Source organism: Diorhabda sublineata, chromosome 1 (assembly GCF_026230105.1).
Source record: "Diorhabda sublineata isolate icDioSubl1.1 chromosome 1, icDioSubl1.1, whole genome shotgun sequence".
NCBI classification, from domain to species: domain Eukaryota; kingdom Metazoa; phylum Arthropoda; class Insecta; order Coleoptera; family Chrysomelidae; genus Diorhabda; species Diorhabda sublineata.
In genome coordinates, this window is record NC_079474.1 from 33,770,769 (window position 1) to 33,842,857 (window position 72,089).

Genomic DNA, 72,089 nt, shown 5'->3' on the forward strand with positions numbered 1-72,089 from the left:
GTAATTACAAATAGAAATATCCATCCGACAAGAATACAGGACACTAGATCTTCAAGTTCTGCAAATGCAGGAACAAACCACCAGCTTGTAATGGCAAAAATGCGAACAACCATTCAACGTTCTTGTAACAAACCTATCGAAGAAGTAAGCAAATTGCTGCTAATAATATCCAAGAGACAGATGACATCGAAACAGTATGGACAAAACTAAGAACTAATATACTACAACCAGCAGAAGAAGGACTATAAAAAAAGGGGGAAGAACAAATACAAAACCGTGGTTTAGACAAGAAGTCAAGATCCTAGCCGAAGAGAAAAGAAAATCGTACCTGCAATACAGATCCAATGCAACAACGTATAATGACTATAAAGCTGTAAGAAATAGAGTCAACGAAAATATTCGAAAAATTAAAAGAGATCAAAACACAAAAATCGCGGCAAACGAATGGGAAATACATTTTGAAAAACTTTATAGTTCAACACAAGCTAACGTAATGGAATACAAAATAGGATTTCCTCCCTGCATAAAATACAACAAATGATAACCAGGATAAAGAACAGAAAAGCCCCAGGCATCGACGAAATAACAAACGAAATAATCAAATATGGAGGCGACAAACTGTATGATGAACTACAATCCCTCTTCAATAAACTTAAATAAACTAGTTCTGAAACTATTCACTAAAATCTTAGCAGAAGAAGTAATGTCTATCGGGATATGTGAAGAACAGCAAGGTTTCAGAAACAACAGATCTAAAAAAGCCATAGAGTTTAATAAGGCAGCCTTATTGCAGCTTCATTGATCTCACCCAAGCGTTTGATAGGATACGCTTAACTGATGTTATAACTCTACTAAAAAAAAAAGGAACGTTCACCCCAATATAATAAGAGTTATCGAAAAACTCAACACCGATAATTATACCTTTGTGAAAACGGCAAACAAATTAGGCAATAAAATACCTGCGGCAACTGGTATCAGACAAGGAGGATAGCCTAAGCCCAATCCTATTCAATATGCTATGCTGATGTCGCAGTAATAATCTCGGAAGACGAAAATAACCTACAGAAGCTTCTATATAAATTCCAACAAATAGCGAACACGTACAACATGCAAATATCCACAAAAAAAACAAAATCTCTACGATCAGAGTGTAGAACAAGTGATGTCCTTCAAATATCTAGGGACAAACATAACAAGCGATAGAAATCTAAAGAAAGAAGTAAAAGCACAAACAACGACGGTAGAAAGGAGCCGCAGAAGAGAATGGAGAGATCATGTTGACAGAATGCCAAATGAACGCAAAAATAGCAAAGGAAAAGAAACCAGACCTCCTGGACGACCACCTATAAGGTGGTATGAAAGTTGGTCCTCAGCATCCCAAACTACTCTTGGCAAACCCTTGATGAAAATACAGGACCTAGTCCTAACGTAAGAAGAAGAAGGAGAAGAAGATTTGTATGAACAATTCTGGTAAACAAATTTCGGTATACCATTCAAAATTGATTGTTCTACGATGCTCCGATGATTTTTGTTTGGATTTGATTCGTCTCGAAAGACCCATACAGTCGATTGTTGTTTAGTTTGAAGTTCATTTGCATAGATCCTTTTGACAACCAAATGTTCATGAAATAATGAATGTATGCGAATGGAGCTAATGCCCAAATATCTCACAGTATGTCACATGCCGATCAGTTTAGGTACAACAGTCGATTTTGGACGACCGAAACGAGTTGATTGGCACAATCCTGTTGGTTTAATCCAAGCTTTACCAAATATTTATTCAGTAAAAATGAAAGAATTCCACCAGAATATCCGCCTCTTTGCAGTTATGAGTGGCAGATACTCCAATTTTAGTGGGACTTCGATAAGAAGTATCCCAAATATGACAAATTTCAACCGGGATTTTGAAATATTAACGTAGTTAATATGTAGACCCAAAGAATATTCCCTAGTTGAATAAGGGTAGTTTTATTTAGACATTTGCTTACCAAGAAAGAGCTTGGACTTCATTCGTATTGTCTTGAGGGGATGTTTGAGCAACAATATGAATACAAATTAAGAACAGCTAGATGATTAAATTAAAAATTATTTACTTTATATATATGAGGAATGACCAGGGTCCAGAAATTATACTGAAGAAAACCTCCAAAAGGTAGCAGCAGGTCGTTAGGACCAGCAGGTCCTGAAAATGATATACGAAAACTTTTATGATCCCAAATTCTACAACGGAAGCTTCTCGGAAGAAATTTGAACCCAGTTGATCACCAAGAGTTGTGTTGGACGAGGAAGAGGACACCATTACGGATACCAACAGTCCCAGTGGCTGGTTTGACTGGAACTTGAGGTATTTCAAAATCCTGCTCCCACATCTCAACAGACTAAAATAATGTGAAAATTTTTGTTCTTTTCTAGTTTATTTCGTAAAGTATCTTCTCTGTTTTGCACGTCAACAACCCAGTCTATTTGCTATTTCTCAAATTGACTAGATAATTACCATTTTACAAGAAAATGGCGAACGGAAACTCAACATATCTTTTATTCTATTAGGTTCCACGAATTTTAATTATCATCCATTGTATTTGTATAAATTTACATTAACATAAACGACCATAACTTAGTCGTTAAATTCCGAACAAACAAAAAAATTTCCAACTCGGCAGTAATAAACAGCGCACTAACTAATTTAACCAACAGCCGGTCTGAGTGCTCGACAGAGATATAGATTTTCCAAACATGCCTGTGTAAATCCGGCTTCCCTGCTTCTTCTCCGCCCCCCTAACTTCTCTTTCCTATCGTAATAACAGCACTGGGAACTAGAGGTGGGCGCGACATATTAAAAGCTATCGATATTTATTTGGCAAATAATATTACAAATAAGTGTAAAAGCTGATACTAACAGTTTCGTTGATAAATACGTAGCGCGTTTCATGAGTTCTTAACCTAACATAAAATGAAATTGTTCTTCTATTTCCACACTAAAGCGGAACACAGAATGAACGCTCTAAGACGATCGTAAATGTCAAGGATAGCTCAATTTATACAGAATTTGTGATAATGTACACAATGATCAAGCTTTTAATCGAAATTAATCGACTTTTCACGCGCTGAACCTCAAAAACATAACCTCACTTTTCTAATATAGTTTGTAGTTACAAATATCCTGAAAAATGACTTATTTTAGTAAAAAACTTATAGAATCTGTGAATTTGTATGTGCTATATGTATTTATACAACAAACAGTCAGCTGGGTTATGAGAAAACTAAAATTTTGCAGAATATAGGGAATCATTTTCCAATTTGAAAATTCCGTGACTACTGATCATTAACTTTCTGATCTAATCGATAATCGTTTTCTTATTGAATGTTTTGTTGATGCTCTGTTAAATAAGTTAATCATATGAGCCCTGATTCATTCATCTGTGTCTAGAAAATTCGTCTGGATCTATTTCGTTTATTTCAACATATATTGTAGTAAAGTAACTGTTCAAATTGAGGGATTTATTTCTTAACACATTTCGTACAGTAAATTAAGTATATAAATAATTCAAAATCGTTCAAATTTGCTTATATAAGTTCATGCATTTTTAAGGTTATGTCTATTGGGGGTCATGTTCGCGTTCATTTTATGCACCGTTTAAGGTTCTTTAAATATAAGGGTGTTCCGATAAATCCGCATAAATTTTAATTTTTTTATTCTAAACGAGCAAAATATAGTTCAAAAATCAAGAAAATGGAAGGTTTGGCGAATAATAAAATTTATTATTATGAGAAAAACGAAGAATTGAATTCAGAAATGTATTTCGAAAAAATCTTAAAGTTCAACTCGAAAATATTGATGTTGTTGGCGATATCTTCAGCATACGTTTATCCCTCTGGAAATTTTGTGCTTTGGTCAGATATGGCAACAGCTCATAATTACAGGGTTTTGTTCCTACTTATTTCAAGTATTTGGATGATGATATTATCTATTATTGGTTGAAAATACGTTATTTAACCATAGTTTTAGCTAATTCAACAGCTAAATATCAAAAATCAATCAGAAGAAACCTGAAAACTCGAAACATAGGTCCATATTTTTAAAATTATCAGTCCTTTTGGTACGATTTAACATTCCAAACTTTAGCTATCATACAAAAGATTCCTAAATAGAAAGAGACCATCCTGATAATATAATAAAGTTATTTGGATCATATTCCAACTTAAAGAATAGCTAGTATCCTAATACATCATGATTTTTTCGAGAAATTTCACGAAAAGTATAAGTAAGTAAATACCTTATAGCATTTTCTTATGATTTGTGCTGTCAAATGTCAAATACTTGCACCTCGTAAAGCGTAGAACACAAAACTTTTTCTGTTGTGTAGACGCCATTTTGATAATTACCGAGCTTAGTTTGATAGAATCACGTTACGACTTTTTTCAATGTTTTATTTTTGTTTAAATATTGAATTTTCAATAATTTATTTTTAATATACAGTTCCAAAATAACTGTGTCGACTTATATCTCTAGACCTAATAGCAGCACAAAGAGAACCTGTTTCAAGTCACGCAACGTTATCATTTACCACGTTGCCAAGTCGTACCCTGTAAAACGCCGTGTATTTTTGTTTTATTTCCGGAGGTAGTGAGAAATAAGTAGCATGGCTTATCACGGCGTGCTGTTTTCGGTTTTTTGTTTGCTTAATCGGATACAAAACTCGAAAACAATCGCTGTGACGTCACAAGATGAATATAAAGGTGACATACTTTGTTATTGTTTAAATTAACTCAGTAATTTTATTTGTTTGATCCGAGACGAAAAAATACGTTGTTGTCATGTTATTTTTAGAAATAAATGAAAAAAAAGAATCGACGTTTCGATAGATATGAAAGTGATGTAAAAATTTATTGAAACATGTTAGTTTAGCGTTTTAAAGACAGTAGAATCCATTTATCGACTTCTCCGAGGTCGGAAATTAGTACTTAAAGTTCTGCTTGTTAAATTTGATTCACCATGTAGTCAAATTTGACTCGAAATCACAAAAAAAAATTATATTTCCACGTATTTTAATACATATCTTTATTATAGTGGTCAAGAGGAGGCAATACAAACATGTCAAGTGTATTTTTTATTTTCCAAAATAGGGAAAGTCACAAGTAGCAAAATCTGGAGAAAACTATGGCTGAGCAATAACTCTTGTTTCGTGTTTGTCACTATCATACTGTAATGTGTAATTTCCTTGACGATTTCTGATAAATTTTCCGGAAAACTGTCTGTATGAGATTGGAAATAGTATAAAGGAGAAGAAGAGGATGGCACGGGAAAGCCCTTAGAGAAATGAGAAGACATAAACACAAGATATAGTACTTTACAAAATTTCTGAAGGGACACGGCATGTTCAGCACGTTTACTAACAAAATAAAGAAGAAAAATGACGATTCATGCACCATTTATGCATTTTTTTGCACCAATCGATTCGAACCCAAGTCTTCTTGACAGAATGTATGCCTCAATTTCACTGTATGTCACATGACGATCTTGTAATATCAGTTTTCGATGTTTTCTGGCACAACAGCAAATAGCAATCGTCTGACGATACGTTCACCATTAAAAATGTCAATTTTTATGACAGCAATGTCATATTTGACATATTTACTTCATTGTTGCCATATCTCAGTATGGTTCAATTTGAATTTTTTCCCATAAATTTACATTTTTTTTATCGTCTTTGACGAGTTTTTTGTACAGGATTTTTTTGAAAGGACTAATAAAACCAAAAATAATTTCGATAATATCAATATATTCAGATACATATACATTATTCTACACGAAAGTGAAATTTATTTCATATATTTTTATTTTCAAAAATTTTGTTTGTAAAAATTGTACTTTTCCACTAACGGTAGCCATATTCTAAAAATTGGTTTTTACCAAATTATAAATGAGGTGAGGATAACTAATAATATCTATTTTTTTTATACAAATTTTGGTTACGTACATCGTGGCTCTAGATAACTCAAAAGAAAATATTCAACCATTAAAAATTGAGAAAATAACAGACAAAAAAATATTTTTTCATTACAAATATATTGTTCCATAAAACACATTTTATTACAGTACACCCTGTATATCATTATTTATAACATTTTAATATTTAGTGTATTTTCTTTTGGTTATATTTAATACAGGGTGGTCTAACAGAAGCACGGCTACGTAAATATTTTGACACAATGATATTTTTGGATTTTGTTTGGCCACACTATGAATCTACATAAAATTTGAATCTACTTTTTAATAAAATTATATTAAAAACACATTAAAATATGTACAATATTGTTATGTACACGTTTGAAAATAAACAACATAACAACAACAATGAAACTGAATCCATAATAAAATTTGAAAAACTCAAATAGTACAAAGTCTTGAGGCAAAGTGTATCGCTTACTAAAATAGTAAAAAAACACTTTAAAAATAAGGAACTTACTATACAGACTGATAAACTTAATAAGAATAATCAAAATACAAAACAATAGGAAATTTTGAAATATTTTTTGGTTTAATTCAAAACATCGATTGATAGTTATGGACCAAATTGCATATATAACACATTTATTGTAATTTAAGAAATGTATCGACAATTATGGACCAAATTACACTGGTGAAACATATTAAATTATTATTTGTTTCAATCTACAGGGTGTTTTTTTGACAGTTATGAACAAACTTGTATTTGTAATTAGTTTTAAATATTTTCTTTTTCTCTTACGAGATATATTGATAGTTATGGACCAAATTACACCGAAAGAACATTTTAAATAATTAGTTGTTTGAATCTACAGGGTATTTCAAAAGTTATATTCCAAACTGTTCTCTTAGAATGTATTACATTCTTATTGAACTCATAGAACATTTGAAATCATCATTTACGGGGTATTTAAAAAGTTATGGACCAAATTATATAATCTAATTGTTATTTATTTCAATTTACAAGTTGTTTCGACAATTATGGACCAAATTGCACTCGTAGAACATTTTAAATAGTCATTTGTCTCAATATACAGGGTTTTCTTTAAAGTCATGGATGAAATTATTCTCGTACAACATTTTTTCTTATTATTTGTTTTAATCTACAGGGTGTTCTGAAAGTTATGAACGAACTTGTATTCGTAGAATAGTTTTTTTTTTCAATTTACGAGATATATCAACAGTTATGTACCAAATTGTGCTCGTAGAACATTTGAAATCATCGTAAGTTTCAATCTACAGGGTATTTAAAAAGTTATGAGTTCAGATTATAAAATAATAGCTTTTGCACTACAATAGGTATATATATGATCTTTTTTTATATACAAGGTGTGTAATTTGAAAAATTAGAAACGTATTTCTTGTTAAACTTGAATCATTTTCAAGGAAATTAAATCAGGGATGTTATTTATAATGAGAAACGTGAATATATTATAATCAGAAATCGTTAATTTGAACATTCTAATAAATTTTAATTATCTGGAAAACAAATACTGACATTTTAAGTAAGAGAAACGTTATTCTACGAAAAATTGTAAATTAAATAAGAAAACATGATGAAGACAATCTAAAGAAGTCTTATACCAAATTAATTTAGTTAGGTAAGAAAAAAAATGATTTTCATTAAGAATTTTTCAATTGGATCAATTAAAGAAGAAATAAATTCATATGTCAGCCACTCATTGACATTGTTTGCATAAATTAAATTTGGTTCATAACAATTATAAGATCGTTGTTTACGACTCACCTCGTAAATAAATGGAACAACGACTTTTTTTCTGATAAATATATGATTAAAACAAAAAATATTTCTTTTCATAAGACATCACAACAGATTAAAAATTGTAGAATTGACATTAAATTAGCCGTCAACAAACTGAATTAGTACACAGTTTAAACACTAAAATCGCTTGATCATAAGATAAAATTTCACACAAACATACATAGTTAAAAGGGGTACCTAGTTCTGAAGTGGAACATCGATAATAAAACCGGTTACATATTTACAGATTTCTTAAACTTGGTAAATAACCGTTTAGCGCACGCGCGTCAGGTAGCTACAGACGTCATTATGGAACCACACGATCTAGTCTACATTTATAAATTCCGCCACCTTTCGACAAAACCGCCGACTACGAAGTTCGTGCAGTAAAATTTGACATTTATAGTCAAATCATTGTTGTTTAAGGTGAAGACACTTTGAGTGCTGGTATTATTTGAGAAAAGAAGATGACTAGATCCAGATAATCAATATTTCGCGAGCAAAAAAACAATAATTGTGTATAGGAATGAGTCCTGAGTGCTAACCATAAAGAATCCCGAAAAAATTGAAGTATGGGAAAAGGAAATACTTAGGGGGATCATGAAGAAGATTCGGAAGAAATATCATAATGCCCTACAAGCAACAAAAGTCCAGTTGCAGTTTCTAGAATCCAGCAGACACGTTTAAACGACTTCCAAACGTGACTGAGCAAATGGATTTCGATACAAACGAAAAGAAATCCTTTCAAGTGATCTTCAATCTAAGAAAAGACCAGTGCCCTTCTGTTTATATGAACAAAGTACTACTAACACCAAATACTTAGGTTTGCATCTAGACACACGACTCACATGGAGAGACCATAAAGGATCAAATTAGAAGATCAAAAAGAAATTGGCCAGTTGATCTACAAAACGGATAAAGGGGTCTTGTCGCCGAAGAAGACCTCGCCATAGGAGAGCTTATATACTCTAAAGCCGTCCAATTAGGTTAAAGAAATCGATTGAATATAAAGAGAATCTTCAAGGGAGCACAAATAATAGGAGAGGGAGTCATAAGGAAAGGAGGGGGTCGAAAGAAGGGCTGAAAGGGATACATGACGAGCGTAATATCCCACAAGTAGTCAGAGTGCAAAGAATTAGGAGATTGGGGCATAAAATCGATCTAATACAAAGAGAATCGTCAAGGGAGTACAAATGGAAGATGGGGGAATCAGAAGAGAAGAGGCTGGTCGAAAGACGGGTTGAAAGGGATACATAACGTGCCTAATATCCAACAGAGTGCAAAGAATTAGGAGATTTGGGCATAAATATCGATCGAAAACAAAGAGAACCTTGAAGGGAGCACAAATGATAAGACAGGAAAGTCGAAGTAGTCAGAGTGCAAAGGATCAGGTGATTGGGGCATAAGGATCGATCGAATACAAAAAGAATCTTCAAAAGAGCACAAATGATAGGAGAAGGAGTAACAAGGAAAAACAGGAAAGTCGAAAGAAGGGCTGAAAGGGATACATGATGAGCCTAATATCCCACATGTAGTCAGAGTGCAAAGGATCAGGTGATTGAAGCATAAGAATCGATCTAATACAAAGAGAATCGTCAAGGGAGTACAAATGAAAGATGAGAGAATCAGAAAGAGAAGAGGCTGGTCGAAAGAAATATGTAACGAACCTAATATAACAGTAAATAGAGAACGAAGTGTCAAGAGAGCACAAATCGAGGGAGATGGAATTAAGAGGAGATTCAGGTTAAATAGAGAAATGGAAAACGTCAGATTTAAAACTATAGAGAATGAATACTGTACTGGTTGAATAGAGGACATAAATTGAAGGAGAAGTGTACTAAAGATAGAAGATAAAAAGGAAGGAAGTAGAAATTGCAAAGTTTGATATATGTGTTTGGTGAATTTCCAATTTGGTAACGGGATTGTAAGACCTGTGGTTATTCTGAAATGGAAACGCATGTCGGATAGAGTAATGGCTTGTTATAGTTTTTTTACGAGCACGAAACGGTATTTGAAATGCGAGAAATGTCGCCGTTAATACTGATCGAAGATTCAAATTCAAATTGGCGTCTATCACAATTTTCCTATTCTCCAAATTTATCACAAATCGCCGATTATTCACACGGATATTTCTTTTTTTTCTTGCATTTTACTGTCTAACGTTTTAACAGAATTGTTGGTGTTGGAACTAGTCGAAGTAGTCGTCGTTTTCGGCGTATCAGTCGCGTTGTTGATTCCGATTCTATTCTGGTTCTGTTGTCGATTTATCAGAAGACTCGGATTCGGTATGTTTCTGATATTCTGATTCTGATTCGGTCTGACGTTTCTGATCTGTCCCGTCGGTCGAAATTTTTGTATTTCGTTCAATTTCGGTAATTTTTGTAAATTGGGCGTTTTCATTTGAACTGAATTTTGTAAATTGGGTATTTTTAACGTTTGTAAATTGGGCATTTGGGGTCTGGGTTTGTTTGGGGTGGTTTGCGGTTTGTTGTTAAGGTTCGTTTGCTCGGTAGCTACTTTAGATAACATTTGGAGGTTGGATAAAGCCGCGACGTTGTTTTTATCTCCGGGTCGATTTAGAGCGTTCAATTGTCGATTGGTTGTGATCGTGAGACCGTTAGGGGTTTCTATTTTCGGGGAATTTCTGGGGGATGCTTCGGGGGATTTATTCGATAAGTCTAACGGGGCGTTATTGTCGGGCATTTTAGGTATTATGCTTATACCGGATTTTAGATTAACGGATTTTTTTATTTTTTCTAAAGGAATTGTTGCAGGCGGTGGTCTTTTTATTGGTAGTTTTTCTATTGGTTTCGGTGTAGTTATTTGGATGTTGGTGGGGTTGATTAGTGTTATTTCTAGACTCGGTCTTTTATCGTTTACGTTATCGTTTTCTTCGGGTTTTCTTTTCACCCCTTGTTCTATTTTACTAACTGTAAATCCGGGTGGATAATGAGTTAGTATATTTTTTTCCGGTTGTTTCGGTTCGATTGTGCATCTCTGTTGTAAATTAGCTAATTTTAGATTCAACGATTTATTGTTTGTTGTTATTTTATTGATTTCAGTCTTTGGTTGTTGTGTTTGTTTTTCCATATTTAACTTTTTGGCTGTTTTCAATTTATTTTGTTGGTTTTTTTCGTTGTGGTATTTTTCGGCGTAAGCGTGGAAGGCTTTGAGAAACGCTTGATTTTCGGTTTGTTCGTTTTTATCTAAATTAACGGTCGGTAGTTTCTTTCCCCATTCTTTTTCGGCTGGATTTTTGACGGTGAATCCGGTTTTAGGACTACTGGATTCTAGGAAAGTACCTACTTTAGGACTGGTACTAGTAGGTTCGCTTGTTTGTTTCGGAAGTATTGCCGATTCTGTTACTTTCGTTGAAGGTTCCGTTACTTTTATTTTCAATTTTTTAATATCTTCCGACGCTTTTATTTTTACTTCTTCTACTTTCTCTTCTACTTTATCCGCATTATTCTGTATTAAACTTGTTTGAACGTTTTTGTCTTCACTGGCAATATGTTTATGTCTCACTTGTCGCATTTGGAGTAATTTTTCTTTCGAACTCATTTCGGTGTTTGATTTTTCTTTTTCGGAAAGTTGTGAACTTTTGTGATGTTTATGTTTATGGCCGTTATTTGTTATTTTCACTTTTAATTTTAAATCTTCTTGATTAGAAGCTATTTCGGCGTGTAATTTACGTTTCTTATGACTATTAAATTCGTTCTTCGAATGCTTATTCTTTTTTCTCTTTTTACTGAAATGGTGCGGCGAGTATTCTTCATTTTCTTGTTTGCGTCTTTCTTCGTCTAATTTCTTCGCCCATTCTCTATCTCTTATTTCGGCGAATCTCTTTATTTCCTCTTGGTCGGGTTCTTCGTATTCGAAAACACAGTCTTTTGGTTGAGGTTTTTCAGGTACTTTTTTACTTTCTTTTTCAGCTTGAGTTTTACTTTGTAATTGTAAGTGAGCGAAGAGTCTTTCTTTGTGATTTTTCTGATCTTCGGTTTCTTCTAATAAAGTTGCTTTCACTTCGAGTTTTTCAACTTTTTCTTCTTTAGGAACAGGTGAACGTTGCGTTTCCGAAGTTGATTTAACAGGTACTATTTGTAATTGTTTACCGCCTCCTAGTAAAGTCGTATTAACTATCTTTATGGGTCTTATCTTCAGAGGAGTAAAGATCCTATAGAAGAATCTCATCGGTTTTTCCTGTAACAAAAAAATTAATATATAAATACCATATAGAAACAAGCAAAATTTCTAATAACCTTCATGGATCGATTTACATGGGTCTTAACTATCCCTTTTGTTCCTTCAATAACATTTTCTTTACAAGCAGTTCGCACTGAAACGTCTAAATCTCATTCAAAGAGTAAATGGAAAAGAGACCCTTGAAATATTTCAATGAAACACAGCAGCGTACTTCTAATATTTGTTTGAGGTGAATTTTCGAAACGATTTCGTTGATATTTTAGTTAATATTATCAACATTAACAACCAATAAGTTTCTAAAAACCTAACCTAACCAAAATCTCTTGACAGGCCATAGAAATATACTAAAATGAATATAGAAAACCTGACTTATAAAAAAATAGAGAATCGCCTAACGTTTCAATATAATTTAACACTCAATATCAATAATTCTATGGCTGTAACTACTCAAAGAAACTAAGGAATTCTTCTATAAATACAGATGTCAAATATGTCAACTTCAATCGCGTATTTTGACACTACTTCCAATCAATGTCATATGATGATAATGAATCTGATTTTTCTGATTAGAAAACTTTCATTTGTCAAAGAAAATCTGATAACATTTGTCAAGAATGACATCTTTGGATTATCGTTGATTATTTTCGAAGGAAATTTTAATTACATGAATCAACTTTGGGTGATAAACATCATAATTTTTTCAAAATTTTTTTTCTGTATCCTTATCCTTCTCAAGGATACGTTCTTAAATTCAAACGTTTCATGTGTATGTCTATCTCTTTTTTGCCTTTGCTTATTATACCTGTTTGTGCTGTGATGCGTGAATGAAGGACAATGAAAAATCTTTTTGTTCCGATTTTGCATGAAACAAGGGCCGGCTTCAGTAATAATCCTCTGGTTAATACTTTATAATTAGTTTGAATTATTATTATTATTATAAAAGATAATTGGGTCTTGTACAAAGGATAAATTCTGAGATGGAAACTTCTACTGTTATGATCTACATCTAAATTTTCGGAAAAATTATAAAATAAAACACTTCGATGCGTTGGAAAATGAGTTTAATATAGAATCATAACAAATATTTTTGCCAAGGCCATTTTGGCATAATTTGTGGCATTTTTTGATGATTTTTCACGGGAAAACTTGATAACTCTTTTTGTGGGTTATTTGCAGTATTAAGTTAAGATGAAATCACCTTTCCCTTGGCTGTTGTACCTTAATATCGTAATTAAACTAAGCGATTATTTGTGTTTTCCGAATTTCTTGGGCTAGCTATAGATTCCTACAAAGTCACGGCAAAGTAAGAGTGGATTTGACAAAATGGTGGTTTTTAGAATCTCCCGATAAAACTATTCCATACCAACTGTATAATAATATAATATTATCGATGATCTCGTTTTAGCAACTAATTTTAGTGTCGAGATAAAGCAAATGGAAGCCGCGGCTAAATGAAGCAGTTTTAAAGGTAGTTTTGATTGACAGGGAAAGTTCCGGAATGTTAAACTATCTTGAAGCAACAAATTAGCAAGCAAAATATACTGTCAAGAATATCTAGTTGCTGTAGTAGTTACTGCTGTAGCTTGATACTGTAGAAATTTGGAGGTAGTTCTAGTTAATATCGCGGATCCGGAAAATGCTCTTCAAAATGGCTTGATATGCGTATTGATCCCCCGTTTAGCACATAATTATGGTTAACTGATGATAATAAATAAGATTAAACGTGTTGTGCAGCAAAAATATTAGAGGAAGAGCGATGAGACTGTACAGCAAACAGTTTAAATCGAAAATCTATGATGCAGACTAAAAAGGTTCCAATAAACTCCAAAACAATAATAAAGATGTCGCAGACCAATAAATATCCAGTCCAGTTTTAATTTACTGGATGATAGAGCTCTTGGTTCAGCTATTAAGGGAATATTGACTTGTCTTCGTTGTTAGATAATTAGATTGGATCAAATATTTCTCTTTTGTGTCCATTTATTGTTTGTTGGATAATTAGGAAACCGTGGAAAGGTTTTGGTACGATGGAAGAACGTTTAATAACTCAGAAATCTTACGAAAAGTCATTTTAAAATATAATTACAGCCTAAACAATGTGAAGTTTGACAAACCTATCCCATTTATATCGTTAAATTACTTTTTTTTTGATAATTTCGAACTAAAAACATGATAAAAACGGATTTTAAATGTTTTAAGACTTTCGGAATAATAACAATTGTTTCTAGACTTTTTATACACCTGGTATAACTAACCTACTATCATGATAGTAACTGTATATTTTTATATCTACATTTGCAATTTTCTTCGAACGTTTTTAAGGTTATTGAACCTAAAACATTGGTTGTTATGCTTCCGTAGCATTGTCACATAAAGCAAGTTTAGTAAAATAAAAAATAGAAGAAGAATTTTACGTGGATATGCAATTTTTTTGTACGGATCAATCTAATATTGAAATGTATAATTTAATTATACGAGTACAAGTCCCATTTTCGTAATTTTGGAACTACAAATAACCTTATTTCACACAAAAATCACTGCGAGCCAAGTCTTGGCTTTAACGGGGCTGTGGAACAGTATTGCATCCAAATATGTACAACCATTTGTGATCTCATTCCTAATACGCTCCAAACTGTTTAGAATAATTCATATTTTTTTCAAAATTTGCGGATTTGTGAGCGCTTTCTTTTGATAAAGCGATCACAAATTGCTTCATCAATCCGAGGTTTATGTGCAGCGATGGTAGCAAAAATCTTAGGGTCAATCAACGGTTCTTGCAGTATGTTTTTCATATCAGGTACAAAATTTTTGTTTCCAATGTTTGTCACGGGTTTTACTGTCCCATTTACTTAAGAAGCATTTGATTTTTGTATAACCCAGCCGTTGGCCTAGCAGAAGGCATCATTTTTGAATCGCCACACACATAATTCGTGCTCCGCATATTTGATGTTGCCCAATAGGGCAGGGCAACCGGAATAGAGACGTTATGTTGAAGAAATTCTTTTGAACTTCTTTGAGAATTATCAATGAAAAGTCTCCACTCCAAAATATTTCATTAGATCATAAAAAGTGGTAAATGTCGTTCTCTATAGCGATACCATGAGAAGAATGATTAGATTTTTGAGCCTAGAACTTCAAATTCCTCTCTCTAAACTAATTATTTAATTCTGCTAGTGTGAACAGCTGTGGTTCATTGTGCCTTCCTCGAGTAAATTCATCCTCTGATGAATTTGCCTCACACCCAGATTTATCTGGTTCATCAGTTCAAATGTCAGGTGGAGATGGAATTGGTAGTGAACCTCGACCTTGATTCTGCGGTTCTCGCAAGTTAAAGAAGATCTATTTTCCTTTCGTCATAGATTTTGATGTAGGGTGGGTTAGAAGATAATTTGGATTGAAATTTGTTTCTAATGTAAGATGAAGGTAGATTTTTGAAAGAGAGATTCAATCCGAATTAAGTGTGTCATTATTTTGAGAAGGATGTTTTTGAGGCACACCACCAGAGGTTGTTTTGAATTGTTTTTCGTAAATTTCAATCGCATTATTAAGATTTTTAAATCAAGTACAATATTCAAAACTCTTCATGGTTTGTTTTTACAAATTTTGATGTTTTTTATCGACAAAAACGACTTGTATTAATGATAAAAGTCGCTTATAACGATTTGAATTAACCAGACATTAATTCTCGTTTAAAAATTAACTACAGTTGAAATAAAAGAAGTCGTACCATTTAGGTACGCTCCGAGTACGTGAACCAGTCAGTCAACAGATTTATTGAGCAATATTCACTATAAGAGTTATGGCAATCATTATTTAGCCAGTTACTGCCGCTGTTGTATGTTTCAGTCAGTAGCCAAGCCTTTTACAGTGTTTGTTATGGTAGTAATTAGGAATTGAACTAGTTTTGTTGGCTGTTTTTTTTGAAATAAACTGGGTAATATATGTCGCCGTAACGTTTAACCTAGATTTTTAAATATTACAAAACGAGGGATGAAAGAATTCATCCAGTTGAAATTTGTTGTTTAGTTAAAAACTTATGAATCACCCTATATACTATAAAAATGTTCAAAGCAATTAGAAGTATTAGAATAATTCATTCAGAATTAAATTAGATTTAGATATATTTTTGACACTCTGTGTATTAGCTGCTTCTCGGGGACAACTTATTATTATACAAGGTGTATCAATTAGATAATTACAAGAATTTCGGTTTATTAGACTGAAATTGATGTTTGATTCATAAATAAATCAAATTTAGATAAATAAATCGATATATTTTTGACACCCAGTGTATTAACTGTTTCTCGGGGACAACTTATTATTATATAAAGTGAATCAATTAGATAATTACAAAAATTTCAGTTTATTAGACTGAAATTGATGTTTGATTCATAAATAAATCAAATTTAGATAAATAAATCGATATATTTTTGACACCCAGTGTATTAACTGTTTCTCGGGGACAACTTATTATTATATAAAGTGAATCAATTAGATAATTACAAAAATTTCAGTTTATTAGACTGAAATTGATGTTTGATTCATAAATAAATTAAATTTAGATAAATAAATCGATATATTTTTGACACCCAGTGTATTAACTGTTTCTCGGGGACAATCTATTATTATACAAGGTAAATCAATTAGATAATTACAAAAATTTCGGTTTATTAGACTGAAATTGATGTTTAATTCATAAATAAATTAAATTTATAGAAATAAATCGATATATTTTTGACACCCTGTGTATTAGCTGCTTTTCGGGGACAATCTATTATTATACAAGGTAAATCAATTAGATAATTACAAGAATTTCGGTTCATTAGACTGAAATTGATATTTAATTCATGAATAAATTAAATTTAGATAAATAAATCAATATATTTTTGACACCCTGTGTATTAGCTGCTTCTTCGGGACAACTTGTTATTATACAAGGTGAATCAATTAGATAATTACAAGAATTTCAGTTTATTAGACTGCAATTGATGTTTAATTCATAAATAAATTAAATTTAGATAAATGAATCGATATATTTTTGACACCCTGTGTATTAGCTGCTTCTCGGGGACAATCTATTATTATACAAGGTAAATCAATTAGATAATTACAAAAATTTCGGTTTATTAGACTGAAATTGATGTTTGATTCATAAATAAATTAAATTTAGATAAATGAATCGATATATTTTTGACACCCTGTGTATTAGCTGCTTCTCGGGGACAATCTATTATTATACAAGGTAAATCAATTAGATAATTACAAGAATTTCGGTTCATTAGACTGAAATTGATATTTAATTCATGAATAAATTAAATTTAGATAAATAAATCAATATATTTTTGACACCCTGTGTATTAGCTGCTTCTCGGGGACAATCTATTATTATACAAGGTAAATCAATTAGATAATTACAAGAATTTCGGTTCATTAGACTGAAATTGATATTTAATTCATGAATAAATTAAATTTAGATAAATAAATCAATATATTTTTGACACCCTGTGTATTAGCTGCTTCTTCGGGACAACTTGTTATTATACAAGGTGAATCAATTAGATAATTACAAGAATTTCAGTTTATTAGACTGCAATTGATGTTTAATTCATAAATAAATTAAATTTAGATAAATGAATCGATATATTTTTGACACCCTGTGTATTAGCTGCTTCTCGGGGACAATCTATTATTATACAAGGTAAATCAATTAGATAATTACAAAAATTTCGGTTTATTAGACTGAAATTGATGTTTGATTCATAAATAAATTAAATTTAGATAAATAAATCGATATATTTTTGACACCCTGTGTATTAGCTGCTTCTCGGGGACAATCTATTATTATACAAGGTAAATCAATTAGATAATTACAAGAATTTCGGTTCATTAGACTGAAATTGATATTTAATTCATGAATAAATTAAATTTAGATAAATAAATCAATATATTTTTGACACCCTGTGTATTAGCTGCTTCTCGGGGACAATCTATTATTATACAAGGTAAATCAATTAGATGATTACAAGAATTTCGGTTCATTAGACTGAAATTGATATTTAATTCATGAATAAATTAAATTTAGATAAATAAATCAATATATTTTTGACACCCTGTGTATTAGCTGCTTCTCGGGGACAATCTATTATTATACAAGGTAAATCAATTAGATAATTACAAGAATTTCGGTTCATTAGACTGAAATTGATATTTAATTCATGAATAAATTAAATTTAGATAAATAAATCAATATATTTTTGACACCCTGTGTATTAGCTGCTTCTCGGGGACAATCTATTATTATACAAGGTAAATCAATTAGATAATTACAAGAATTTCGGTTCATTAGACTGAAATTGATATTTAATTCATGAATAAATTAAATTTAGATAAATAAATCAATATATTTTTGACACCCTGTGTATTAGCTGCTTCTTCGGGACAACTTGTTATTATACAAGGTGAATCAATTAGATAATTACAAAAATTTCGGTTTATTAGACTGAAATTGATGTTTAATTCATAAATAAATTAAATTTATAGAAATAAATCGATATATTTTTGACACCCTGTTGATTAGGTGATTTCCTGAACTGAAGAAAGGAATTATTATAAAGGATTAACGACAATTACGTGGGTTACTTAAACATCAATCGGAGAAACATGTAACTTAAAGGCAAACATTTTTACGTAAGAATAAATTAATAATTTCATAAACGAAACTGCTGTTGAGAAATATAAGGCGACAAACGTTACAGATCTCATAATATTTTAATCAATTCAATAAAATTGAATTGTGCAACCTCAGAATCTTATTAAATTACGTGTATACAATGCATACAGGGTGCGTAAGTTATTAATTTCACTTAATCTACTGTAGAAATTGCAAATACAGAGATGAGGCCGTGATTCCAAATTGTATCCATTCCAATTTTGACTGGAATAATGTTCCGAAGTCCCAGAGGGCCGTGGTCAGCCCTGCAAAACAGTATTTATCTATCTAGTATATTATCAGGTTAGGTTGGGTTAATTTTGATTAGATTCGTGCCTTTAAAAGAATCTTGTTGGTAGCTTATAACTTCTTCCGCAAAGAAAACCACAGTTTTTGCTTCGAATTTTTCCGAAATCGTGGCAAATTATCCTTTCCTTTTAGAAAAAAGACGTCGATCCAATTTCTTCCTTATTCCATATACTTTATGTGAAATAGAGAAAGAAATAGCCACATTTTCAAAACTACCAGAATAATTTTGTAATAAACTATGTAAATTATATTGATAATAAACAAGAAATATATTAGTTTGAAGTAACAGTATTAAATTGTTTGATGTGGGTTGAAATTGTACAGTAACCAATATCGATTTCGAGTATATTAAAATAGGGGCTAAAAGCTCTAATAAACCTGATGATAAATCCATGTTTAAATTATCTCTGTTCTCGTTTCGAATATTTAAAACTTGAATTTTTAAATATCACCTACATGTTAAAAAAATATCATTATTCTTTAAAGTATACGTAGAAATAGTTAATAGGTTTCGATAACTAGTTATCATCTTCAGAGGCTGAAGGTAACCAAGAGTGTCAAATAATAGTTCGTGAGTTTGCAAGAAAAAATTGGTTGGATATTGCAGCCAAGTCAACATTGTCAAACAGACTTTTGACTTGTTGAATGAGGGGTTTGGCGATCTTGGAGATAATATTGAGACTTTCATTCAGTATCTACCTCACGACGCTCGGAATTTCGACCGGAAGACGTGCAGAAGACAGATCTCGAAAAATTGAGAATAGAAAGCCTTAAAAAAATATTTGAATACTGTCAGGAAAACAGATAAAGGTCTATAGAAGAGGGTAGATAACTTAATCCTTCAGAATATCACCAACGGTTCCAAAAAAACCTAGAGCCTTCTAAGAACGACTAGGAATAATCCTGAAACTGCGGGATCCATATACTTTCTATAATAAAAAGTTGTATCAACTTTAGTAAGAAAATGAGCCTCTGGTCTAAGGTAGAGCTATCTTTGTGCGTTGATTGGTTAAATAAGATAAGGCTGTAGAGGAATTGAAAGATGAAAGAAGTTATTTCGACGAGGATTGGAAGACAATAAGAATGGAAGGTCCAATTGAGTCACTAACCAAACAGATCCACGTATTATATAATAAAATCTGCAAAATTTCTTTTAGAATTTAGTGATTTTGTTAACGTGTTTGGAAAAAAAAACGATGTCGCATTATGTTGTATTAATTTTTGATGTAGATACCTCCATAGGCGTACAACACATCATCACTTACGAAATATTTGGGGAGGGAATTGATAAGCTTCACCCAATTAAAATTGACGACAGACCAAAACATGGAGTAAAGGGATTCGAATACCTGGAAGTGAAAGTGAAAAACGAAGGGGATGAAACCAGGAAAAAGATGGTGTTATTTGGCAGTACGTTGGATCATATACAAAAAAAATATAAACATATGGAAGAGAAAGGTGCTAAAAAGGATTTTCGAAAGAGTAATAGAGAAGAAAGTACTTTATGGTCAAGCTGATATATAGGATATATGGTTAGAGCAAAAACTCCGTTCCAAGGGGCATTAATCCAGAATGGACGAAGATAATTGGGTAGAAAGATCCTTATTCAGAAGAGAATGACGTCTACGGAAAAAATGGATAGAAGCATGTAGAGAAGATCTACAAAGAACAGGAATAGAGAACTGGCTTAAAGGAACCATAAATGGAGGAAACCCATAGAACGATTCCAAGATCTGTTGAATGTATATATTTTTGGGATTGAGTTCATTTACTTTGCTTAAACTAAAATTCCTTCAACCTCCGATGATTCTGAACGAAAAACTGAAAGAACAACGAACAATATCAGGACTATGAGGTCAATTCCCTAAAAAATTCTTCCATTGCGACAATACGAACTTCGTTATTGTTAATGAGTGTTTTAACATAGTACAGTAAATAAAGGTCGAAAATATACCAACCCTGCAAGGATTGTTCGAGGGATTGATTTTTTTAATTGACAAGTATTAGTGGGTTCTTACAATCCTCAAATTATTTACCAGAACAAACATGTGGAAGGCAACGGGAAAATGGCCCAAATTTCCAAAAACCCGTTTTTCGCCAATAACTGGCTAAATATGGCACTTAGGGAGTTCTTTTTCGGGCTTAAAATGAAGATTAGTTCATTATCTACAAAAATAGTCCTGATGACTTTTTTCGCAATATTAATATTTTTCGCGAAAACGTGATTCGAGAATCCCCAATTTTATCAATGAGAAAATATCTCAAATTCTATTCGAATTCGAGGCTCAGGAGTTTAAAAATACACTGATCTCGATGTTTTGAAATGTAAAGACCAATTGTAGATGGCGCCACCACGTTCCTCCTATTCGCGAAATTATAACGGTCTTCAACGAGGACCCTAGGAAGGTGCAAATGTGATTATTTCCTTCGGGAATAATCACTTGGGATATCTTGGGTTAGATCACCGAATCCTAGTAGTGATAAGATGAGAATGGGGCCGGAAAATTGGCCAAAAAAAATTGCAAAATCTGTTTTTTCCATGTGACAAGATTTCGAAGTCTGGGGGCTCTTAAAACTCATAAACTTTAAAAACTCCTGCGTAAAGATCATCGGAAACTCGTTGCGAATTTGCGGCAATTTCTTTTCGTGAATTCAATTATTCAAATGCGGGATTTTTAAAAAATTACAATCAAGTTTTTGAAAAATTTCATATCAATGGAAAGATCTGAACGTGGCCTTTTAGAAAGTAACATTCTTGAATTGAAAAAAATGGAGAAAATAATGCTCGAAAAAAATACAGTTTTTTTTCGAGTCCGCAGTTTTTCGATTTTCTAAAAAACTACGGAACTTGAGAAAAAAAAAGGAAAGAGGTACTAAAAAGGAGACATTCTCAAGTTTTCAATGATGTGCATTTGAAAGCGATCTGATTATTAATTATTTGTTAATTCCTTAAAGACTCTATGATTTTAAAAACTCTAAAAATCCAAAAAAACGACCTTAAAAAAATACCTTGTTTGTTAATATACCCGGATGTTATGAAATGAATTTTTCTGAACGTGTTTAACCCCTTTCAAAGCCCCAGAATTCAAAAAGATTCAACTGAATAACTGTTATTAACAAATACATTGGTGAATTGGATAACAGTCGAAAAATATCGAGGAAAGAGAACTTCCGGAAAGGTTTTCAATATTAAAAACAAATTTTTCGAAAAAATAGTCAGTATGTCGTGATAGCTATGAATTTCCCCTTTCAAATGAATTTCAAATCATGAAAAAATATTAATTTTTACACGATTTATTGAATAATTTGTCCATCTGCTTCTACGAGAACGCGTGGAGCGAGATCCAAATACGGGGTGCGTTTAGGGTTTGTTATCTCGAAAATGATCAAATTTTCGAGAAAAGTTGTAAGGACAATTTTTGTAGATAATGGATTGACCTTGATTTTAAGCCCAATAAGAACTCGCTAACTGCCATATTTCGGTAGTTATTGGCGAAAAACGGGTTTTTCCCGGTGCCTTCCACATGTTTTTGCTGGTAAATAATTTGAGGGTTAGGGATAGTACCCATCAATATCTGCCAATTAAAAATAAAAATCAATTCCCGGCAAAATCGAGAGTATGTTGCGACCTTTATTTACTGTACTAACAATAATTTTAGCATTTTATTATGGAAAGTGATTAAATTTAATTGTGGATAGTTGAAAAGTTGGAAAACAAACGGTTGGCGTGTATTTTGTTGTATATTTCAATCACCAGTTGTTTTTTCTATAGTTTATTATTGTATAGTGTATATTATTGAAATATTATATTTTCTATGCCTTTTTACGTTACGTCAATGATTATTTATTAACACCAACATCAACACAGCATTGCCTACCGATCAGTTTATCTTTCGTTTGTTTGAAAAAAAAAAATACCTTTGCTCAACAGCTCATTGAAATTCAAATGAGAGTGTTTATGACAATTATCGCCTTACAAATAGGCTGACATGACCTTATCCCATGCGCGTTTCAGCTACTTTAATACTATTTTTAGAATACGGTGCAATTCTTGGTACTTGAAGACGATCGGTCGATGGATGAGAATTTGTAACCGAACCGAACTTAAAAGCTTTTAATAGATCGTCAATGTGCCGCCGAAACGATGAAATCGGTTGAGCGTTTTCATCGATATTTTCCGCATATATTAATTTACTTATATATAAGTTATAAGTTTTGTTATTGGGCATCAATAATATCAAGATATTCTTTAAATCAGTATGTAGATCCGTGAAAAAAAGAAAATCCTCTGGAACAGGCTGAACTAATCAAAAGAATGCCACGAAACTGAGCAGATACCAATGTTAAACTAAATTGGAATTTCTGGCGCGTTTCGATAACCGAATTATCGTCTTCAGAGCCTGAAGATAAACTAGTTTACCTTCAATCTCTAAAAGCAGTCCAACGAACGGAGATTTATCTGATGGTGTTGTCTCTCACCAACGCTATTGAAGCAGGCACTCAAGGTGTACTCGTATAGAAGAGTACAGGTTTTGGAAGTAACAGAACAAGACCTGGTGGATGAATGGATAAATAAAATACTGCAAAGAATACCAAAGAATACTTAGGAACGAAAATTACAGAAGATAGAAAACTCGACACATCAATCTAAAAGAAAAACATACAGAGTAGAAAGTCTATAGGATGAATGTTCACTTCCATGTATCTTACTCTTTCGAGGCTACTCCCCAATTCAAATTTTAGAGTTTATAAATATGAAGAAGCTAAAATAAACGATCATCGCGTGTGGATGTTCCCATACAGGAGCTTCCAGGAATGGACAACGTTACCAAGCTTGGGCCAGTACTGGGAAGCCGAGATTAGCGCACTAGCTTGGACCCAAGTCTGGGAATTCAGACCTGGGCAAGATCTGGAAAGTCGAGGTTAAGCCTTGGTCCAAGAATTCCGAGTCTAAGTTCGGACTTTCAATGAGATCCCAGACCCGGGCAAGGTCTAGAAAGTCAAGGTTAGGCCCAAGCCTGGTCAGCATTTTTCGTGTCTGTGGTTTCCCAGATTTGGATATGATTTGACTTACTGTATAGTAGTATTGGAATGTTTTGAACATGAGTACAAATCTAATGAAGAAATCAATTTAGAAATTTTATATTTGTAATTTAAGAAAATGGTATATTCGACCTCCCTTTTCCATTTAAACAATATTTATCTATTGATATTTTTAATTAAGAAAACGTTCGTAACAAAATGCGTTTTATCAAAAATTATGTTTAGATATTTATATCAAAATATGCAAAAATATAACCTTGTTAGAAATTAATTTGGCTACAAACATCTAGGCAGATAAATCTCAAGGTCGACTATGATGATTTACATTTAGTCGCGTAAGGTCCACGTGTTAATAAAATATGTTAAAAAAAAAATAAATTTGGTAGAAAATGGTACCGGGAAAATTAAAAAATACGTATTTTTAAACAGTTACTGGTATAGAAGAAGGCTTAAGGGATATGCTAAATACATTAATGGAAAAAATATTAATTCAAAATTCCAACTCGAAGATTGTACGATAAAACTGGAAGGCACCATAACGCAGATCAGTTTATTAGAAGACTCTTTAAATAAAACCACTTTACTTGATATAATACCCAGAGTCTTCCACGGTTTCAGCCTGTACTCATCTTGTAAAGAAATTCCCATCCCATCCTATAGTATCATTGCCCTTAATTGTTTGAAATTTAGGCCTACTATGTAAGAATTTGTCTATCTGATTCAATTCGTTATTCAGGATATTCGAAAAATGTGAAGTGGAAGTAGGACACTGTTTTCTGGTTGTCATGGTAGAAGATAAATTTTCTGACGATCAGAACGTACTACACATTTTTAAATCCTTCTTTCTTTAATATCCCTTCAATTTTTACCAAATATCCAGTCGCCCTTCTTCCAAAACATCCCCAAACCATCACCGAGCCCCCACCATGTTTTACGATCTGCAATATGTCTAATAGGGCATCTTGGGATTGACAATCTGAGACATTATTTGATATTTAATGAATGGTTTATGGGATTGATTCAAAGTTTTGATCGGTAGTCGTCCAAAATCGCCAGATCGATTAAGAATTAACCTACGTTTTCCCAATGGAATGGTGGTAAATCCACAAAGTTCCAAAATTATGCAGACACCAGTTTTTGTATGTGGTAACATGTTTTTTCGGCTTGTCTTCATCGTTGACGGATAAATTTTAGGTGTAAGAAGAGATGAAAGTCGTTAGGAGGTCTAACCCAAATTTCTTTGGGAGTTTTTTAGTCACGTTCGCAGTTTGAGGTCGAGCATTATCTGGGTAGTAATCCTCCTTGGCGCTTGTTCTGTTCAATTTCATAATGGCCTCGCAGTAAGAAATCAATTTGCTAACTGCTGGTGTATGTGAGTTTTCGAGTGCCAAAATTTGGGAACGAAGTGTTGATTCCTAATTTTTATTCCATGTAACTATTTGAGAAAAAATCATGAACGTCTTCATTGTAGCGTGTCAAAAATTATTCATCCGTTGTTTTTCGTGTGGGTATTTAAGTATTTTGGGTACCCAATATAAGCACAACATCAGCTTATTTTCGATTGCGTAAATCAGTTCATCAGCAACCAAAAACGTGCAGTTGATTAAGTTCTTCATTGAAATCACTCATAGTATTTTGTCGATATGTAAATTGCGTACATTTTTCTTCTTAAGTCATTGTCATCAGCGCTACTGATGATAAAACATTTGAATCTACAAATTATTTCACGACAATTCGGTTTGATCTTAAAAAGACGAAATGATTTAGAGTTTTTAGAATTTAATTGTTTCGTCATCATCAACAACAACTTTTATTAGCAAATAATATATATATATATATATATATATATATATATATATATATATATATATATATATATATATATATATATATATATATATATATGTACAAGGGTTGATCATTTTGTTCCGCTTCTGATATGTTCGTTGAAAATATTTTTTCCTCGCAATAAAAAAAGGCAGATTCTTAGGTCGATGTTTGTTGTCGTGACTTACTACGAGAATAAAACGAAAAAATTATAAATCATATAAATATAGATCTGATATGCGCGTACTCTTCAATCAGACAATTTATTTTAACCGACTGCGGTAGACTAATCAGAGTGGAAATCATACCTTGCTAAAAAACTGACATTTCGCACGCATCTTTAAGAAATTCGTACCATAGGCGTAGATAATCATGATATAAGGTTCAAATATTTAGTTTTTTGTATGATATTTTCGATTAGGTTAGGTTGGGATTGTGTAAAATGTCGATCGACCTGTCACTTTTATTGTCACTATATTTTACGTATTGTGGATCAGTAGTCACTTCCGATTTATTATCACCCCATTCGAAAAATTCAATAAAATCTCAGTGTTGATTATAGAACATCCTGTATTGCAACTGTTAAATTCAAAGTGAATTTTAGTCGTAACACTATTCATATTAAACGCTTATAAGTTTACTAATATATTTTTCAACTTTGTTTTTTATATGTAGCGTTTAGAAAATTTTTCTATCTTTTATAATTTACGTAAAAACTATTTCAAACAAATTTTATAAACTCAATTCCGTCTAAATTTGTATTTATTTGGGAAATATAACGAACAGAACAAATTTTTGTATAAGTCACTTTTTGTCCAGATCTATTCTACCTACTCATTGGCTCTTTGGTAATTTCTAACCTCTTCTTTTCTTTTTTTTTTTCGCAGTTCTACAACTTCCAGTTTCTCGTCGATAAGTCCCAGTTCTTATTTTGAATATATACGAGGGGTGCTACTCAAGTTTTGGGATATGACAATAACGAAGTGAATATGTCAAATATGACAATGCCGTCATGAAATTTGTCATTTTTAATGGTAAACGTACTCAGAGCGTGTTTTTCAGGTCAAATAATGGAAAATCGTCGATTATGGACGACGTTCACGAAATTCATCTTGTAGAGAAGTGCGGCCACGATTTAAATCGAAAAACCAGAAAAACACGGTGACTCGAGATGTTTCTTTATTGCCAAAAGTCGAAACGAGTTGGTTGGTACAATGCTATCGATCCAATATACGTCAAAAGTCGTAGAAATGTCAGATTTGACATAACGTGTTGCCATATCTTAAAACTTAAGTAGCAACCTTCGTATAATTGAAAAGCATGGTTGACAACTGTTTAGTATGTGGTTAACAAAGACATTTTTTTCCCGAAAATTGAGTGAGATATGGAAAATATTGTTATACAATAAGTTTATCTAGATGAGGGTTGATAATTTTTGGGAACAAAAAATAGTTGTGGAGTGAAACTAAATAAAAAACCGTAAACTTGAATTTGGGAACAAAAAAATAGTTGTAGGGTAAAACCAACAATGAAAAACCAAAACATTGGACATAAATATCTATTTAAATTGCGAGGTTATGTATGGAAAGTGTAAATACAAAAGTTGTAGAATTTTTTATTACCTAGAAAGCGAAAGTTGGTACTCGAGGGTTTTCGGGGTCGCTGACTACAAATTTATAGTCAGAATTTGGAATTTAAAAATGGCGGATCCAATAAGCAGCATGATAAAAGCAAAAATTGATACTCGACAGTTTGTCGGGGATGCTCAAAGTTTGGGAATTCGAGAAAGTGGATCAAATATGACACCGACGGATATTTCTTCGAAAATATCAACGAGGTTTTGAAAATCGCGGTGGGGGATGAATGTCGGAACTGTAGCTGCAATTTTGATACAGTTTTACCGATTAAAAAAAGCACTGGATTTTTTCCATCGTCCCGCGTCCGCTGATAAAGCCTTTTTCTGTCTCAAACCACAACGGAGAATTTCCATTTCGAAAATTCGAAATAACTGATCGATCATCTCAAAAGGGCTAAATACAAGTTGATCATTTTCAACGCCAATAGAGCCTAGAACTTTACTGAACTTAATACATTATTCATCCTCGTCCAATCCAGAACTCTTAAGGGATCTTTTACCATCATAATATTGACCGAAGCTTTTATGATCATCGGAGTTTTTCAGTACTAATTCTCTTTTTTCTTAGTAGAATCATTTCTAGGGGGTTGATTCATGAATTTGGAGAATTTTTCGATGTTAACTAACAAAAAATCTAGAATTATTCGTTGTCTAAACATTCCAGTTTGATTTTTCAGTTTCGCTGTAATGAGGCGCTAACTTCTGGTCGTTAGGTTAGGTTACTCTTAATAAAAACTACGTCAAATCGTCTGTAAATTATTTTTTTTTCATTTTTGTTATTTGAAAGATTAGAATCCTAGACCAATCGTGGTTCTATTTCCATTTACTTGAGTTTCTGGTACATTTTTTTTTTGTAAAACGGATGCTAATCCCATTGTAATAGCAGTGATTAACCTAATTCACGTTAGTTGAAAATCAAACAGTATTTATGTAACTTTTAAATATTTACTGATAAAAATATTGGTGAACGCGAATATAAAATCTATTTTTAGCATCGTGTTTTGTCGGTTATGCAACATAAAATCATACGAACGTAAATACCAAATTATATCGTTATAATATTTCTATTCCGACAACGAATAAATTATTTTTATTACCTTTTTGCGCGATTTTTGCTAATTTATTTATATGATATTATAGATTCTACAATTATACGTATACACATCCTTATCTCAGTCCTTTTCTATTTATTTTTGTCTTAGATAAAATGCTATAAACAATGAAAGAGAAAAACTATGAATTATAGACAATAATTAGGCTAAAGGAAACTAAAAGTGATGAAAAAAGATCGATTAGTATATACAGACGATATAGTGATAGTAGCAGATACATTTAAAGAAGTAGAAGAAAAAGTAGACGTTTGAAAATGACCTAGAGAAGACAGTAGTTGCTTGGAAAGCACCAATGTGTTATAAAGTAGACAATCTCTATAAAATATGATTCAAGTTTGAAGACGTCACGTTGTTTTGCAACCAATAAGCTAGATTCTACTCTGGATGAGACTGTTCCTTCGTTATCAACAGTAAAATATTGGATAGAAGAGTTTAAACGAAGCTGTAAGACCTGCGAAGACCATTGGTCGACCAAATGAGGTAACGACTCCAAAAATGTTGAAGAAAATCCAGTGGATGATCGTCGACTGAAAGTTTGCGAGCTAGCAGACATAGGAGGTATTTCAAAAAGTGCTATACATCGCATTTTAACTATAAATTTGGATATAATAAAGGTGTGCGCAAGATTGGTGCCGCGTTTTCTCACAATGGAACAAAAACAACGTCTGAAGATGTTTCCATCGAGTGTGTGGAAATAAACCCCAACTTTTGCGCTGTTTCATAACCATGGATGAAACGTGGATCCATCACTTCACACCCGAAACAATAAACAATCAAAACAATAAACTGAAAAGGGAGAACCGGCTCCAAAGAAGACAAAGACCGTTCCATCTACAGACAAGGTTACGGCGTGGGATATTTATCATTGATTATCTTGGAAAAGGAAAAACTATAACCGCGGACTTGAACCTTGAAAAAATTAATCAAAAACGGCCGCATTTGGCTGAGAAGAAAGTGTTGAAATACACACCATCTCACACATCCATGATAACAACGACCAGAATTGATTAATTAAAGTTTGAATTGCACTCCGACTTAAGAGAGTTGAAGATATGGTTGGGTGGTCAAAGATTTTTGTATTTTTCTTTGTTGGTCCAAATATTTCTGGGACCATTTCAGTCTGAATACGAAAAATAAGTAAAAAAAAGATACAGAATATAATATTAACATCGGAGATGAATCAAGTAAGAAAAACAGCAGTAGAAACGAAAATGCAGAAGGATGAGAACCAGGAACCAATAGGTATCATAATTTAGAAAGACAACACAAAATATAATAAGAAAAGTGACTGAAGCTAAAAGACATCACAAAAGAAGACAAGAATAAATTCAACTGAAGAATAGACAGTAGACAACAATAGAAGCTGTGGATGGACTTGAGAAGATAGTGCAAAATATACGACGAGGAGCAAGTGGACAAGTCTTCAGAGAGAATGCATACATGTGATGAGGATTGAGCAAAGCAAATGGCCGAAGAATAGAAGGAGACGAGGAAAGCCCTTGAAGACCTGGAAGGAAAGATTGAACAAAATATGAAAGACGGAGGCTATCCAGGAAAACGAACGGATGGATAGAAAAATGTGACGAACTAAATGCGGGATGGATGCGTGGAAATATATTAAGGCAAAGAGATTCCTATGGTGTAGCTGCATCATAAAACACCATATAAATAAAAAAAATACCAATTGGTGTTCCATAGGTAGAAGAAAAGGAGAAAGATCCATAAAATCTTGACGAGATAATGTCGATGAAGCAACGAGGAAGAAAAAAATTATTTTTATAGCAACACTTATTGACAAACCGTCACACTTTCATGGTGAATAAAATATTACATAATCATGTCCAAAATTGATCATTTCACGTAATCAAATCGATTGGGTAAGAACCTTGATGAAATAATTAATAAAATTTGTCAATAGAATGTATTAAATTTGGAAGTGCACGAGCTTATTGTGCACTTATGAAGGAATCGTTGCCGAATGAGACGTTTTGCATAAAAAAATACCTTCTTCGACAAAATATCAGTAAAATAAAAAAAATACCTTCAATAATTTGCTAAAAACTATAACAGAATATAGGAAAATATTATAAAATTCTTACCCTTTTCCAGTTGAAAGTATAAGCGACATCCATCAAACTGAAGTCCTTCTTCAAAACTTCTCCCTTATATATAATATCCACCTGGAAACGTAAAACGTAATAATGTATTTATTCGTATTAAATGAGTTATGGTTCATTTTATACGAATAGCGATGGATTGAAATCGATAAAGCACGCGGACGAGCAGCTCAATCGTTAAATTAGGGCAGTTTATACAAGCCAGTGGAAATTGACTTTATCCGAAATGCGTTTATCAATTTTTTTGTAAAGACGCGTTGGAAATATGACAATTTTTAACAAATAAATTCGTTTAAATTAATCTAGTTCGAGGTTTTTTCGGTGGTATTCAATCCAAAGGTCGCGATCGCGGAGGGTCTCGGCTCCATTCCAAAAAATTATGCTCCGATATAAATTGAAAGATGAAATTCTATTTTCAACGGTTCAACATTACAAAGTTGTTTATTTTGATATTTTAATGTACGGAAACAAATATTGTTCTCAAAAATTTTGATTCAATCTAGAAACTCAAAATATTCCTTATAGAAAAACTGCAGTTTGCTACTAGAGCTCTTCCTTTGTAGATTGCAGCAAACCTTATTTCGACGTTGTAAATTTTCGTTAAGAGAACTGCGTTTGAAAAGAGATACAAATTGATTGACCATCCACCGTATTTACTAGATTTGGCTCCAAGCGATTTTTTCCTGTTTCCTTAGTCTTGTAGAAATAGAAATGTTTGATATGGATTTATCATCTTATCTAACTACTACTTAGAGTTGAAATATATTAGAACAAGGAAAATTCAAAGGAATTTTTTTCTCTGTTAATAATCTCCAGTTTTTTCATGAGATTCGCAATAAACTTGTGTGTATTTTGTTTGTGAGACTTTTCATGTAATTAATTTTTATTTTATTATTCGGTTAATGGTCTCTAATTCTTTTTTTTGTGCATAAAATTAATGGAAACTTCATGAATTTCGTCCATGAATTTCAAAGAAAACTCCAATTTTATGTTATTTGTCTTCTGTTCATTCGTGTTTTCCATTAAATTCAAACAAAACTTGATTTTTTTGTCTTTTTCTGCGAATTTCGTCCATGAGTTTCAAAGAAAAGTCCATTTTTTGTTATTTGTCTTCAGTTGATTCGTGTTTTCCATTAAATTCAAAGAAAACTTGATTTTTCTTGTCTTTTTCTGCGAATTTCGTCCATGAATTTCAAAGAAAACTCCAATTTTTTATTATTTGACTTCTGTTCATTCGTGTTTTCCATTAAATTCAAAGAAAACTTGATTTTTCTTGTCTTTTTCTATGAATTTCGTCCATGAATTTCAAAGAAAACTCCAATTTTTTATTATTTGACTTCTGTTCATTCGTGTTTTCCATTAAATTCAAAGAAAACTTGATTTTTCTTGTCTTTTTCTAGGAATTTTGTCCATGAATTTCAAAGAAAACTCCATTTTTTGTTATTTATCTTCAGTTGATTCATGTTTTCCATTAAAATTAAAGAAAACTTGATTTTTCTTGTCTTTTTCTATGAATTTCGTCCATGAATTTCAAAGAAAAGTCCATTTTTTGTTATTTGTCTTCAGTTGATTCGTGTTTTCCATTAAATTCAAAGAAAACTTGATTTTTCTTGTCTTTTTCTGCGAATTTCGTCCATGAATTTCAAAGAAAACTCCAATTTTTTATTATTTGACTTCTGTTCATTCGTGTTTTCCATTAAATTCAAAGAAAACTTGATTTTTCTTGTCTTTTTCTAGGAATTTTGTCCATGAATTTCAAAGAAAACTCCATTTTTTGTTATTTATCTTCAGTTGATTCATGTTTTCCATTAAAATTAAAGAAAACTTGATTTTTCTTGTCTTTTTCTATGAATTTCGTCCATGAATTTCAAAGAAAAGTCCATTTTTTGTTATTTGTCTTCAGTTGATTCGTGTTTTCCATTAAATTCAAAGAAAACTTGATTTTTCTTGTCTTTTTCTGCGAATTTCGTCCATGAGTTTCAAAGAAAAGTCCATTTTTTGTTATTTGTCTTCAGTTGATTCGTGTTTTCCATTAAATTCAAAGAAAACTTGATTTTTCTTGTCTTTTTCTGCGAATTTCGTCCATGAGTTTCAAAGAAAAGTCCATTTTTTATATTTGTCTTCAGTTGATTCGTGTTTTCTATTAAATTCAAAGAAAACTTGATTTTTCTTGTCTTTTTCTGCGAATTTCGTCCATGAGTTTCAAAGAAAAGTCCATTTTTTGTTATTTGTCTTCAGTTGATTCGTGTTTTCCATTAAATTCAAAGAAAACTTGATTTTTCTTGTCTTTTTCTATGAATTTCGTCCATGAATTTCAAAGAAAACTCCAATTTTTTATTATTTGACTTCTGTTCATTCGTGTTTTCCATTAAATTCAAAGAAAACTTGATTTCTCTTGTCTTTTTCTAGGAATTTTGTCCATGAATTTCAAAGAAAACTCCATTTTCTGTTATTTATCTTCAGTTGATTCGTGTTTTCCATTAAAATTAAAGAAAACTTGATTTTTCTTGTCTTTTTCTATGAATTTCGTCCATGAATTTCAAAGAAAACTCCAATTTTTTGTTATTTGTCTTCTGTTCATTCAAGTATTCCATTAAATTCAAAGAAAACTTGATTTTTCTTGTCTTTTTCTGCGAATTTCGTCCATGAGTTTCAAAGAAAAGTCCATTTTTTGTTATTTGTCTTCGGTTGATTCGTGTTTTCCATTAAATTCAAAGAAAACTTGATTTTTCTTGTCTTTTTCTATGAATTTCGTCCATGAATTTCAAAGAAAACTCCAATTTTTTATTATTTGACTTCTGTTCATTCGTGTTTTCCATTAAATTCAAAGAAAACTTGATTTCTCTTGTCTTTTTCTAGGAATTTTGTCCATGAATTTCAAAGAAAACTCCATTTTCTGTTATTTATCTTCAGTTGATTCGTGTTTTCCATTAAAATTAAAGAAAACTTGATTTTTCTTGTCTTTTTCTATGAATTTCGTCCATGAATTTCAAAGAAAACTCCAATTTTTTGTTATTTGTCTTCTGTTCATTCAAGTATTCCATTAAATTCAAAGAAAACTTGATTTTTCTTGTCTTTTTCTGCGAATTTCGTCCATGAGTTTCAAAGAAAAGTCAATTTTTTGTTATTTGTCTTCGGTTGATTCGTGTTTTCCATTAAATTCAAAGAAAACTTGATTTTTCTTGTCTTTTTCTATGAATTTCGTCCATGAATTTCAAAGAAAACTCCAATTTTTTATTATTTGACTTCTGTTCATTCGTGTTTTCCATTAAATTCAAAGAAAACTTGATTTTTCTTGTCTTTTTCTAGGAATTTTGTCCAAGAATTTCAAAGAAAACTCCATTTTTTGTTATTTATCTTCAGTTGATTCATGTTTTCCATTAAAATTAAAGAAAACTTGATTTTTCTTGTCTTTTTCTATGAATTTCGTCCATGAATTTCAAAGAAAACTCCAATTTTTTGTTATTTGTCTTCTGTTCATTCAAGTATTCCATTAAATTCAAAGAAAACTTGATTTTTCTTGTCTTTTTCTGCGAATTTCGTCCATGAGTTTCAAAGAAAAGTCAATTTTTTGTTATTTGTCTTCGGTTGATTCGTGTTTTCCATTAAATTCAAAGAAAACTTGATTTTTCTTGTCTTTTTCTATGAATTTCGTCCATGAATTTCAAAGAAAACTCCAATTTTTTGTTATTTGTCTTCTGTTCATTCAAATATTCCATTAAATTCAAAGAAAACTTGATTTTTCTTGTCTTTTTCTGCGAATTTCGTCCATGAGTTTCAAAGAAAAGTCAATTTTTTGTTATTTGTCTTCGGTTGATTCGTGTTTTCCATTAAATTCAAAGAAAACTTGATTTTTCTTGTCTTTTTCTATGAATTTCGTCCATGAATTTCAAAGAAAACTCCAATTTTTTGTTATTTGTCTTCTGTTCATTCAAGTATTCCATTAAATTCAAAGAAAACTTGATTTTTCTTGTCTTTTTCTGCGAATTTCGTCCATGAGTTTCAGAGAAAACTCCATTTTTTGTTATTTGTCTTCAGTTGATTCGTGTTTTCCATTAAATTCAAAGAAAACTTGATTTTTCTTGTCTTTTTCTGCGAATTTCGTCCATGAGTTTCAAAGAAAACTCCAATTTTTTATTATTTGACTTCTGTTCATTCGTGTTTTCCATTAAATTCAAAGAAAACTTGATTTTTCTTGTCTTTTTCTAGGAATTTTGTCCATGAATTTCAAAGAAAACTCCATTTTTTGTTATTTATCTTCAGTTGATTCGTGTTTTCCATTAAAATTAAAGAAAACTTGATTTTTCTTGTCTTTTTCTATGAATTTCGTCCATGAATTTCAAAGAAAACTCCAATTTTTTGTTATTTGTCTTCTGTTCATTCAAGTATTCCATTAAATTCAAAGAAAACTTGATTTTTCTTGTCTTTTTCTGCGAATTTCGTCCATGAGTTTCAAAGAAAACTCCAATTTTTTATTATTTGACTTCTGTTCATTCGTGTTTTCCATTAAATTCAAAGAAAACTTGATTTTTCTTGTCTTTTTCTAGGAATTTTGTCCATGAATTTCAAAGAAAACTCCATTTTTTGTTATTTATCTTCAGTTGATTCGTGTTTTCCATTAAAATTAAAGAAAACTTGATTTTTCTTGTCTTTTTCTATGAATTTCGTCCATGAATTTCAAAGAAAACTCCAATTTTTTGTTATTTGTCTTCTGTTCATTCAAGTATTCCATTAAATTCAAAGAAAACTTGATTTTTCTTGTCTTTTTCTGCGAATTTCGTCCATGAGTTTCAAAGAAAAGTCCATTTTTTGTTATTTGTCTTCGGTTGATTCGTGTTTTCCATTAAATTCAAAGAAAACTTGATTTTTCTTGTCTTTTTCTATGAATTTCGTCCATGAATTTCAAAGAAAACTCCAATTTTTTATTATTTGACTTCTGTTCATTCGTGTTTTCCATTAAATTCAAAGAAAACTTGATTTTTCTTGTCTTTTTCTAGGAATTTTGTCCATGAATTTCAAAGAAAACTCCATTTTTTGTTATTTATCTTCAGTTGATTCATGTTTTCCATTAAAATTAAAGAAAACTTGATTTTTCTTGTCTTTTTCTAGGAATTTTGTCCATGAATTTCAAAGAAAACTCCAATTTTTTATTATTTGACTTCTGTTCATTCGTGTTTTCCATTAAATTCGAACAAAACTTGATTTTTCTTGTCTTTTTCTGCGAATTTCGTCCATGAATTTCAAAGAAAACTCCAATTTTTTATTATTTGACTTCTATTTATTCGTGTTTTCCATTAAATTTAAACAAAACTTGATTTTTCTTGTCTTTTTCTGCGAATTTCGTCCATGAGTTTCAAAGAAAAGTCCATTTTTTGTTATTTGTCTTCGGTTGATTCGTGTTTTCCATTAAATTCAGAGAAAACTTGATTTTTCTTGTCTTTTTCTATGAATTTCGTCCATGAATTTCAAAGAAAACTCCAATTTTTTATTATTTGACTTCTGTTCATTCGTGTTTTCCATTAAATTCAAAGAAAACTTGATTTTTCTTGTCTTTTTCTAGGAATTTTGTCCATGAATTTCAAAGAAAACTCCATTTTTTGTTATTTATCTTCAGTTGATTCGTGTTTTCCATCAAAATTAAAGAAAACTTGATTTTTCTTGTCTTTTTCTATGAATTTCGTCCATGAATTTCAAAGAAAACTCCAATTTTTTGTTATTTGTCTTCTGTTCATTCAAGTATTCCATTAAATTCAAAGAAAACTTGATTTTTCTTGTCTTTTTCTGCGAATTTCGTCCATGAGTTTCAAAGAAAAGTCCATTTTTTGTTATTTGTCTTCGGTTGATTCGTGTTTTCCATTAAATTCAAAGAAAACTTGATTTTTCTTGTCTTTTTCTAGGAATTTTGTCCATGAATTTCAAAGAAAACTCCATTTTTTGTTATTTATCTTCAGTTGATTCATGTTTTCCATTAAAATTAAAGAAAACTTGATTTTTCTTGTCTTTTTCTAGGAATTTTGTCCATGAATTTCAAAGAAAACTCCAATTTTTTATTATTTGACTTCTGTTCATTCGTGTTTTCCATTAAATTCGAACAAAACTTGATTTTTCTTGTCTTTTTCTGCGAATTTCGTCCATGAATTTCAAAGAAAACTCCAATTTTTTATTATTTGACTTCTATTTATTCGTGTTTTCCATTAAATTTAAACAAAACTTGATTTTTCTTGTCTTTTTCTACGAATTTCGTCCATGAATTTCAAAGAAAAGTCCATTTTTCTATTTTTTTACAATCAATTATCTTTAGATTGTTTGTATTTTCTTGAAACTCAATGAAAACTTCAAATTTTTCGTCTTTTAATGCGAAATTTGTCTATAATATTTCAACTTTATAAAATTGAAAGAAAACTTCTTTTTTTATTTTCTGTTGATTGTCTCTTCACGAGATTTAGAGGAAATTTCATTTTTCCTTCATTTTACTGTGAATTTCGTCGTTGAATTGCGAAATTATGTTAATTTTCCTTTTATTTCTCTATTAGTTCGTTTTTTTATAAAAATCAAAGAAAACCTCGTTTTTTTTGTCTTTTTCTCTCAATTTCGTCTATAAAACTCCAAGAAAACTTTTTTCTGTTATTCGTCTCTAGTTTTCTTCATAATATTCAAAGGAAACCTCCGATTTTTTTGGTGTTTCTTTTCTGTTTTTTGTTTATCAAAAGGCAAAAAGGCTTCATTTTTCTTCTCTTAACGTACTGTTTGTCTTTACATGAAATTTTATGGAAACTAACAATTTCTTTTTCTTTTTATTTTCTATTAATTGACCCTGGTTTGATTGTCTCTTCAGGAAAACTCATTTTTCGTTCATTTTACTGTGAATTTCGCCGATAAAATGTTAATTTTCCGTCAATTAACTTCTCCGAGTGCGTTTTTCTATAAATCTCAAAGAAAATTTCATTTTCTTTTTTTTGTTATTCGTCTCTAGTTAGTTCGTTTTTTTTCAGAAAATTCAAAGCAAACTTAATTTTTCTTCTCATTTTTATTGTTTTTTTTTATAAAATTACGAGGAAATTTTCTTATACTGCTAATTCTTTTTAGTTAAATTAAAAAAAAACCGCCAGCTATTTTGTTCCGATTAATTAAAAAAAGAAATGATTTAATTTGAATATCATATAATTTTCACAATCAATACGCTTTCAGCAGTTGTTTTGATAGACCTCGTATATATTTCCCATATTAATTCCGTGGATAATTTAAATTTTCTCATAATTATACGTGAGAAAAAACAAATTAAATGACAAGATCCGTTTTAACGAGAGAAAACGGCAAATATCTAGAAAGAAAAAAATTCTTTTATCTAAAACAAGTCATCAAAATTAATTTTTCGGCAACTGATTCCCGTAAAACGGTAAACTAATTACTTTAAAACACATATCCTACATTTCAAGCTCGTTAACCAACACGAAACAACATAAATTAACGACTTTATCACTTAAATTTAGAAAAAAGTAACAAAAAAAACCAATTAACACTTTTGATTTAAGTAACTGACACTTTGTACGCCTCTTAATCATTTTCAATTCAATTATTAACATCTTTATTGACTTTAATACGTAATTATATCATAAATTTGTTTTTTTTTTTCAAACATACGGTAATTATTAGGTAACGGAATGAGAAATCGTATGAAGAGATCAAATTTTTGCACGAATTTTCTGGTCCTTCGAGCCGTAATTATAAATAACAACATAGGCGGAAGTACATCGCACGAAAAACATCGATTTTAGCAATTTTATTCATATCAAAAATTGCTATGTCTACTTTTAATTCCGTTCTAACGACAATTAACATAGAAAATATAAATTGGATAATTAAAAAATAGGATATCTAATTTCAGAGGTCAATAGTCGCGGCCACTGAAAGCAAACTCCAAACAAATACTTAGTAGAAACCTAATTATTAAGAATAGTGTTAATTTTTGTACACAATGCCCTTCACGTATCTCTATAGAAAGAAATCTAATAATGTAAAATCCGGTGATCGAACTGGGGATATGTAGCACTGAGATACTGCAGGACATTGCGTTGGTAATATGGTGATGACATTTTACCATCTCTTCCCACATAGAGCAGTATCTCCAAGACCTGCTCGACGTGCAGACAACTCCTTTTTTTGACCAAGTGCAAGCCTTTATAATCACCTACCAAGGCACGTCTGTCCCGAATACGATAACCTACAGAAGTTAAAGATCAATAACCAAAAGCATCTCCACAAGGTATCATGGACATCTTGGTCACAATAAACACATCTGCGTTAACAATTCGTCCAGGATTTAACATTTCGAATTGAATAATTTCAAGTATATTCCACCAAACACAAAGAAGCGGTTTTTTTGGCATGTAAATTTGTAATTCATTTGATTAATATCTTCCTGATATATACGAATTAAAAAGGGTCAAATTATCAGATTTGGAGATCTTAGAGAACCGTATTTGGCATTTACGAACGTCTTATGTTCGAGAATAAACATCAGAAGAATGTTTGATCGGTAGTCGATGATTATTTCAGTCCAAATTCCAAAAAACGTCCAATATTTTGAGATTTAGAAGTGAGGAAATCACAATAACCGTAAAGTAAGACTTCAAAGTGACAAATGGCAATCGTTGTTCTACTACGTTAAATAATTTGGACAAAAAATACTAAATTTTTGTTAAATCTCTTTATAAACTCGAATAATTTATAAACACTTCCATAATATCAATTATTTCGATGTTCCCGTAATCTTTACACCAAGTATCGTGCTGTTTGTGCTATTTGAGAATTAATTTATCAAAATATAAGTTTTTTTTCAAATAATTCGATTATAATTGTTTTTAAATCTGTTTATAAGCTTGAATAATTTACAAAAACCTCGATAATATCAATTATTTCCATGTTGCCGTAATCTTTATACCAAATATCGTGATGTTTGTCCTATTTGAAAATTAATTTATCGAAATATAAGTTTTTTTTCAAATAATTCGATTATAATTGTTTTTAAATCTGTTTATAAACTTGAATAATTTACAAAAACTTCGATAATATCAATTATTTCGATGTTGCCGTAATCTTTATACCAAATATCGTGATGTTTGTCCTATTTGAAAATTAATTTATCGAAATATAAGTTTTTTTTCAAATAATTCGATTATAATTGTTTTTAAATCTGTTTATAAGCTTGAATAATTTACAAAAACGTCGATAATATCAATTATTTCCATGTTGCCGTAATCTTTATACCAAATATCGTGATGTTTGTCCTATTTGAAAATTAATTTATCAAAATATAAGTTTTTTTTTCAAATAATTCGATTATAATTGTTTTTAAATCTGTTTATAAGCTTGAATAATTTACAAAAACGTCGATAATATCAATTATTTCCATGTTGCCGTAATCTTTATACCAAATATCGTGATGTTTGTCCTATTTGAAAATTAATTTATCAAAATATAAGTTTTTTTTTCAAATAATTCGATTATAATTGTTTTTAAATCTGTTTATAAACTTGAATAATTTACAAAAACTTCGATAATATCAATTATTTCCATGTTCCCGTAATCTTTACACCAAGTATCGTGCTGTTTGTGCTATTTGAGAATTAATTTATCAAAATATAAGTTTTTTTTTCAAATAATTCGATTATAATTGTTTTTAAATCTGTTTATAAGCTTGAATAATTTACAAAAACGTCGATAATATCAATTATTTCCATGTTGCCGTAATCTTTATACCAAATATCGTGATGTTTGTCCTATTTGAAAATTAATTTATCAAAATATAAGTTTTTTTTTCAAATAATTCGATTATAATTGTTTTTAAATCTGTTCATAAACTTGAATAATTTAGAAAAAATTCGATAATATCAATTATTTCCATGTTCCCGTAATCTTTACACCAAGTATCGTGCTGTTTGTGCTATTTGAGAATTAATTTATCAAAATATAAGTTTTTTTTTCAAATAATTCGATTATAATTGTTTTTAAATCTGTTTATAAGCTTGAATAATTTACAAAAACGTCGATAATATCAATTATTTCCATGTTGCCGTAATCTTTATACCAAATATCGTGATGTTTGTCCTATTTGAAAATTAATTTATCAAAATATAAGTTTTTTTTCAAATAATTCGATTATAATTGATTTTAAATCTGTTTATAAACTTGAATAATTTACAAAAACTTCGATAATATCAATTATTTCGATGTTCCCCTAATCTTTACACCAAGTATCGTGCCGTTTGTCCTATTTCAGAATTAATTTATCAAAATATAGGTTTTTTTTTTAAATAATTCAATTATAATTGTTTTTAAATCTGTTTATAAACTTGAATAATTTACAAAAACTTCGATAATATCAATTATTTCGATGTTCCCCTAATCTTTACACCAAGTATCGTGCCGTTTGTCCTATTTCAGAATTAATTTATCAAAATATAGGTATTTTTTTAAATAATTCAATTATAATTGTTTTTAAATCTGTTTATAAACTTGAATAATTTACAAAAACTTCGATAATATCAATTATTTCGATGTTCCCCTAATCTTTACACCAAGTATCGTGCTGTTTGTCCTATTTCAGAATTAATTTATCAAAATATAGGTTTTTTTTTTAAATAATTCAATTATAATTGTTTTTAAATCTGTTTATAAACTTGAATAATTTACAAAAACTTCAATAATATCAATTATTTCGATGTTCCCCTAATCTTTACACCAAGTATCGTGCTGTTTGTCCTATTTCAGAATTAATTTATCAAAATATAGGTATTTTTTTAAATAATTCAATTATAATTGTTTTTAAATCTGTTTATAAACTTGAATAATTTACAAAAACTTCAATAATATCAATTATTTCGATGTTCCCCTAATCTTTACACCAAGTATCGTGCCGTTTGTCCTATTTCAGAATTAATTTATCAAAATATAGGTTTTTTTTAAATAATTCAATTATAATTGTTTTTAAATCTGTTTATAAACTTGAATAATTTACAAAAACTTCAATAATATCAATTATTTCGATGTTCCCCTAATCTTTACACCAAGTATCGTGCTGTTTGTCCTATTTCAGAATTAATTTATCAAAATATAGGTTTTTTTTTAAATAATTCAATTATAATTGTTTTTAAATCTGTTTATAAACTTGAATAATTTACAAAAACTTCGATAATATCAATTATTTCGATGTTCCCCTAATCTTTACACCAAGTATCGTGCTGTTTGTCCTATTTCAGAATTAATTTATCAAAATATAGGTTTTTTTTTAAATAATTCAATTATAATTGTTTTTAAATCTGTTCATAAACTTGAATAATTTAGAAAAAATTCGATAATATCAATTATTTCGATGTTCCCTTAATCTTTACACCAAGTATCGTGCTGTTTGTCCTATTTGAGAATTAATTTATCAAAATATAAGTTTTTTTTCAAATAATTCGATTATAATTGTTTTTAAATCTGTTTATAAACTTGAATAATTTACAAAAACTTCGATAATATCAATTATTTCAATGTTCCCTTAATCTTTACACCAAGTATCGTGCTGTTTGTCCTATTTCAGAATTAATTTATCAAAATATAGGTTTTTTTTAAATAATTCAATTATAATTGTTTTTAAATCTGTTTATAAACTTGAATAATGTACAAAAACTTCGATAATATCAATTATTTCAATGTTCCCGTAATCTTTACACCAAGTATCGTGCTGTTTGTCCTATTTGAACATTAATTTATCAAAATATATGTTTTTTTCCCAAATAATTCGATTATGATTGTTTTTAAATCTGTTCATAAACTTAAATAATTTAGAAAAAATTCGATAATATCAACTATTTCGATGTTCCCCTAATCTTTACACCAAATATCGTGCTGTTTGTCCTATTTGAAAAGTAATTTATCAAAATATATGTTTTTTTCCCAAATAATTCGATTATGATTGTCCTTTTTCGAATTTTTTATCGACTTTATGTATTTTTATAATATATAAATACCGATATGAATAAAAAATATTTATTACTTACTCTATGGTCCCCGGTGAGTCCGAATTTCATCCTTATGAATTTCTGTAGATGTTTCATAGAAACAGCGGCTGGACACTGTAAAAATCTTTTATCACAATTGTTTTCATTCTCGTCTTTTTTATTAGAATCTTTATCACTTTTACAACTTTCACTGTCTTTAATTTTATTTACACTATCACTAATATCGTTAACGACCTGCGTCTTAGATATAGTACCATTAAACGGGGAATTTATCGCGGGTTCTTCTATATCTGTGGTGTCCAAATGTGTCTGGTAGTATTCCAAAGATAACGAAATTAGATCTTCGGGACTAAGAAATTGGTTTTTACCACCGAACGCTTTCGAGATCTGAAATAAAAAAGTAGCCATTTTGCAAAATTTGAACCGATTGAAGTACGAGTGCGGTCCCATAAGTACCTGGCCTGACCTAGAGATGGCGTTAGGTGCTTCTATTACCAAGTACTCAATCTGTACAGCGTATTATTCAAGTTTGAAGATTACTCCTTTCAATAATGAAGAGGTTAATGGCTATTTTAAGGAGTTTGACCTTATTATAAAAAGGCTTTCTTTGCTGGGCCAGATACTTCTGGGACCATCTTCGTAGATGAAATAATGAACTTTTCTAAAAGTATGTAGCAAAAGTTTTTGGGAAAAAATTCATGGTCTGACCAAGGAATTCCACGTTTAAACCTTCCAAAAAGTGGATGGATTAAAGTTTGGATTGATGTCCAGTCGAATAGATTGGTGGAAAAGACAAATTAGGATCATCAACTTAAAGGTTGGCTCCCCCAAAATATACTGAAAATCAGTGTATTGAGAAGACGTCACACTCCACAAAGAAAATATCTTTATGTTAGCAGCGGCAAAAAAATTTACTGTAAGATTGTCCATCAAGATAATTTTCTGTATTAGAATCTTGATTTTTGGTCACAAAATACGTGAAATGTCCAAAGAGAGTGGCTGTAGCGAGATTTTGTAAAAGGGCGATCGAAAGAATTTGATTTTTAATCCAAAAAATGGTCAGAATTCCAACTACGTCACCTTATGAAACAGCTTTTAGTTTTTCAGAATTTGATGATGTCCGGAATGCGTCGAAACTTCGTGTTTATTAAAACTTATTTTCAATTAAAATAGACTTGAAATCAAGACGATTTACCAAAAAAAACATACAAAGCTAGAAGAAATACAAAGTTTATTACGAGAACTAATCGATTTTTCAACTTGAAATTTTTACTTTTTAGGCATTTTTTTTACTTTTTTCGTGGTCGTTATGAAATAAATTTTTTATTAATAATATCCACGCATTTTACATCCCTCTCTAATGTACCTAGAAGTAAATAAATTGCCCTTCAAAAATAATATAACGGAGCTTAAAAGCTCCAGATCCCCGTATAAATAATAATGATGCGTATCACTCACAATCTCCTCCTGATCATTCATCATGTCTCTTTCTCTTTCTATGACGCTGTCGTCGCTGCAGGAACTCGACGCCCTGACGCCGGTGCTTCTGTAGAAGTCTTCTCTTCGTTGAGATTCCTTGGCGAATAGAGAAGGGACTAGTTTGTATACCAAAGCTTGAGTTTGGGGATCAGCCCTGATAATTGGAGATCATTAAAATTCAATAATCGAGAATTTGATAAATAAATTTACCTGAAGCAAGTTTGTGATTTTTTCTTGTAGAAAGTGTTGCAAGTCGGACAGCCGGTTTTGGTATTATCAAAATGTCGGAGGATGCAAGCTCGGCAAACTGTGATTAAAAACGTAAAGTTATGTTACTTAATTTACAACCACTATAAAAGGAATGTTTTCGTTGCCTTAGATATCTCAAATTTTATGTGTTCACGGATGCGGAAATTAAACAAACACAAAGCATCCAAATATTAAAAAATCGTAACCATTGAAAAAATACAAAATGAATCTAATATCAAGGGCAACAAAGTATATTATTACACAAAAATTTTACGTAAAATGTTTTAAATTCATTTCTCTTGATATTAACTGGTTCCGTTAAACTGAAAATAAACTGAAACTCTGCTTTGAAGTCAAAATTGGAGATACCCACTCAAACTTCCATACCATACAATCGTGAGTATCTTGGGGCAACGTTTTTTTACAAACTATACGTTCATAGCAACTTTTGGTAATGATATTCTACAGAAGTTTGGTTCCAACACATTAACGTCAAAAATGCTAGTAAATCAGTCCAAATAACAATCTGCTAGTTCGCAAATTTTCGTCAATAATATTTAAAACCTGTTCTTAGAGTTGTGTCTAGTCTCATAAATGAATTTCTCATCTACAAAACTAAACTCATATCGATTTTGTCGTATGGACCTTCAATTACGAAGATACTCCAAATATTTCAATTCCAAAACATTCTATATGTTAAGTACGTTTCAAATCAAACAATTCATAAAGATCTGAACATTGAACACCCAATTAATCAAATATTAGAACATGGTTACAAATAGATTGTGATTTGTTCAAATACCAAACAATTTTAGTTGGGTCATACTATATATATATATATATATATATACTTACACACGTGATCGCATTCCGTTAAAGATGTTGCGTCTATTAAATAACCCTCGCAAAGCCTGCAAGTAATGACGCTATTCAAATCTCTAACGAGAATTTTTCCACCACGTTTTTTATCCATTTCAGCCATTATGACGAGTCTAATTGTGAAGAAATCTGTAAAAAAAATCATAATCTATTGTACTAATCTTAATCATTCAAATGGTTACATAGGACAGACATCTCAATATTTATAAAATAGATTCTACAATCACCAAGACGATGAAATAAAAATAAAACTATTTTAATGATATATTAGATGGAAAAAAATTACTTCTGATTTTGAAAATTCGAAAAATATGGTCAAATAAGAAGGTAAATAATTTTTAAAAAGATACAATTTGTATGTTGATATTCGCGTGGTATCAAATCGAGCTCCGATTTAATCTTTATCGTTTTATTAGTAATGCGTAATCGATTATAGTATTTAGTGCGTTAAATTATCAAAAACAACATACATGATCCGGAGAACCAACAAAGTAAAAGCAAAATAGCAGGGGTCAGTAGGAAGTGGGCGTTCAGTTGGGAGGGGCCCATCGTTCTCTGCCGAGCTAGCCAAGCATGACACCAACTACCGAATCAATTATATCTACAGGTAAAATAACACCTGGTCCCGAAACCATTACGACAGATCCGGACTCAACTTTTTTTTTTAAATTATTTAAAATTTCGTATACCACGTAAAGAATATTTTTTGAGATATGATAGCAGGTTTAGTAGTTCATTTACTGTAGTCGTCACAAAATGAAAACAATCGGATGCTTGACAGGATTCTAATTTATGTACAAATGACCTTGGGGAATTTTGAATCCTTATCATTATCTAATTAGAGCCGCTAGATGAGGCTCCAATTATATCTTATCAACTTATAGACTTCAAATACCTCCAAAGAAAAAATCCAGTGGAAATAAATCTGGTAACCTTGAGTATGAAACAAAAAAGCTTGGAAATAAGTTCATTAACCTTGATGAAATTCACCAATAGATCTAAATTATGACAGTTATGCAGTATGAACCAAAAGTTTTTGCCCATTCATTAAATTTCAAAATAATACACGAAATTTTTCTTTTAAATTTGTTAAGGGAAGGTTGGAAGGGTGTTTTATCAACCAAATATGATTCAGTTCGAGATCTGGTGAAAATTTTTGAATCCTACATCAAATAAACTCGTTACATCATTCAGTAATAAATATTAAATGACCTTAGAACAAGACTAGATCGTACCCAAAACCTCCTTGGGCGACGACGGAGGTCCAAACTCAATCCCAGAGCTGATTATTGAACTTGATTATATCTATGCGTAATCGTACCCATTATCAAGATATTAAATCGTTCAAAAACTCCTCGATGCGGCTCTGATTAAAAGGATTTTCAACATCAACGATGGCTTTGTTGGTTTTAAGTGGCATTTATTTGTTGGAAGTGCCCAAGTGACACTTTCTGATTGATGGTGTCTGATATGCCACGAGATTTTAATGGTAGGATTATTGTACAAAATGAAACGAAAAGATCGAAGAAATCTCGATGTTATTTGAGAAATTTTTGTTTTTCAAAGCGAAACTAATTATTTAAGTAGTACGAAACATCTGCTCATTAACTTCCTTTTGGAATCGAACGTATCTAAAAATCTCTTTTCATTTCCGACCCTAGGGCTTCCCTAAAATTAGCCTTTCGCATCAGCAGGGACGCTAATACCGCACATTTCGTTTCCTTTGCCTCATTCCGCTTTTCGCCCTAGAATAGTACGATTCATACCATTTTAGTAAGGAAAAGTCAGCCCTAAACGTTCGCCATTAGGGCGTATTTTCCCTTTCTCTCCCACTACTTCCCTAGGCTCATGTCGGGTACTCCGCCCCGAGTTGCGCGCAGGGGCGGATCGAGCAGTAACGGCAGTTTACAAATCTGATGATAATAATTAATTTTTTATTATCATAAATATACGGGGTTAATTTAAAGTATAAGTTAAAGTAATTTTGTGTCTTGACCAACGCGGACTCGATATTTAAGGATACCTCTGTGTGTATTGTTTTAACGGGAAATTAGGGTGACCATTCAGATATAATTTTAAATAGAAAACAAATAAGAAGTAACATAGATAAAAAAAAATAACATAATTCAGACTTGTACTTTAGGTATTGAGACACCTCCAAAACACGTGATTTGAACGCATCTATCACTTCTTCGGGTGTAAAAAAACGTTGACATCACAATCAATTTTTGATCTGCGGTAATAAGAAGAAATCATTAGGTGTAAAACAAGGACTGTATTGACTGTATTCGATGTTTTGACCGTTCAAAATGTTGGTGCATCGAATTAACCGTTCGACGTTTCTCTAATGGTGAGAGAATGTTAATTACACTCGTATGACAACACGTGTCAAATGTCAATGTCAAACTCTATGATGGCAATAATGGAAATTTAAAGATAAGATAGTTTTGATTAGAAACCGTTAGATAGAAGTCTTCATGAAATAGTTTTAAATATTTTAGAACCTCGACAGGGTGAATGCATAGATTTTATACGAAAAATTCATATAACAATGCAAGAATTTCCATTTAAATTGATAGAAAAACTTGTCTCTGAATATTAAGATTCAATAGCTTAAAAAAGATGAGAATTTGTATGTATGTATAAACAGCTTCACGTAAAACTTGCTAAAACAATGTAAAAAAGAAAATTACATCTAAAAAGTATTTCTCAAAGTGAAACTAGTTATGTCCCAATCCTAACTAAAGATTTTTGGCTAGCAATTCTTTCAAACAATACAGATTTTCGTAAATTCCGTTTGGTCATAAATAGCGAGGTTCAAAAGTTCGTGTCGATGTTTGCTTTCAACTTGAGATGTATACCACATCTTCTCGGAGGGTGGAAATTATTATAATACAGAAATAATACAAATCAATTTTGAACAAAAATATGTTGCATATTAAATTCATAGTTTAAACCTGCTTTTTAACTTTTTTTTGATAACGGAAAAACTATACATTTCACTCAATCCCATATACTAAAATTCTGTGTACGTCGATTTAAGTTTGGTACATGCACTCCGCCCAAAAACCCCAAATTCAAATCGTCCTTTCTATGACCTTGTTTTTTGTCGCATACACGTGGTTAGGAAGGGCTCGGTAACAGGATAGTAGGAAGATGGTAGAGGTGGGTGTGGCCCTTCGATCCCTTCGTCTAATCGCACGAGAGTGTGTTCCCCCTTCAATTAAATTGTAGGGTGGAATATCGACCAATCGACAGAATATACACTTTGTAAAATGTGAATCATTGTTTTATTGCTGAAGAGCTTGAAGAAATCTAAACAGTAAAATTATTTAACAAAATATCAGTTTGATAAAAGTATCAATTTTGTAATAAAATAATAAACATTACAGATTTCTCGTGGCTAATTTTTTCATTTCGTTATCATAGGATAACTTCTTTAGAAATTTGTCCCAGCTGGATGTCTTAACAACTACTAATCTAAAAGTCTGTCATCTAAAAGTTTAGACCAGGTTTTTGGCCGATCCTTTGATGATTTACTTGTATCCGTAGATCAGGTTGTACGGACATTATCCACAAATTTAATAAGTTTACAAGACTTTTGTCCCTGATACATAGTTATGACTCCAAGAATCTTATCCCTGAAAAGCGGATGAAAAACAGGGTTTCAGAAATCGATCAAGGTTGTAATTTTTGAAAAGGCAACATGCCTGACGTTGATTGTACTTCGTATTTGATTGTGATGATTGAGGTATTAAATTTGGGAACTTTACAACAAACCATGCACTATCGTAGATATCTCCAGCGCGATTTGAGTTTATATATCAATTTATATATTAAACCCTTGATCCATACGGAGTTAAAGGCTTTTTCAATGTCGATTGCGACCATGATTGACTTGTTTTTGTTCTGGAAGCCTTCTCTAATAGCCTTTTTGTCTTTTCCTTTTCACAGGAGATTCATATTCAGTACAACAATGATATTGAAACTTTTCTATAATTAATTTTCAATAGTTGATGCACAATTCGAACATGATTAATTGTTAATTAATTTGGAGAGAAAACGTGTATGAATACTCTAGATATGGATATATATCTAAATACGAGGTCTGGTTATTAAATAACGAGCCGGCGCGCCTAGAGGGCGCCCTAGACGCGTTGGGTATCTAAATATCTTGTCTATGCAAATCCCAAAACACGTTTCAGTCACTATTATAGTATATGTGCAGGAGCGGTTTGAAAAGAACGTGTTTTGTCCACACCATGTGTGACGAAAAACAACGTATCGATCTCAAATTTCTCGTTGAATTGGAAAAAAAACCCCGACTGAGTGCTATAAATTATTGCAAGAGGCCCATGGGGACAATCCTCTATCTGGTGGGCGTGTTACTGTTTTAAATCTGGAAACAGTGACCAAAATCAACCAAATTGTGTGTGCAGATCGTCGAATGAGCATCCGGATGAATGCCGAGGTTGTAAACGCCGATAAAGACACGGTTAGAAAAATTTTACACATGACAAAAGTCTATGTAAAGTTGGTGCCAAGAAAACTACTCCTGACCAAAAGCTCTTGCAACAACTGGTCTATTCAGATGTCCTTGAAAGGTTCGAAAAAGATCTGCTTTGAAATGGACACGATTTGAGTCGATGGAAGCGGTAAAGCAAAAAACGGCGGAGATCCTAAAGGCACTAACCAAAGAAGACTTCCAGCACTGCTTCGATCAATGGAAAAAACGTGTGGAAAAGTGTGGGGCGAGAGGATTTTTATAATAAAACCCTTGTTCGTAACAAGTTTCGTTATTTAATAGCCAGACCTCGTAGATAGCTTAAATATGGTGAACTGACAAATATAGAAAAAGCTTCTCACAGCTTCCTTCGATTCATCAATAATTGGTGGTTCCAGTTTGGAAACGGCATTTTCAATTATACACCAATGGGCTTGGAGAATTTGAATTTTTATGAATACTTGTGTCAGGGATACAATATTTATAACGAAATTTTGTCGAACCAGGCTTCGAAACCCTGACAAAGTCAAGTCATAGCTTACCGACAGAAATCAGTTTGTAAGGGTTGATACAACGATGTCTTCTTGCAAGCCAACAGTATGTGGAGTGCCTCAATGCTCGTTTTGTTTGCAGACGATACTAGTTTCTCTTGAAGGAACCGTCGACTCTTGAGTCGCATCTCCGATATGCCCTTTCCATCTAGACTACGTGTGATGCGATCTTTTGTCTAATTCGTAAGCACGCTTCTCCAATTTTATAAAGATCATTGCACAGCTATCCACTCCACGTTCTGAATTAGTTAAGGGCTCAATACTATACAATGCAAAAAATGCACAATCATTTGCCAATAGTGAAGATTTTATTTATATTTGTGTCTTTATTTAGTTAATTCTATGTTTGTTTTTTAGTTTTTACAAGGTTTTATCTACAAATTGTAACAATTTTTTGATAATAAAGCATTTTTTTCTATCTTTTAGTGGGTGGAAACGCCATATATCATCGCAATTCCAGCACCCGAGATGTATTTTGAAATTTTTCCATCCAATCCAAAAAAAATATAGTTACTTATAATGCTAATCCAAACATTTAATTTTGAAAGATGAAAGTTTCCAGGACAAAAAACTTTCTGAGCTATAATGATTAATAATTTTGATATTTTTAAAAGAATTTAAAACAATAATCTAAATGAAAATGAAATCATTTCAAAAATGATTTTATTGAACAAACTCTGACGTTTGTTTAAAATTATGATAAACAATCAGTTGAAACTTGAAAAGTTTGGGGATGCAATTAACAATATTTATGTCTGGTTAGCAAACGGTTTAATTTTAAAGAAAGCGCAACATGGGTGTGTTTGTCAAAAATTGCATTGTTAAAGGAATAGCGACCTTCGAAAAATAAATTTTCAGAAACCTCAACAATTACCAAGACCTTTCTAATCTTTATAAATTGGTTTAAACCAGAGGGTGGTCAAGGTTTTTAATGTATACAGTAATTGTTATTTTTAGATTTTTAACAGTAATTTCAATACGAGAATACGTTTCCGAATTCAAAGGGGAAAATCGTCCCAGAAATATCTGGTCCAAAAAAGAAAACACAAAAATTTTGGAACAAAATATATTTATTTTTCATCTCCTTTTATCTCCATACACGTTTTCCAGCGATGTCTGCTCCAGCTCCTCAAAATAACCATCATCAGATATCACCTCTTCATTGTTGGAGAATATTTGACCAGCGAGCCAAGTCTGGTAACCGAAAATAATCCGAGGAGGCTAAATCTGGCGAATAGGTAACTTTAATTCATTGATTTTGGCTAGTGATCAAACAACACTGTTTTCTTGGCCAAATGCGGCCGTTTTTGCTCAAACCATGACATTACCTGCAGATGGAACGGTCTTTGCCATCTTTGGAACCGATTCTCCCTTTTCAATCTATTGTTTTGATTGTTTTTTTGTTTCGGGTGTGAAGTGATGGACCCACGTTTCATCCATGATTCATCCACATTGCCAAACACTCGATGGAAACATCTTCACGACGTACGAAGACTCTTCATCATCATTGACTACCATAAAACTTTGAATATAAACGTTTCAGTTGATTAACGACGAGTGTTGAAGGGGTAAAGGAAGATTTTGATTTTAGTTAAACAAATTATTCTAAAAAAAGGAAGACATACGAATTCCAAAAGGGATCAGGTAGGGCATAGTACAAAATGGTTGGGAAACACTGGGTTAGAGATATAGAAAGAGCTATGGGTATGTTAAAAGGATGCTTCAAGCTTCTATTGGCTAGTTTGAACCAGAAGCGCATTCAAAGGGACATTATCGACGAGGTTTAAGCAAAGATGTTGGATTTTTTGGGTCGATTCATTGTAGATTGAATCTGGATCCACTACAAGACTCATGAAACGAAAGGGCAAACTGCGAACCGTGTTGTGTTCATCTTTAGCGAGGTTTTAGCTAACAGTGTGCGTTTATTTGGAAGAAACATCAAAAAGATGAAATATTCTGGGCCTTGTAGAGGATTAGAAGTGTCAAAAAGTTCCCATGGAGTCGGCGCATTTGTGTCATGATTATTTTTGATTAAATGATAATGTTTGCAAAGTATAATGAGTTTAATTTGAATAAATAATAAAAGATTCTGATACCAGAAAACAACAACATTATTTCTAGAAAGTTTTAACACAGATTGACAGATTCAAACCACGTTCTATTAACTTGACAACTAACATTTTCGCAGCTGTCTTCTTTCGCATATACAAAATTCATGCCTGTCGCACTCGCTCGTTTCAAACTAGGGGACTAACTAGTGGCGCACGTAATAAATTTACAAAAGGATACAAAAAGTTTATAAATCTTGTCTAAATCTACGGATAGTATGAAAAAATTCCTGGTATTTCATTCGATTAATGTCTCCATTTAACATTGGATAAGCAATAAGGAAAAAACTGCATTCGAAGTGGGATTTTCAGTCATGGTGAGTGTTTTATAAGATGCACTCGGTATAATCCACCTTCAAAAACGTACAATAAATAATTGTGGTCATTATTTCAATCTATTAGACCGATTTAATGTCTTTAGACATCAAAAATAATAATAATAATGTGTCATTCCGACCGTAAGGACGGTGGAGGTTAGATGATGAATAAGGGATGTTTTTAACACTGGAGACCTTGTTAAAATTGAAGGGATTTTGAAAAAAGAAGGCTATAAAAAATATTAAAGGACAATTTAGTATCATAACGATCCCTATCATTCCTCGAAGCTGTGAAAAAAGTAGTTACAATAATTGGAAAGGAAAGTACAAATAAACGATGATTCTTTGTTGGAATTGTTTCCAAAAGCAAAAGGGGGTTGCATACTTTGTGCTATGTCTCTCCAAAGTATTCAAAACAATAGAACAATACGCAGTTTTCTTTGACATATCTTATGCCTTTGACAAGGTGCGGCATAATGCATTATGAAGAAGTATGGTAATAAAAGAAAGGACTTGGATGAACGAAATCAATAAAACTACTGAGAATAGAAGGAAGAAGCTATAAGAGATTGAAAAAATGGAGAGAATTTTGAAGAAAAGACATGAAAAAAAGAGAAACACATCTGACACAAGTAAGGGTAGCACTTACGAGGTTGGTTCCAAAATAACCATTAATTGTGTGAGCTGGTGTATTTCAAAACTTTCTTCCTAGCCAAATGCGGCCATGTTTTGTGCGATTCCTTTGCTGAAACGTTCGCATAAAACTCATTATGGATAGATTTTCCTTTTTCAATGGAAATTATCACACTCGCATCCCAAAAAACCAACACCATGACCTTGTCTGCAGATGGAACGGTATGTAACTTCTTTGGAGCTGTTTCTCCCATTTCAGTCTATTGTTTTGATTGTTCTTTTGTTCTGGATGTAAGGTGATGGGCTCACGTTTCATCCACGGTTATTAAACAGCCCAAAAATTTGGTTTTATTTCCACACACTCGGTGGAAATATCTTCAGACGCTGTTTTTGTTCCATTTTGAGCAAACGCGGCATCCATCTTGCCCACAGCTTTGTCATGTCCAAATTTTCAGTTAATAAGCATTTTTCGAAATACCTACTATGTCTGCTAGCTCGTAAACTTTCAGTCGACGATCATCCAGTGGATTTTCTTCAACATTTTTGAGGTTCACTATTGATGGCTGCCAAACAAATACTAAACGACGTGGTGTCTTCAAACTTGATAAATATGTTGTATAAATTATATACTTTCTATTGATTTGTTATTTTTAGAGGAACTAAAGCCATCTCTAGGTCAGGTCAGGTTCTTCTGGGACCATCCTCGTAAATGAACGTAAAAACTTTCCGGATAAATCAAATTATAATTTTTCGTATGGAAATTCGATTATAATAAAAACCTTAAAGATACGCCTATGATACTACTTAGTGATTGGATTAGTGTCATATCAAACGATTTGTTTTGTGCAAACAGATTTCACTCGTTATCGCGTTCTGGTTTTAAACGAACTTAGAGAAATCATCGTCCACTTAATATCGAAAGTAGATAAATTTTTTTAACTACAATCGATTTTTGGAGAGGTTTTTTTGAAAATAAAGTAAAAAATAAAGTAGATTGATGATAAAGTGAACGAATTAGAAATATGTACAAAGAGGGATCGAAATTTCCTTCTATTAAATCAAAATGGCAGTAATTAATTTTTAACAAGCTTATACTTTTTATTAATAATGTAATTATCTTCATTATCAACAATATAATGTCATCTATAGTCTATTTTTATGGACGAAAGAGTAATAAAACTTGATTCCAACTACTAACTAATACACGGCCATTTTAAATATCTACGCCTATGGATTACTGATGCTTCATCATTTTATTACTCTGTTAAATACAAAAATAGACTATAACATTTGGATAGGTGAATAAGATGACGCATATTCATCTCTTTTATTAACTACAACCAACAGCTGAAGATCTAAGAAGAGATTTGGGAAAGGAAAACGTAGAAAAACTCTTCGAGGAACAAAAAATGATGTTGAAGAGAAAGAAAATTTGGCATCGATGGTATCAAAACGAATGACTAAACCTTGTCGGTTCTAATTGTTTTTGCTGGATCTCCAGAAGGTTTTCCACCAAGTCAAATCCTTGAATTTCCCTTCGTGTTGACAATTGAAGAGAATGTGCATCATGGAATAGAATAATCAATGGAGATCGGTGGACCAATTGGTCCAAAGGCAGCTCTTGAAATACGAAAAAAATGATCAAAATCCCCCTAGCTAGAAATACGTCATATGGAGAGAAACTAATATACTTTACGCTGGATGTTTCGCTTTGTTAGAGATCACAGAAAATTGTCTAGAAGTTGGAAATTGTAGAAAAGGGGGACGTCTAAAGGTAGTAAGATCCAGTCACTAGGACACAATAGACCTTATAAGGTAAATATTCTATTTAAAAAAGAGTATATTGATTAAAAAACTTTTTTCATCCCAAAATTCATTATTTTAATGACATACTTTTGAAAATTTCTAGAAAACTAATCAGTATTACGCTGATTCATAAACTTCACTTTCCTTATATAAAAGAGACACTTCCATTTGCGTTTGTCACGTGATTTTGACATATGACGTTAGAGCGTAATGTTGGGGGTATTTCTCTTCGTTATTTTCCATTGTATCGTCCTTAAATACCGGATTACAAACAAAAACACATAATACCAGGAATATATACACAAACACGACAAAATTTTTATGTTAACAGCAGCAACGTCAAGTTTATGAATACGGCGTAAAATTTTCTACGAACGTCAAACGTCAACCACGAAAAGTCAAGTTTATGAACGGGCCTTAACGATCGCAGGTTTTGTGAAAGAAGATCAGCTGGGTAAGATATAATGAAAATAGTCAAGGTGGGATTTTGTAGAATTGATTGGATAGGAAAATAAACAAATTCTATTACATTATTTATTGATTTTTTTAAAAAAAATTTGGTGGGATATATCCAATTTCTGATGATTGGTATATAAGTGGAGATAATTGAAAAATGATTATTTTTAGACTTTTTATTAGCCTTTTTCATTCATCATTTCCAAATAAATTCATTACTGCTTTATTCCCAATATATTTCTTTGTCCTTTACGAGTAATATATTTTCATTATTATGATTGGCATGTTGAATTTTCCTTGAAATTACTCATTAAATTCGGGGTCATTGTTTTTATTTATTATGTTAACGTATTATTTAGTTATTATCATTATCATGACCAATCATCAATTGATTATAAATCGATGCTTCTATGACATTACTTAACATAACCTAACATTCATGTTTATTCAGATGAAATCTTTTATTTGGAATTGAATTAAATAAAAAATGAAAATTTCGAATTAGATACTTTCCAAATCCATCTTGTAATCCCCTGGTAGAAAAAATAAGATTAATATCGAAAAAAAAACGATGTTTAATTAAAAAAAGCGAGCAAAAAATAGTCAAAGTTAGAGACGATCAAAAATCCTTTAAATTTAATAAAAATTAGAAATTTTATTTATTTTTTAAATTATAGTTTACAATTATAAATACTACTACTACAAATATTGTATAATAAATTCTATAACAATCCACTTGATTTATTTCATATTCAAAAGCATTTTTGAATAAAATTATTTATCTATCCCCTCGTAATACGTCCCCTCGTACTGGAATTCATCAGTCGACATAACATGAAGCGATTCCCTTGACGATATTTTTTAGTTTTCACCCCTTCGCGATTAGACAAAGAGAACGCGATCTCTAAACCGTAAAGCACGAGTGAAATGCATTCACCAACATCATCACATCACTAAAAATGTTCCGAGTCCCATGCCCCTGCTTCAGAAACTAAGGATATTCATTAAACAGAGACGGAATATTCGAAAAGCGGTAAGAGATAGAGATAAATATATACTGCGTTACCAATAACCGCGGCAAAATAGAGATAACATACAAGCGATGTCTTTTGGTAAGAGCGAGACGGAGTTAAAACAAGAGAACAACGTATAATTTAAGTGAGATACACGCGATTATAAAAAAAAAAACAAGTCAGCAGAAGCGGTTGGGATCGACTCGAATGTTAGAAAGAGGTAGACGATCTTGAAGCAATGCGATCGTGACATGATATATTAGTAAATAAAGTTGATGTGTGTTCTTTTAGCAGCAATTAGTTATTTATTAAGTAGTTCACTACTTTTTATTGAATCTATTACCACAAATTTATTTTTTCTCATTTTATTATTTATAATATATATTATTATATATTATATAAATATGCGATATGGTTAGTTCAAACCGTTTTTACCCTCACATACCCTTAAAACCTCTCATAGAAACAGACCTGCTTTCGTTTCGTGCGAAACTAGTTTCATATTTCTTTATTCAAGGTTATTTTAAAAAAATAATCGGCTTTTATATAACTTATCCTACTATTATAACCAAAATAATGCATAAATAATTACGATAAATATAATTACTTGTATAAAAAGTCGATTGCTATAAAAACAGAACGTTGACATTAAAAAAAAATCACATTACCTTTATCTTGTGCATTCAACTGTCACAGCCGCTCCGTAACACATTGTTAAAAGCCACCACGATACCGGCAACGTGGCTATAGTATCAATCCGACAACATCGCTTCGCCTACATAGAGATATATATTGTATGTTAAATATTCTGGAAGTTTGGAGTCGTTTTTACAAAGTTCTCGTACGCGTATTCATACGAAATTTTCACTGTAGACACTTTGAACATATACGAATACGATACCAGTTTTAAATTTTTAAAATATATCAATTTTGAGGTGGAAATAACAGTTTAGGCGACAGCGTGTTGGCGCGTTAAGACTTTTACGTATACTAGCCAAGCTTGTTTTACTTCGAAATTCTTCGACCCGCCTGATACAAGCTCCGCCCCTAGCCAATAGAGCCTCAGTGAAGCTATTGACGTCAGTCGATTTTAGCCGAGCGTTTCCGATTCTCGACATGCACAGCATAGGGAGCCTGCATTCCATTTTGTTATATGGATTGTTTTGTACTAAGTTTTCTGAATTTATTTTTGGAAATTGTGTGGGACTTTAAAAATCGACTTTCCTCTCTGTAGCGTTATAGCTGAGGTGAATCCGAGAGAACTGTTGCGTTGGCGGCATTGTTAATTTATTATCTTTTATGGAAGCAATAAAATATATTTTACCGAGTCGTTAAGCGTATTAGGAAACACCATGATGGTTGTAAAGTTTATTGTGTTTGCCATTATGGGCGATGGACGATCCATTTTTATGTATTTTAAAACTAATCGGACATTATGGGGTTAAATAAATTAATTTGATTTATTATTAATTATTTTTAAATTATTACCATATTTTATAGTATACAGTGTTAATGATTTTTAATTCACCTCAGATTTTAAGATTATTATTAATTTGAAAGAGATTTTTCTAATTTTGTTTGGAGAATAAGTGGATTTATAAAATACTCTTGTTTATGGGACAACAGGGCATCGTTAAGTAAGTCATTAGTCATTGGTAGATTCAAAATTCATATTTTTACGTCTTTTATACAACTGGGAAAAAAAAAGAAACTTTGTGAAGGTATTAGACACGAATAGTGATGCATGCAAAAGGAAAACTTGAAAGATGAGATATTTATTAGTCCACAGATACGTAAGATCAGTTCGAAAGTCCGTCAATAAAAAAGCTGCTTGGTAGTAATACAAAAAGTTTGCTGAAGAGTTTTTGGGCATTAAAAAAAGTGAAAATAAAGATGTTTTGTCTAATATGCGTAAGAGAGAAAAAAAATGACGGTTCAGAAAACACGCAATTACGAGTCAAGGATTCCCGTTGCAGATTCGGGACTACCTAGAAGAGCTTGAGTTAATATGGACACGTGGCCGAAAACTATATGGTTTGGGCATTAGGAATAATGTTAATAGTGATATTAAATGAAATAAAGAAGGAGAAACGATGAGATTTTTCGATGTTATTACCAAACAGAGCTACAGAATTAAAATTTCAAACAAATCGTATTGGTTCATCCATCAGTAGCGAATTAGGTCGATTTCCGGTCTGATTTCAGTACTGGAAAGATTAAGATAGCTTCCCATGACTTGTTATTTTACAGGCCGCGTCATAATTGATCAGAGCTTCATCTTTTTCGATCAAATTTTCTAATCTTGGTATTCCCATAGCTAATCTTGATTTCTGGGACGAAATATTGTTTTGCGAAGACAAATCTTTCCTAGCACATAGTTTTTCTAAACCGAAGCTTTAATTCGTTTAAATGATGGAATCCTGGAAATTTCTTGCATACGCAGCGCTAAAAGTTAATCAATGCAATTATTTGCAAGTCTTCTGATAGACCAGCGATCAATCTATTTGGCAATACATTTTTAAGTACTTCAATTTAACTAAAATTAATTATTGAATGATCTGATTTAAGTACGTAGAAAGTGAATGCGTGGAATTAGATAATTTTCCTGATAGAGTAGCTTCAAGTTTGATAATTTCGTTGCTTCTTAGCTCCCCAAGGACCCAGATCAGTGGTAGCTGATCAAAAGGTTTTTAGTGAAAAAAAAATGTATAAACAATATTAATTAGTTTAAATAATAAACCAAGAACATCGATATAATGTTTATAGATGAATGACTTTAATGTTTTAGTCACTAACAAACAATATTCGAAAGATAAAATAAGAGAGACAAAAATTTACGATATGGTCGACGACGTTGGGTCCCCCTGGGTGGTCTTTGTTGATTTATTACCCTCCAATGGTCTACCTTTTACTTTTATACGTTTTATTGTTTAAATAGTTCTTATTTAGCATGTAATTTCTGTTTTAAAATCGCAGTACCTAGAATAACCCGGAGACGTATGTAAATTTCAATAAGAAGTTGTATTTATGAAAAAGTAGATTGTAATCTAAAGCATGTGTTGTGAAGTTAAGGCAATTATGTTTTGTTTTAAACAAACAACGTTTTTCCATATTTTTTTAATAGTTTGGACCTTTCATCAGTTATCAAGATGCAACTGTTGATTCTATAACTTAAGGACTAATATAAGATTAAAAAAAGAAGAGATTGAACGTCACTTGTCATTAAATGGAGGGATAATTCATAGAGAAAATATAAAATATAGAGAAAGTAAAATATGGGAGCTTGTTTAAGAGGATCCGAACGGCTAGAAGAAAGGAAAAAAACAATATTCCGATTGAATCGATATGACGTCGAACTTTGAATTGTTAAAAATGGCAAATGATGCGAATAATGCATTTTGATTTAATTAACGAGTAGAGGTAGAACGAGAGACATTAAATGATGAGTAACCATTACCATACACGGAACGCTTTTATGAAAATATTAATCCCAAGTAGGAAGTATCGATTTCAATAATATCTTCAAAAATATTATGATAAAGAAAAGCCGATAACACGAATAGGTATGAAAGAGCTTCAGTCAAATAGTCTTAATGGACACATTGAATACGAGGGCTGCGAGTTTCGAGATATGGCAACACTGATATCAATATGTCAAATCTGACATTACATGAAGTTTGACGTTTTTAGTTTAGAAACATTTGATTTTATATGACTTTCGACTTGGATTAAACCAAAAGTAGGGGAGCGGGGGGCTAGTTTTATAAATTTGTCGCTTCTTGGCTATGAAAGCTTACTTGTTTCGTATTTATGAATATTCCAATTAACAACTAAGTATTCAACTATCGATCCCAAATAAACTTTTGATCAAACCTGTAACGATTTTTGGTAGAAATGGCTTTGAAAAAAACTGACGAGTGTTACAACTTACCTCGTGATTGGGGCTAGTTGTAACATTAGGAATTGAAAACCAGTTTTATATTTTATTTTAGATTTATTCTATATATTTAGTATAAGAAATTTTACAAACGCTAAAACAGGCTTAGAGATTTTAAGTCTAATTTTTAATCTAAAAGAAAATATTCAAAAATAAACAAAAAATATGTAACATGTTCTTTATTTACTTTGAATATTAAGGCATTTTAGGCTTACAGCCATTTATAATCTTAACCGCTTCAATAATCAGACTTTTGATTTATTTAACATTATAACAAACTTAGAATTTTAAGTTTTATTCTTAATCTAATATGACAATAATCAAATATTGTCAAAAACATGGTTTTTCTTAGAGTATAAAGGAACTTTAGGCTCACAGCCAGTAATAACATCAATCAATTTCTTAAATAATCAGTATTTTGATTGACGATATGCAATCAGTCTTCATCAGAATCACAATTGAGACAAACAAATTAGATCTTATTACCTATCGCACATTTCACATGTGCCCAAATCTCATTTATAATGCATTTTATCCACTCCTCGTTTGAATTTTCATAAGTTTCTCCACAAGCTAAGAAAAACCATTCCTCGTGTTCAGATTCCGAATCAGAATTTAAAATTTTATTTTTTACTTCTTATCTGTTTCCTCTCCATCTTTTGCCATCGATATTTTGCCTTTACCTTTACCCTTCTTAGTCTCTTGTGTTTTGTTTGTCTTATTTAACTTTTCTTCGTGTTCTTTTTGTAGCTCGTTCTCCTCTGGCGTGTTAGTCAATTTTCGCTTTCGGGTAAGACCTTATTTTATATCGTCGGCTCAAAGTTCAATCGACCCCCAGGTAAAGCTGAAGTTTTTGGATTACAATTTATATTAGGAAGATCTGTTGTCAAGCTGGAGGCAGCAATGTTCATATCTGTTTCAGATTCTTTGCTTGCAGAATTTGGCTGATCCGTAACATAAGACGGAGCAAAATCTGAATCTTTAAAAATATCTGCATTTAAAGGCCATATGCCCGTGGCTTTAAAACCATTCATAACATTACGAGGCATATTTTTTAAGTAAGTACCGTTTTGCGATTCCGCCGCCGCAACCCCAAGGTCGGCGTTCCGCACATGCGCGCTGGTTACCTACATCTCTTGTCTACGCACTGACGCCATTACAGTCTGACTATGAACATTGTGTACGTTGTTTATTGAGTGTTTAAGATGCCTCCGACAATCGTGAGTCCCGTCGGACATAAAATCGTAAATTTCAGGATCGGCTTGACTTAGGAATTTTAAATTTTTACAGCAGATAGCTTATATAATTAGAAATACGAGAAAAATAGTTCAATTACTTCGAGATCATGTTTTGACCTTGAAAAAAATTGACAAAGTGCAACATTATTTGAAAATTTTTGGTTTTTGCCATGAAATTTGATTATTATGTTACTAAACCCATAAGTTATTTACATATTTGGAAAGCTGACGGAATGACGGTTCTAAATCCATACTTGAAAATTTTTTTTTAATTTTCAGATCCTACGCAATAATTGTCCAAACTTGGTTTTGCAAAGTTGTCATATTTTTTGATATTATGAGGCAAAATTTTGTTTAAAATAACATGTGAAACATGATTTCGATGTATTTTTTCCCGCGGAACATGATGGCGGGATCAGTTTTACCATAGATCATACCTAAAAAGCGCTAAATGTAAAAAAGTACATTTGCATAGGGTTTTTCGGCTCTATTTTTTCTAGGTACATTCTATGATAAAAATGATAGCGGACAAAGTACATAGAAAACGTCTATTAAATTATTTTTAATACAATTTTTAAGATATATATCACTGAAAACTTTATAATTACTATATATTTTTGTATAAAATACAATGTGGTGTTCCTTATACTTAAAAATATGTATTACACGATTATTTTAATATAATTTTATGAAACAATTTATTGCATTAAAAAATTTTAATATGTGTAATGTATCTATTTCAATACAAAAATAATATGTAAGAAGCAAATATGGAAATTTTTCACCCAGATCGACATTATCCGACCGACTTTGTACCCTAATTAATGTTCTGCGTCGCTGAATGTATCACTGTTTTGATTGTCTATAGGTTTATCACTGAAAACATGAAAATTATGTTATATACTTTACGTTTTGTGCAATTATTTATCTGCTTTATCATTAGTTTTTGACTATATGTATGCAAATGTATTTTTTTACATGTAGCGCTTTTTAGGTATGTTCTGTGGTAAAACTGATAGCGCCATCATGTTCCGCGCCAAAAAATACATCGAAATCATGTTTCACATGATACTTTAAACAGAATTTCAATCAAATTAATATCAAAAAATATAACAACTTTGCAAAGTAAAGTTTGGACAATTATTGCGTAGAATATGAAAATAAAAAAAAAATTTTCAAGTATTGATTTAGAATTGTCATTCCGTCAGCTTTCCAAATATGTAAATAACTTATGGGTTTAGTAACATAATGATCAAATTTCAGGGCAAAAACCAAAAATTTTCAAAAAATGTTGAACTTTGTCAATTTTTTTCAAGGTCAAAACATGACCTCGAAGTAATCGGACTATTTTTCTCGTATTCCTAATTACATAAGCTATCTGCTGTAAAAATTTCAAATTATTTAGTCAAGCCGATCCTGAGATTTACGATTTTGGCACAAATGATTTCCATTTTTCCCTATGTGCGCCGATTGTGAAATACGGGATGTTAAACGATTTCTTAGTGCGTAAAACCGATCGATATTCATCGTGAGATCTGTGAAGAAGAAGAAACAACAATCAGTGGAATGGCGACATTCATCATCACCCAAAAAAGTGAAGTTTAAGCGAACAATTTCCGCCCAGATAATCATGTACACAACAAAAAAGGAGTATTGCTGGTGGAGTTTCGGCCTCGTAATGAGACAACCAATGCAGCGTCTTATTGTGAGACATTGAACAATCTTTTCAATGGGAAACTCTAGATCATCCTCCCTACAGCCCTGATCTGGCGCCTAGCGACTACCATTTGTTTCTGCACTTTAAGAATCACCTGGGCGGTCAGCGTCTTCAAGACGATAACGAAGTCAAAACAGTTGTGATATACGGTGGTTAACAAGAAGTCAGTCGGCAGAATTTTATGAGGAGGGTATTCAAAAACTGGCGCCACGTTATGCCAAGTGACTCAATATACACGGAAATTCAGTAGAAATAAAATAATTGCGATATCTTTGCACTTCTTTTTTTAATTCCAAAACGGTACTTACTTAAAAAATTTGCCTCGTAGAATGATTCATTGCAAAGAATCCTTACCGATCCCAGGAATGTTAAATTTGGTCATGTTTTTCCTTGGATTGTTATGCATCCACGCTGTCTGTATTAGGCTTAAGTAATTCTTGAACGGATTATGTGAACCGTGGAGGGGAAACGATACTATGAAAACGTGACTTTCTTTTGCGTTTTTCACCACTGAGATGTTTGCGTGTGAATGATGATAATCGACTAATAGGAGGACAGGTTCTTGACGATAAACTTGATAAAATGATCCAGATATAAAATAAATTCTTATCATAGAACTTATGAGTAACAAATTACAACTCGCTCAGTAAAAGTGTTACAACATACCCCAGGTATTTTGACTAACTAAACAAGTGTTTCGTGTATTTATATAAATCAACAACTGCGAAACAACTTGATATCCGCGATAATCAATTTTGTATAAATAAAACACAGTCCATTACCCGGCTTAATCAGAGTTACAACTGTTACAATTGTTACAACTAGCCCCTCGTTCCCCTAATGTTCCAAAATCGTTTGTTGTATCAGAAAACAACAATAAAGAGATTGAGGATAGTTCCATTCGCATACAATTATTATTTATTGAACAATCGGCTGTCAAAAAGATTTGTTAGTACATATTGGATATCGGATAATGTCAAAATTTAATCGCGATGCTTTTTAGTCGAATTTTTCAAGGAAAAATTTTTCCCATGTTTTGAGACCTCCTGAACACGATTATGATAGTTTTTCGAAGGTCTGTTTAAGCTACAATTCTTATTTTCGTCTCTCGAGCAATTGCTATGGGTCCGATTCGGTTCAAAATTACCATACATGGCTTTTTTGGCGGCGGATTGATGTTATTAGAGTTTGGTTGAAAACAAATGAATATTTCGAGGGATCGCAGTGCAAAAAAGTGGTTTTTGACCTTTGCTCACCTCTGCAGGTCAAACGAAAAGCGACTGAAAAATGAAATTTCACATGTAGGTTCAATTAGTTGCGAGATGATTTCCTGTCTAAGGTCGAAACTTTCCATCACCAACCCTCTCCATTTTATGGTCGTTTTTGTTATATTTTCTCATTTTTTGGCCAGAAAAAGTTCAACTAGAGGGTTCGAGCTTCGCGTGCAGGTAGGGGTGATGCTGAAGAATTGTCTTTCTTAAGTTCAGAGTTTTCTTCTTCAGTTCTTCTAGCACAAAACGCCCGAAATCATTTTGATCGTTGTGATTGTTGAACTGGACCGCCTCCTATTTAATGAATAATACGAGTATGATCGTTGCTAGGGTGATTTTTTTTACTTCCCATTTTCGAAATTTCTTGTCATTATTTCTTTGTTGTCAATTGGAATTGAACAAGAGGGTTCGAGACCACCGGGTCTATTGAAATTATGAATTTTCTTTCGAGAGACAGATTTTATGGAAAGATTTGTTTGTGTATTAGTTAAATTCTTCATTCGACGAAAAATTCGACTTTCGTGATGGAGCTCTGCTGCTCACGGCTTTTTTATAAGATCGTGACAGGCAACGAATCAAAGATCTATACCATAGGTGGGGAACCTGCGGCCTCCGCGAGGTTCTTGTGCGGTCCTTTGCCACCTAATTTACGTCAACGCCATGACAGTTGCACGAAAAATCCCGCCAAAGATAGTCATATTGTCTGACACGGACCGATTCTAACACGCGTGAGCGAGGTTCTGGCCCACAGAACATCCGTTTCAAACTTGGACACTCAATGTTAATTTTTTAAACAGTTTTTAGCGCCCCCAAGCTGCAATAAGAATGAACTAAACGAAAAAAAGCCGGTTTATATCTGTGCGTGTTTTTTATTTTTTCTTATTTTTTTCTTTTTTTATTTAGGAGAAATATTGGGAATTAAAAAATTGTAGAGTTTTCAGGTAAATGAAAAATTATTTAATCGGAGATTTGAGAATTTCAGAAACCAATTATGCTTTTTTTCAGAGTATTGCCGAAATGTCGGTTTTATATACAAATAAATAATTTTTCACTTTACCGGAAATTTACATATCTAAAAGAAACGAACGAAGTTCTATGTAATATTTATTTGAAAATAAATTAAAATTACAAAATTTGTCATTAGGAGCAGCCACATGTTAGCTAACGATATGTTTACATCGATATTGATTGGTTGCATCATAATCATCGATTACACAGAGCCATTCATTAGACAGCTGATTGTCTTTGCAAAAAAATTTAAATTAGCGCCAACTACCTTGTCTAAGAAGTGAACAAAACTCGGTTTCAGATCTCCCATTTGAGTGTCACACCTTGCTTTGGCTTCTCTTCCCAACGCTTCCCTGTTGCGATCTTCAGCAAACTCTAGTTAACAGTTACACGGTTTTATTGTATTTCTAGAAAGTATACACTTTGTTAAAGATATTATTTAATATTCGCTTTTTTATCCATCATGTCAAATAGTAAGAGAAGAAAATTAGTAATTAGGTTTTTTTGTGCATTACAGTTTTAAGTACTGAATGCAAATAAACACTACTTGACTCATAAAGAACATAAATATTTCGCTTTAGAAGGTGAATAACGAAAAGCTGCACTTCAAAAGTTGAAAAATGAGAAGCATCATCAGCAGACATCTTTTAGTGCCTTTGTAAATCAAAATTCCGCTGCAGTTGCAGCGGCAAACCATTTAGTGACATTGTTGAAGCGGTGAGTATGTTTGATCCAAGAAATGTCGACAAATACAAACAATTACCTCTTTCAAGAAGAACTGGAACAGATCGACTGCACGAATTAGCGCAAAATTTAACAGAGCAACTTCATACAATTATACAAAATGAAGATGTTTATTTTTCAATTGCTTTAGATGAAAGAAATGATAAAACAGATTCGGCACAAGTTTTATATTTTATTCGTGCTATAACTAAAGATTTTTAATGTTACGAAGAACTACTTGCGTTTGGTACACTAATTGGAAGAACTCGCGGAGCCGATATTTTCGAAAACTTCAAAAAAGTATGAAATATATTACAATTCAACGTCAGCAATTTAGTCAGTTTCTGCACCGATGGCGCAAAAACGAAGGATTCGTTGCTTTGTTAAAAAAGGAAAACTTAAACTTGAAAAAATTGATATTGATACCATTTTGCAAGACACTATGGATAGAACCATTGCCATTGTCAACTATATTCGCGTCTTCGTGAATTTCGGCAGATTCTCTCTTTAGATGAGGAAACGTATAGTGTTGACCTACCATACTACTGCAAGGTTCGCCGGTTATCAACAGGTCCAGGTTTTGAAAAAAGTTTTGTCTTTACGACGACAAATTTTAAACTTTTATCAAGAACAAGGAAAACAATGTTCGAAACATTGCTTTGTCGATCGGAAATATCTGCACAACTTTTCCCGGAGCTAGCTAAAATGTTAAATGAGCAGAACTGTGAAAATAAAGAATATACTAATAGATTTTCTGACGAGCACACTCCTGCTATGAAACCGGCGTTTGAACCACATTTAATAGATATATCCGAGGCTCCTGCAGAACTACAAATGGAATTAACTGATTTAGGGGAAGATAGTATCATCAAGTCCCTTTTTAACGCTAAAAACGTTCCCATAGAAATCTGGAAAAACGCTGTTGAATATCCATGCCTTCGAGAACATGTTCGCCGTTTATTTTCCTGCTTCGGAAGTACCTACTGTTGCGATACTGTGGCCTCTAATGGTAAAAAGGTTCCCACCTCTGATCTATACATATGAAACTAAACAACAATAGACTGTATGGGTCTTTCGAGGTGAGCCAAATCCAACAAAAGTCACTTGGTTTTTCTAAATAACTAGAGCAGTAAATTCTGAAGGGTTGACCAAGATTTGTTTGCCAAAAGTGTGGAAACTAATAGTATCTGTATCCATCACGACAATACCAGCTCTCACGCATCATTTCAAACAAAAACGTTTTTGAATATTCGAAACATCGAATTGATGGTTCAACCGCCTTACATTCCTTGCTTAGCACCTAGTGATTTCTTCTTATTAACGCAGATGTATGAGGTCAACGTTATTTCTACAGGTGAAGAAGCGTTCAAATAACATATTTCGGAGGTACCTTTGGAGAATATTTTGAAAAGCAAATATCGGATTATAAATATTTGTCTATCACAAAGCTTAAGCAGCAACCCTCGTAATCCACAGGAGCAGACAGCAAGAACTGGATTATTAGATGGCTCAAAATACTGGTACTCGATTAAACAGAAGGAAATTTTCACGTGAAACAAAGCTTGCGGGTAAAATTCACTAGAGGTCGAAATGAAAATTGAAAATATTTTCATGAAAAAGTGCAGTTATGCACAGATTTTGGACTTACTATAGAGGAAACTAAATAAGACGTAAAATTTTGATTTTATTCGAAATCTATGTGAATCAAGACATTTTATAACAAATATTTCTTTCCAATACCTTCACGGTTATGCTGAGTACTAAAATAAAAGAATTTAACGAAATAAATGAAAAAAATAACGACAAAACGATTATGAATAAATAAATAATGTAAAGATGAGACCAAAACAAAATGAAAAATTAGTAATAAAGTAGAAGGCCAGTCGATTTTATGAAGTTTCAACTGCAAGAATTCATTAATAATTTCACAGATTTACAAATTAATGGTAAAGCTTTACATTGTACCATGGAAAAAGATCATATTACCATTAAGTCCTGGTCTGACTCTTCAGTTCTATTCTACAAAGAAGTTTCACAACAAAACTCGATAATGATGTAGTACGATATCAAATGTGATCAAGTTTCTTGGTCTACATATTGATGGTGTCCTTTAATGGTCTGTACATGTAGAAAACTTTCTGCTTTAACAACTTCTGCCCCTTGTTCGAATCGCTAGGTAATAGCGAATTCAATTTTTGAAAATACAAAATTTCGACTCCCTTCGTTCTTTTTTTAAAATCCGTTTGTGTGGTTCGCAAGCACTTTCACAGTTCAACTGAGAGATCCATTCATAGTAACACGTACTAAAAGAAAAAATTTGAATATTTGCTAAATAATATCCACCTCTGATCTGATTAAAAATTCCATCACCTTCAATGCCAAAAATACACGCATTTTTTTTATTTTTGTTGTCTATCTGCTTTTTAAATTGTGGGATTGAGTTTTTTTTTTCATCAAATCTTTCTCGCAAAATTCTTCCTATTTTTTATTCGTCACGATAAAATTTTTTAATACCGATAATTTGATTTCAAATTACATTTGAATAATTCATTTTCTAGTCTACCTTTTTGATAAAAGAAAAATGCAATTTCACATATAGGTAAGGGATTTTCAGTCACGCGACGCGGTGGGCGATAATTTGTTGGTTTCCTTGACGACTACCAGTTTCACCCCGAGGAGTTTTCCCGCAACAACTCCGTCTCGCTGCCTTGGAAAATACGCGATTCTCTAAATTCGAGTTGTTTACGTTTCGCTCGGAAAATGGAAAGTTCATTCATTTCCTCTTGGATTATCTCGATCTATCTACTTGTTGAGAAGTTCTCGAAGTTAGGAAAATTTCTAATTTATTAAATTAATAGTTAGAAACTTCGAAATACAAGGTGGTGTGAAATTATGTAAAATAATCTAAGGTATTTAGTTATTATGACCAAGGTCCAAAAAAAATTGTAAAAAACAAAAATTTATTTTAAAATAAAAGCGGTAGTTTCTTGATTTTACCTATCCAGACATGAATAATACCTGGAGCGCTAAAAAAGTAATGCATAATTAGACAAACATTAAGGAAAATTTTGTTGGGCTTTAAAAACGCGATATTGATGCGAATCCAGAGCCCTTTTTGTACCTTCTCCGGCTTAAACTCTGAACTTAACAGTGAATGACGCTTCTAAGGTATCAGATGCTACTTTTCTAATCATCGTCATCCACAAAAAGGAGGGATGTAGCTGTAAATAATTCCTTTCACATTGTTGCAGACGTAGCGAGTTTCCTCTTAACTTATGTACAAAATTTATTTATGTAATTATCATTTGAAATGACGTGTTATTTCATATAAATATTATGAACGAACATATACAGAGTGCTACAATAAATATTAAAGTATGTAAAACTAAAAAGTTGCTTCCAGCAATATAAGATCTGATCAATCATATCAAAAAACTCTTGTACGAGCGAAAATGAAGAAGATTTTCCACCGTTACTGTCAAGAAGAAATTAAAACCAATTAAGTTACAAGGATCTTTAATAATTTAATCCCTATCCCTCCCAACGTAAGCATTTGACTAATATTTTTTTTGGTATTGTCTGTATCGGTAGTTTATGGTAATACTTCAGTTATTTGCTCTATTTCAAGCATTTAAATTAATAAAAAACATAATTCAAAATGTCTTAATGGACGCCAAAATCCTTTTTTGTCAGTATTCGTTACGGGGGCCCTGGATAAATTTAATAATAACAATCCCAAAAAAAAGGAGATCTGCTAGGGTGTGAAATCTGTTTAATGCAGCTTAAATTTTATAGACTCAGGTGTATAATGTAGATATGGACAATTCATTCATAGACTAAACCAGCAGGTTTTTGAAGCAATTAGCTGTGCTAGAGTTGGATTACAATACTCTTGAAGAAACACTATTAGACCGAAGAAGAAGCTAAAACATCGGACCTAGACAACCTTCAATGTTTTAGATTGGACCAACTAAAGCCAGGACGAAGAATAGTAAAACAAATAAAATCTAATTTTGAAATATACGGTCTATAACTTAATTTGTGCGTTTTTTTTTTAAATTTGAACTTTTGTTTAAGAAAAACATTATTCAAAGTATTGCCCATCTGAAGCTATGACCTTTTCCCATCTTTCTGGTAATTTGTGGATCCCATTCCAAAAGACTGGCAGCCAAGAATGAATCAAGCCAATTTTTGATATCTTAACCGTTTTCCAGTTCCAGTTCCAGTTCTGCATCGACCGGATCAAATGGTAGTCAGAAGGAGCAAGGTCTGGGCTATATAACGGGTGAGGTAAAACTTCACATCCACTGTTTTCCAAATAGTTCTTAACCGGAATAGCAACGTGGGGCCGAGCGTTGTCATAACGGAAAATTATTGCCTCGTGTCTGGTCGCATATTCGGGGCGTTTATCGACTATTGCTTTCTCCAAACGGATTAATTGCATTCTCCATTGATGGTTTCACCCGGATTTAGCAACTCATAATATAACACACCCTTCTGATCCCACCATTACCTTCGCGCCATGGATATTCAGCTTTGTCGTTGAATTGGCTGGTTGGCCGGGTTTCATATATGATTTTTTACGCTTGGGGTTGTCGAATTGAATCCATTTTCCATCACCTGTAACGATTCGATGCAAAAATGACTTCCTTTTGTGGTGTTTCAGCAGTAAAACCGACGTCTTTCGACTTGAGTTCACGTGGAACCCAATTTCCTTGCTTTTGAATATATCCAGCTGCTTTTAAACGTTTTGAAATGGCTGCTGGAGTAACACCCAAAGATTTTACGAATTCTTCTTGTGTTTGGCATCAATCTTCATCGAGTAATTCTTCCAGTTCTTCATCTTCAAACTTTTTTGGTTGCCCAGGACGTTCATCGCCTTCCAAACCAAAATCACTACTTTTAAATCGTACAAATTACTTTTGGCACGTTCGCTCAACTAAAGTATGTTCACCATAAACTTCCACCAAAAAACGATGACTTTCGGCAGTATTTTTCTTCATCAAAAATACTTTTTGAGGAACATAGTTCGACATATTTGAGTGAAAAAAAAATTATTATTAGTAACGTTTCAAATGAATGACATATAATAAAAAGACGTACAATAACAGTAGTTTTTCATCGCAGGTTTGGAATATTGGAACGATGTGATATTATACAAGTTACGCCAGGTTTTCAAAGAGTCCGATTATTTTGGTTATTTTATTTTTAAGTGGCAACACTGATTAAACGTCACCTACAAATATTTGACAGTGTCATACCAACGCGCGCCGACATATTAAGTCAAAGTTTTTGACGTATTTTACTTCATTTAACTTATCTTTTGATATTTAATTGAAAGGTAATATAGGTAAATGGATTATAGATACAGTTTGTGCATATATTTGACCTTGCAGCTGCGTAAAAATTAAGTTACACAAGTTTTGTTATCGTTGATATTTTATGTTATGAAAGAGGCGGGTGAATGGGC

The 72,089-nt window shown here is 31.9% G+C and overlaps 1 protein-coding gene across 2 annotated transcripts; it reads right to left on the reverse strand.

Moving 5' to 3' along the window:
* Window positions 1-5,766: 5,766 nt before the first annotated feature.
* LOC130452898 (polycomb group protein Psc-like) lies at window positions 5,767-57,747 on the reverse strand. Of its 2 annotated transcripts, XM_056792406.1 has the most exons (7): window positions 57,394-57,747; window positions 45,314-45,466; window positions 44,420-44,516; window positions 44,189-44,363; window positions 42,770-43,117; window positions 30,708-30,788; window positions 5,767-11,969 (listed from the first exon to the last, which is right to left on the reverse strand). In XM_056792406.1, exons 2-7 carry the CDS (start codon window positions 45,438-45,440, stop codon window positions 9,888-9,890), a joined length of 2,910 nt encoding a protein of 969 aa, XP_056648384.1. In that variant the 5' UTR covers window positions 45,441-45,466; window positions 57,394-57,747; the 3' UTR covers window positions 5,767-9,887. The 2 variants fall into 2 exon arrangements, with proteins under 2 accessions (XP_056648384.1, XP_056648395.1); XM_056792417.1 differs by lacking the exon at window positions 45,314-45,466 and having other exon boundaries at window positions 57,394-57,698.
* Between the last annotated feature and the right edge of the window lie 14,342 nt (window positions 57,748-72,089).

Coding starts and splice junctions, on each gene's coding strand:
- LOC130452898 (XM_056792406.1), bottom strand. CDS start 45,440: ATGGCTGAAATGGATAAAAAACGTGGTGGAAAAATTCTCGTTAGAGAT. Junction 44,517..45,313: donor AACGGAATGCGATCACGTGT/GTAAGTATATAT, acceptor TTTTAATCACAG/TTTGCCGAGCTTGCATCCTC. Junction 11,970..30,707: donor ATACTTTCAACTGGAAAAGG/GTAAGAATTTTA, acceptor TTTTTGTTACAG/GAAAAACCGATGAGATTCTT.